At 43.3% G+C, this 71,365-nt stretch overlaps 2 protein-coding genes and 1 long non-coding RNA gene across 3 annotated transcripts in view; 1 reads left to right on the top strand and 2 right to left on the bottom strand.

Moving 5' to 3' along the window:
* The window catches only part of LOC119864566 (small nuclear ribonucleoprotein G-like), a 3,777-nt gene extending 1,891 nt beyond the window's left edge, over positions 1-1,886 (bottom strand). The window contains exon 1 of the mRNA XM_038565264.1: positions 1-1,886. This exon is cut by the window's left edge and continues 1,891 nt beyond it. The gene's annotated coding sequence lies outside the window, so the exon portion shown is untranslated.
* Positions 1,887-36,228: 34,342 nt separating this feature from the next.
* LOC111091224 lies at positions 36,229-36,877 on the bottom strand. Its single transcript, XR_005374527.1, has 2 exons — positions 36,590-36,877; positions 36,229-36,365 (listed from the first exon to the last, which is right to left on the bottom strand). It is a non-coding gene; the product is annotated as an uncharacterized LOC111091224 (long non-coding RNA).
* Positions 36,789-65,208, top strand: RPN1 (ribophorin I). Its single transcript, XM_038565482.1, has 10 exons — positions 36,789-37,130; positions 40,672-40,736; positions 45,137-45,443; positions 52,312-52,521; positions 53,879-54,071; positions 58,215-58,314; positions 59,622-59,760; positions 60,003-60,122; positions 63,440-63,685; positions 64,792-65,208. The coding sequence occupies exons 1-10, from the start codon at positions 36,870-36,872 to the stop codon at positions 64,972-64,974; spliced, it is 1,824 nt and encodes a 607-aa protein (XP_038421410.1). The 5' UTR covers positions 36,789-36,869; the 3' UTR covers positions 64,975-65,208.
* Positions 65,209-71,365: the final 6,157 nt, after the last annotated feature.

Genomic DNA, 71,365 nt, shown 5'->3' with positions numbered 1-71,365 from the left:
TAGTCACAGAACAGATTGGACTGACCATAGGTTAGCTGCCAACCGCAAAAAACATTTCTGTGTAATGAGGCACACTGTAAACCACCACACAATCCCCACCCCTGGGGCACATATCCCTCCTACTTGTTAGTTTGGCTGAGAGACACTTTTAGCTTAGCTAAAGCTGTTGATATACGTATAAGAAAACCCGAATATGGTTTCTCTTTTGCCCTGTTCTGTGTTTTGAGGGCTTGGCTTTATGAATAGTGAGAATATTCTCTCAGGTCTCTGCCAACTGGAGGACGCATGTACAGGTGTGCATTCAGGGGATAACCACTGCCTGTGGATTTGATAAGCAGAATTCTCCTTGTCCAACTGTACCAGCTTTCAAGGGAATTTATCATAAGGGGTCCTGGTCCATGAGGGGCCTTTGTTGTCTCAACCTTTGTTGTCACTAATTTGGCTGGACAGAAATGTGGATGTACTCCATTTGCAGCTAGATCTTTTTCAGGCTAACTTCGGGAGTGAACTTTTTGGACCTTGTTAGGGCCGCATTTTTGTACTCTCCTTGAGTACAAACCTCTTGAGTTTATGGTTATCACAAAAAGGCTTATTGGTTTGAGTTGTTATTGAAATTAGTGTAAAATCCTACTTGTCAATGACCAGATGATGGAGCCTCTGAATTGGCTATATTTAAAAGAAAAAAATTGTTTTAGAGAGCTCTCATCCTACCAATTATTTTATTGGTACCTATACAAAGACCAAACTTAAAAAAGGACACACAAAATTATAATGGTTAGCCTCAGGGACTCTCTTAACAAGATGAAAGAACACAAATTTGACTTAAAAATTAAATTTGATGCGAATTCCTCTTCTTTTTTTTTTTCCCGAATTCCTCTTCTTAAAATCTGGCCCCATCTGCCTATTTTAACTTTCTTTTCCCCGTAAGATTTACAGAGAGCACTGTGGCCTGATCTCCAGGCCCATGATTATGTAAGTTACTCATGTAAGTGCTAAAAGTCAGGAAGTGAATTTAACAGAAGCATCCAGGACAGGGAATAGGGCTTGGTTTGCTGGGCTCTACAATCAGGCTCTGCCAATGTCAGGCTTTCCTACTAATGTCCTTTGCAGGTATATTGTAGACTCCCATCCAAATAATTCATGTTCTCAAGATGGCAGAAAATAAAATTTCACGTTATTTCTTCCTTTGCAAATCCAGAACTGTTGGTTTTTATCCTTTTACTCCCAGGGATAACTGTTTACTCTTGCTTGCCTAGTTTTGTGTCCTAAGAACTTGGTTTGGCTTCTGTTTGCCTGGGACATACAGCTTGTTGGTTTTTTTTTTTTTTTTTTAAGATTTTATTTATTTATTCATGATAAACAGAGAGAGAGAGAGAGAGAGAGAGAGAGAGAAGCAGAGACACAGGCAGAGGGAGAAGCAGGCTCCATGTACCGGGAGCCCGACGTGGGACTCGATCCCAGGTCTCCAGGATCGTGCCCTGGGCCAAAGACAGGCGCTAAACTGCTGCGCCACCCAAGGATTCCTTGTTGGTTTTTTCTTTTGGCTACCTTTGGGAGTGACTCTGGATCTTGGGAAGGTAATATTTTTGGCACCCTCTTTGGGGACTCCTCTTACATCCAAGGTGAGAATTTGTTTAATACTGATGGAAATATTTGCTGTTTGTTCTGGCTGAAAACTAACATGATACAGGCATACCTTGGAGATATTGCAGGTTTGGTTCCAGACCGCCACAATAAAACGAGTATCATAATACAGTCAGCCAAATGAATTTTTTAGTTTCCCAGTGAATATAAAAGTTATGTTTATACTATACTTCAGCCTATTAAATGCACATTATGTCTAAAAAAAACCCAATGTACACACCTAATTTAAAAATACTTTATTTTGGGACAGCCCGGGTGGCTCAGCGGTTTAGCGCCTGCCTTCAGCCCAGGGCGAGATCCTGGAGACCCGGGATCAAGTCCCATGTCAGGTTCCCTGCATGGAGCCTGCTTCTCCCTCTGCCTGTGTCTCTGTCTCTGTCTCTCTCTCTTTGTGTCTCTCATGAATAAATAAATAAAATCGTAAAAAAAAAAAAAAAAGAAATTCCTATTGTATCAAAAAATATATATTTCAAAGATTTTATTTATTTATTCATGAGAGACACAGGCAGAAGGAGAAGCAGGCTCCATGCAGGGAGCCCGATGTGGGACTCGATCCTGTGTCTCCAGGATCACGCCCTGGGCTGAGGGCAGCACTAAACCGCTGAGCCACCCTGGCTGCCCTAAAAATACTTTATTGCTAGAAAAATGTTAACCATCACCTGAGCTTTCAGGGATTCATAATCTCATCGTTGGTAGAGGGTCTTAACTTGATGTTGATGGCTGTTGGTGGTGGTGGCTGTCCAAGGCTAAGGTGGCTGTAGCAACTTCTTAAAATAAGACAACAATGAAGTTTGCTGCATTGACTCTCCTTCTCACAAACCATTTTTCTGTAGTATGGGATGCTCTTTGGTAACATTTTATCCACAGTAGAAATTCTTTCAAAACTATAATCATCTCAAACCCTGATACTGCTTTATCAACTAAGTTTATGTTATCTAAATCTCCTGTTATTTCAACAACCTTCACAGCATCTCTGTGAGGAATAGATTCCATCTCAGGAGACCACTTTCTTTGTCATCCATTAGAAGCAACTTATCCATTCAAGTTTGATCATGAGATGGCAGCAATTCAGTCACGTCTTCAGGCTCACTTCTAGTTTTCTTGCTACTTCCACCACTTCTGCAGTTACTTCCTCCCTTAAAGTCTTAAACCTTCAAGGATTGCATGAGGATTGCAATCCTCATGAGGATCTTTCCTTGAGGACTGCAGTCAACTTCTTCCAAACACCTGTTCAAATTGGTATTTTGACTGCCTCCTATGAATCATGAATGTTTTTAATGGCATCTAGAATGGTGAATCTTTTCCAGAAGATTTTCAATTGACTTTGCCCAGATCTATCAGAGGAATCACTGTTTGTGGCAGCTATAGCTTTACACAGTATTTATTAAATAATAAGACTTGAAAGTTGAAATCACTCCCTGATCCCTGAGCTGCAGAATGGATGTTATGGTCGCAGACATGAAAACAACATTAACCTCACACAATTTCATCAGAGCTCTTGGGTGACCAGGTACATTGTCAATGAGCAGTAGTATTTTGAAAGGAATCTTTTTTTCTGAGCAGCAGGTCTCAACAGTGGGGTTAAAATATTCAGTAAACCATGTTGTAAACAGATGTGCTGTCATCCAGGCTTTGTTATCCATTTATAAAGCACAGGTAGAGTTGACTTAGCATAATTCTTAAGGGCCCTAGGATTTTCTGCATGGTAAATGAGCATGGCTTCAACTTAATGTCACCAGCTGCATTAGCCCCTAACAAGAGAGTCAGCCTGGCTTTGAAGCTTTGAAGCCAGGCACTGACTTCTGTCTCGCTATGAAACTCCTTGATGCTATCTTCTTTCAACGGAAAGCTGTTCATATACATTGGTAATCTGTTTAGTGAAGCCACCTTCATTAATGATCTCAGCTAGATCTTCTGAATGACTTGTTGCAGCTTCTACATCAGCACTTGCTGCTTCACTTTACACTTTTATGTTATGGAGACGGCTTCTTCCTTAACCCTTAGGAACCACCTCCGGCTAGCTTCAGACTTCTCTCACGTAGCTTGCTCACCTGTCTCAGTCTTCACATAATTACAGTTAGGGCCTTGCTTTCAATTAGGTTTTGACTTAAGAGAATGTGGTGGTGGTTTTATCCAGAACACTAAAACTTTCTCTATATCGAAAGAAGGCTGTTTTGCTTTCTTATCATTCACAGATTTGTTGGAGTAGCACTTTTAATTTCCTTCAAGAACTTTTCTTTTGCATTCACAACTCTGGCTGTTTAGCATACATAAGAGGCCTAGCTTCCAGCCTCTATCTGAGCTTTCGACATGCCTTAATCATTACATTTAATCATTTCTAGCTTTTGATTTAAAATGAGAGATGTGTGACTCTTTTTCACTTGAACACTTAGAAGCCATTGTAGGTTTATTAATTGACCAAATTTCAGTTTTGTTGTACCTCAAGGAATAGGGTGACCTGAGGAGAGGGATAAAGAGAGGGGGAAATGGCTGGTTGGTGGAATAGTCAAGAACACATATAATACTTATCAATTAAATTTGCTACCTTATGTGGTCTCATTTTTTGGTGCTCCAAAACAATTACAATAGTAACATAATAGAACACCATTCACAGATCACCATAACAAATATAATAATGAGACAGTTTGACATATTTTAAGAATTACCAAAATGTGACACAAAGACATGAAGTGGGCATGGCGCCAATAGACTTGCTCAATGCCAAGGTGACCAGGAACCTTCAATTCATAAAAACCACAGTATCTGCAAAACATAATAAAGTGCAGCACAATAATGTACCCAGAGGGAAGGAAAACATTCTATTTTTTTTTTTTTTTTTTTTTTTTAAGGAAAACATTCTAATGTAAGTGTATGGGTGTGTTGGTTCCTTATTATCCAGGCTACAAACCAATTCTTTGAGGAATTTTGGACGACTGTTCTTGTCTTACAAATCTTTGCAAAACTAGAAATACAGCTCTAGAGGCATTTCAAACTCCACCTATTCCTTTTTACCAATCCTGAAACCTAAGTACTAAAAAAACTCTTAAGAAACCAAAGGTCTTGAAAGAACTTGCATTAAGATTACTTGTCAAGAACAAATACAAATCTTAAGTATCTTCTAAAAGGCTTTAGCCATCTGAGCAAACTTATTTCAACTGTTCTTTTGTAACATGAATTTTACATTATTATACCTATTTCATGGCTGAAATTTTAAAATGAAACTATAAGCTTTCTGTGTCTGTCTGTAGTTCTATGTGTGTCCATATATGGATATTGTAGATGTGTACCACCTTATCCCTGTGGATGGTATTGCCAAAATTAAGAAAATGAAGTGCTTACATAATCAAGTTCTCAGAAATATGTAACCCAAATATTTTTCCAGTTCAAGTGGTCTGGAGAAACATTTAGTATTAAAGCTAGTTTAAGTTTGTTGGTGTTTTTAAAATAGGCATATCTTCAGAATTATCAGCATAAAATATACTTTTATTCTACCTAAGTTTACCAAAAGTCAAATAAGTTCATGCCATCTCTGTTATAGAATTTGTCAGCAAGAAAGACACCTTAAGATGGTTAGCTTTTTAATGTCTCATGAAATTTTCCTAAATAATCTAAACATAATTGTTAAGAACAAGTGAATTAAATGTAAGGTAACAGTTTATAAATCAACTTTTGGGGATCCCTGGGTGGTGCAGCGGTTTGGCGCCTGCCTTTGGCCCGGGGCGCGATCCTGGAGACCCGGGATCGAATCCCACATCGGGCTCCTGGTGCATGGAGCCTGCTTCTCCCTCTGCCTGCATCTCTCTCTCTCTCTCTCTCTCTCTCTGTGACCATCATAAATAAAAATTAAAAGATAAATAAAAAAAATAAATCAACTTTTGAGCAATATTTATGGTTTTTTTTTAAGATATGTCTACTTAGCTTCCCCAAATCTTTTCAGTAACTTACAACTTGAGAGTTTTGCTAAGTTAAATCAAAGGATGTATAGTCACCAAATATCTATTCTTTTTTTTAAAGATCTTATTTCTTTTTTTTAAGATTTTATTTATTTATTCATGAGAGACAGAGAGAGAGAGAGAGAGAGGGGCAGAGACACAGGCAGAGGGAGAAGAGGGCTCCATGCAGGGAGCCCGACATGGAACTTGATCCAGGGTCTCCAGGATCAGGCCCTGGGCTGAAGGCGGCACTAAACCGCTGAGCCACCTGGGCTGCCCCAAGATCATATTTCTTTATTCATGAGAGACACAGAGAGAGAGGCGGAGACATAGGCAGAAGGAGAAGCAGGCTCCCTGCAGGGAGCCTGATGTAGGACTTGATCTCGGGACCCAGGATCACGACCTGGGCCAAAGGCAGACAGACATTCAACTGCTGAGCTACTTAGGTGCCCTGAGATCATTTTCAAATAACATAAAATACTGAATAGTAATTATTGTCTTTTCTGCCTGTAAAAGCCTTCCTTTAAAAAAAAGAGATTTACTTATTTTGGAGAGAGAGAGAATGCAGAAGGGAGGAGCAGAAAGAGAATTCCAAGCAGACTCCCCAGGGAGCATGGAGCCTGACATGGGGCTCAATCCATCCCACAACCCTGAGATCATGGCCCAAGGAGAAATCAAGAGTTGGACACCCAACAGATTGAGCTACCTGGGTGCCCTCCAAGCCTTCCATTTTGTATAGCTCCTTGGATGTTGTTCTATTCCTGAATCTTGCCAATTAGACATTTAAATTTAACTCAGCTGAATTTTTTAAGTGTATCACATAGGAATTAAAGATATTTGGGTCTTTTTGTAAACACATCTTGTGTCATGTTGAAAGATTACTCTGTGAAGAAGCATGTGTTTCTAGAAATTATAAAATGTATTCATAAATTTGCCACTTTAAAGAACACTGGTATAATACAATTCACAGTTGCTTATTCTTATTTTTCATTAGAAATTAAGATTTCTAAGGGTTAAGAATTCTAATTAATATATGTAATTAAAGTTACTAGAAATAATAAGGGAAATATCTCCATATGCAAGGAAAGTAGGATGTGTGTTTCTGGTAAAAAAGATATGAAGAAAGAAAATGAATTTTTGTTGAAGGAAAAGAAGGTGTAGAAGGTTTGTGGAAAAATAATCTTTGGAAAGAAATTTTAATATGCGGTCAAACTTGCTAATGTTAGAGTAACTTTAAGTGAGTTATTTTATTTTTTAAAATATTTATTTATTTGAGAGAGAGAGGGAAAGAGAATGCATGTATGAGCAACATGGGAGGGGCAGAGAGATAGAACTCCAAGAGACTCCCTACTGAGTGCAGAGCCCAACAGAGGTTCAATTTCATGACCATGAGGTCATGACCTGAGCCGAAACCAAGAACCCATGACTTAACTGACTGAGGCACCCAGGCAGCCCAGGTAAGTGAATTTTAATATCAAAAATAAGCTAGTGAAAAATTAGAATTGATTTTCTCTCTCTTAAAAGGACAAAGTGGGATCCCTGGGTGGTGCAGCGGTTTGGCGCCTGCCTTTGGCCCAGGGCGCGATCCTGGAGACCCGAGATCGAATCCCACATCGGGCTCCCGGTGCATGGAGCCTGCTTCTCCCTCTGCCTGTGTCTCTGCCTCTCTCTCTCTCTCTCTCTCTGTGACTATCATAAATAAATAAAAATTAAAAAAAAAAAAAGGACAAAGTTTTCTTGGACTTTTGGTCTGCTGTTTGTAACAGATCGCAAAAGAAGTTTGCCTTTTATTTTAAAGTTAGGACTGGTTCTTTTTTTTATTTTTTAATGATAGTCACACAGAGAGAGACAGAGAGGCAGAGACACAGGAAGAGGGAGAAGCAGGCTCCATGCACCGGGAGCCCGACGTGGGATTTGATCCCCGGTCTCCAGAATCGCGCCCTAGGCCAAAGGCAGGCGCTAAGCCGCTGCGCCACCCAGAGATCCCAGAAATTCACCTTTTAAATAATCTGCCTAGAAAGCAGAGATTCTGTGTTTTATCAAAATAATTTTCTGTGCTTTACTAGGTCTTTTGTTGGTTTTGCTCACAACTACATAACATTTTGCATTTGCCTTTAAAATCTTTTGTCGGGATCCCTGGGTGGCTCAGCCCTTTAGCGCCTGCCTTTGGCCCAGGGTGCGATCCTGGAGCCCCGGGATCGAGTCCCACATCGGGTTCCTGGCATAGAGCCTGCTTCTCCCTCCTCCTATGTCTCTGCCTCTCTCTCTATGTCTATCATGAATAAATAAATCTTTAAAAAAAATAATTAAAAAAATAAAATCTTTTGTCATTGGTTCAATAGATAATTAAGAATTATTTCATAGTGATCTGTGATCCTATTTGGTTAAGTGTCCAAACCATTTTATATATTTTTTTCCATTTTATATTTTTGAAAAAGTTTCTACAATAAAATTCTCAGTAAAATCTTTTTTGACCTCAGGGACACCTGGACAGCACAGCTAGTTGAGCATCTGACTCCGGGTTTCAGCTCAGGTAGTGGTCTCAGGGTCATGGGATCGAGCCCAGCATTGGGCTCCCTGCTCAATGTGCTGTCTGCTAGAGATTCTTTCTCCCTCTTCCTCTGCCCCTCCCACTTGTGCTTGCTCCCTCTTTCTCTCTTAAATAAATAAATCTTTCTAAAAATCTTTTTTTGGGGGGGCACCTGGGTGGCTCAGTCGGTTGAGTGTCTGCCTTTGGCTCAGGTCATGATCCCAGGGTCCTGGGATCAAGCCCCGAATTAGGCTCCCTGCTCAGTAGAGAGCCTGCTTCTCCCTCTTCCTGTGCTGTTCACCTGCTAGTGCTGTCAAATAAATAAACAAAATCTTTTAAAAACAATCTTTTTTGACCTCAAACTAAGTTTTGAGAATTTCAGAGGGTCCCTGTAATATCTCAAAAGATTTGTTTTCTTTTATAAAAGGAGAGCTATTAAAATCAATTGGGCTTATTTGGTATGTTAAACTACAGTGGAAGTATTGTCAAATAAGTGATGATAAAAGGCAGCCCTGGTGGCTTAGTGGTTTAGTGCCGCCTTTGGCCCAGGGCATGATCCTGGAGACCCCGGATTGAGTCCCATGTCAGGCTCCCTGCGTGGAGACTGCTTCTCCTCTGCCTTTCTCTCTCTCTCTCTATGTCTCTAATAAATAAATAAAAAATCTTAGAGGTCTTAAAAAAAAATAAGTGATGATAAACCTTCTTAGATTATGTTGTATGTTATTGATATTAATATAAATATTACAGAAGTTGTATGAAATTCCTAAAATTCTAATATGTACTGTTATAACGTTATCAGTCATAATTCTAGTTACTACCTTAAAATATTGTATGTCATATATAACCACATTTATGTGTTTATGTGTAAATTCCACTATAATAAACTCTCAACAGATCTTTAACAAGGAGCATTTAATTTTTTTTAATAAATTTATTTTTTATTGGTGTTCAATTTACCAACATACAGAATAACACCCAGTGCTCATCCCATCAAGTGCCCCCCTCAGTGCCCATCACCCATTCACCCCCACCCCCCGCCCTCCTCCCCTTCCACTACCCCTAGTTCGTTTCCCAGAGTTAGGAGTCTTTATGTTCTGTCTCCCTTTCTGATATTCCCACACATTTCTTCTCCCTTCCCTTCTATTCCCTTTCACTATTATTTATATTCCCCAAATGAATGAGAACATACACTGTTTGTCCTTCTCTGATTGACTTACTTCACTCAGCATAATACCCTTCAGTCCTATCCATGTTGAAGCAAATGGTGGGTATTTGTCGTTTCTAATGGCTGAGTAGGGATCCCTGGGTGGCCCAGCGGTTTGGCGCCTGCCTTTGGCCCAGGGCGCGATCCTGGAGAACCAGGATCGAATCCCACGTCGGGCTCCCGGTGCATGGAGCCTGCTTCTCCCTCTGCCTGTGTCTCTGCCCCCCTCTCTCTCTCTCTCTGTGACTATCATAAATAAATAAAAAATTAAAAAAAAATCTAATGGCTGAGTAATATTCCATTGTATATATAAACCACATCTTCTTTATCCATTCATCTTTCGATGGACACCAAGGCTCCTTCCACAGTTTGGCTATTTTGGACATTGCTGCTATAAACATCGGGGTGCAGGTGTCCGGCGTTTCATTGCATCTGAATCTTTGGAGTAAATCCCCAACAGTGCAATTTTCCAGAGTGGCTGCACCATTTCACATTCCCACCAACAGTGTAAGAGGGTTCCCTTTTCTCCGCATCCTCTCCAACATTTGTGATTTCCTGCCTTGTTAATTTTCCCCATTCTCACTGGTGTGAGGTGGTATCTCATTGTGGTTTTGATTTGTATTTCAACAAGGGGCATTTAAAATTTTTTGCCATTTACAGATAGTTGTTCTACTCTGATGCTCTGCAAAGTGTTCTTGCAAAAGTACTCCTTTTTCAAGGAGATTCAAGAGAGTAACTATTGACAAGTACAGGTTTCTGATAACTTGAGATTATGAAACTGGCTGGATAATGGTGGCACCTGTTTGTCTCAGTCAGTAGAGCATGTAACTCTTAATCTCAGGGTTGTGAGTTCAATGTCCATATTTGGCATGGAACCTACATAATAAAAAAATAATAATAAATAAAATAAAAAAATAAAATAAAATAAAATAAATAAAATAAATAAAATAAATAAAATAAAATAAAACCCTCACCAAAAAAATTGTGCTAAGGAAGAATTTCCAGAACCAACGGAAAAACTGGATTAGGTGGAACAAGTCTTAATTATTTGGAAATGAATGAACCAAGGGGAATGATTATAATTTTTATGACTTTTGGGAAATATTTTATGACTGTTTCTCCAGATTTAAGGAAACCTTTTGTTATTAACAATTTGGTAAGATATATCTTTGTGAACAAAGATTAACAATTTTTCTCCCTACCTGACCCCTCTAGAATTTGGTGAATGAGTATTCTTATATTCACAGCAATATAATTATTTGCAAAATCAGTAAGAACTCATTCTCCTTGTAATAGGACACAATTGAAAACACAGGTTATAAAAAATAATAATAATAAATACATAAGAGAAAAGAAAAGAAAAGAAAAGAAAAGAAAAGAAAAGAAAAGAAAAGACAGGTTATATTACCAAGGCTTTGACTGGAATGTCACATTTGAGAGAGATGTATATAGACTCATATATGACCAGACAGATTTTTTTAAGTTTTTTAAAAAATTTATTTAAGTGATCTCTATGTCAAATGTGGGGCTTGAACTCACGACCCTGAGATCAAGAGTCAGATGCTCTTCTGAATGAGCCAGCTAGGTGTCCCATGACTCCCATGACCAGACAGCTTTAAGGAACTAAGAGTAACTTTATGGAGCCAATAAAGTCTCATGGAAAAATTGGCCTGGTACCTTGCCTACAGGGTTCCTACCAGCCTCACCAGGTGAATAAAGAAGGGCACATCCTGGCAGGTGTAGGACCTTAGGATATTTTGAAGACCTCAAAAAAAAAAAGAAAAAAAAAAAGAATTTACCCAAATCTATAGGTATCACAGGCTCAATCTGATGCTACTTCTTGGCATGGCTTGCTAACCTCAAGAAGCTTTTAAAAGTTCAATCTGAGATTCCTTATTAAAAGTTCCAGCAGGGATCCCTGGGTGGCGCAGCGGTTTAGCGCCTGCCTTTGGCCCAGGGCGCGATCCTGGAGACCCGGGATCGAATCCCACGTCGGGCTCCCGGTGCATGGAGCCTGCTTCTCCCTCTGCCTGTGTCTCTGCCTCTCTCTCTCTCTCTCTGTGTGACTATCATAAATTAAAAAAAAAAAAAAAAAAAAAAAAAAGTTCCAGCAAAGTAGATTTAAAAGACCCTATACAGTCAATCACTACTCTTGCTGCATCTCTGTAAACAATCAGGCCAAGTTGATTTAAGCTAGGCTTGGTTTTCAGATGAATTAGTCTTGCTGTGGTTATCTTTGGTGAAAATGGGGGCGATCGAAGAGAGAAAAATTATGTTTTAGTAATATATCTTTGTGGATATCAAATTCTAGTGTTGTTAATTGTCTTTGGGATTTTGTTTTCTACCTGTAAACTGGACCAGATCCTGAATTTTTCTAGTTTTCTCTAATATTTGGCTACAAATGTCCAAATGAAGGTTTCTAGCGTTCCTCCCACACTTCTGACATGGAATCCTTGAGAACTAAAACTGCTATTTTGCTGAAGCTATGCAAGTTCACTATGCAAGTTGCATAAGCTATGCAAGTTGGACAACTTAATATAAACTTCAGAGAAATCGGGCAGCCCTGGTGGCTCAGTGGTTTAGCGCCGCCTTCAGCCCAGGGTGTGATCCTGGAGACCTGGGATCAAGTCCCATGTCAGGCTCCATGCACGGAGCCTGCTTCTCCCACTGTATCTCTGCCTCTCTCCGTGTGTCTCTCATGAATAAATAAAATCTTCAAAAAACAAACAAACAAACAAACAAACAAAACTTCAGAGAAATCACCACAAAAGTTCATGTACAGAAAATCTTGATGCCTGTTGTAGTGTGTCCCCTCAAAAAGATCAGTGATATTCAAACTACAAACCAGAAAAATCTGTCAGATTGCCTCTGTCTGAAGGTATTTTGAGCCAGATATCTAGAAATCTTCCTGTATCACTGACTTCAGAACTCAGCAACAGGAGTCCACTGCTCCAATCATTAATATTTGTTTTTCTTTTGTTTCCATAGAAATGCTTCTTGTACCATAGCCCTAACTTTGTGAGTGCACCTGAATCATCACCTTCTGAAATGAGATACAACTGTTTAATTGAACTGACTAGTCTCCGTATTAAGAGAGTGGTTCAGTGAGATGGAGCAATCTACCAACTTAATTTCAGAATTGTGAAACATCTTGGGGACATTTCCAAGGTGGGATGGAGGGGACGGGCAAATTTTGTGACTCCAAAATATGCCATTTTGGCTTATGGGTTATTTTGAGTTGAAGGCAGATTCAAGAAAAACTTTTATTTCTCCAAAATCACATAAAAGAATTTAGATAAGGAACCTGGCCCAGAAAGAGAGCGATTATCAGAGATAAATTTTTATTTGAAAGACTTATCTATATGGTAGAGCAAACATCTAATTACCAAACACTTATTCCTCTTATTGTCCTGTCACCATCCTTCCCTTTGGAGCCCCAGGCCCCTATCTCATTCCTTAGTTCAGGATGCCACATAAGCCTCAACAGATGGGCTTGTCTTTGGGTCTCCTATTCTTTTTTTTTTTTTTTTTAGATTCATTCATTCATTTATTATAGACACAGAGAGAGAGAGAGAGAGAGAGAGGCAGAGACACAGGCAGAGGGAGAAGCAGGCTCTATGCTGGGACCCCAATGCGGGACTCGATCCCGGGACCTCAGGATTGCGCCCCGGGCCAAAGGCAGGTGCCAAACCGCTAAGCCACCCAGGGATCCCCTGGGTCTCCTATTCTGATGGGACTTCTGTATGTAATTAATGTTTTTCTCCTGTTAATATTTTTTATATCAAATTACCAGCCAAAGAACCTAGAAGGGTAGAAAAGAAATTCTTCCTCCCAACACATGCAGTATTTGTTCTTTCATCCTTTTGGCTTATTTTGCTTAATGTACTTTCCTTAAAAGTCAATATTGTAGCACATGTTAGATTTCCTTCCTTTTTAAGGATGAGTAATATTCTATGATATTATATGCATACACTAAATTTTGTTTATTCATTCACTGATGGACATTTGGGTCCATCATTTGGGCCACCTTTTGGCTCTTGTGAATATATTGTTATGAACACTGGTATACAAATATGCATTTGAATACCTGCTTTCAATTCTTTGGGAATATACCCATAAATGGAATTACTGAATCATATGGTAATTCTGTTTAAATTTTGATGAAGTCCAATTTTTTGCCTATGCCTTTTGTTTCAGATCCACAAAATCATTGTTGAATCCATTGTTAAGAATGTTTTGTACTGTTTTCTCCTAAGAGTTTTATAGTTTTACCTCTTACATTAAGGTCTTTGATCCACAGTTTTTAGGTTTTATAACTTGTTAAATTAGTGATCTTTAAAAAAATATAAATACAGGGGCACCTGGGTGGCTCAGTTGCCTAAGCATCTGCCTTCAGCTTGGGTCATGATCCATGGGTCCTGGGATCCAGTCCCACATTGGGGCTTCCTACTAGCGGGGAGTCTGCTTCTCTGTCTCCCTCTGCTACTCCCCCTGCTTGTGCTCTCTCACTCTCTTGTTCTCCCTCTCAAGTACATAAATTTTCAAAATATATATATATATTTTTTTAATTTTCAAAATATTAAAAAAAAACAATCATGTCAATACGATCAGAAATTTCCTGAGGTTTTTACCTCAATCAAATTAAAAATCATTCTTATTCTAGCCTGCAGGCCTTTACATGATCCAGTTTACATTTTTCTGATTTCAACAAATTCTAGGAACACTGCCCACACCATGCTCTTTCTCAAACACACCAAGTACATTCCCACCTCAAACATTTATATTTGCTGTTCCTTCTTTCAGGAACATACTGCCTTCCTATCTCTGATTATTCATCCTCTTCTCACTGAGGTCTTTCCTCAGCACCTTATCTAAAGTGCCATCTTCATCTCTATTCCATTACCTTGCTTTTGTTTTATTAGTATTTGTCATTGCCTGACACGTCATCTGTTTTTACCTTCTGTTCCTCAAAGAGAATATAAACTTCAAGAAGGCAAAGATCTTGGCCTCCCTCTTACTGTAATAGGATCCTCACATTTTTATCTGAATATATAGATGCTCAGAATAAAAGCACTTAGTGATGGCCAATGGGCGAAAAACTCCTAGGTCATATCCTTGAAAACAAGGAGTGTACCTCCTTTACTCTTTCCCCACTTTCCACTGGCTAGAATTGGATGTGGTGGTAACCAGTTTTAGACTCTTTAGATAATGACAACTCCTTAGAGATGACAAAGAAACATGACTGATGGAACCTAGCTACCTATTGATTTCTTGAATCAAAGCTGTTGAAAAAGCTTGGACTTTTCTTTTTTTGAGAAAGAGCACACTTTATTTGAAAGAGAGCATTGCACATGACCAAAAGGTGTAGGCAGCTCAGAGGGCATCCTACACATCACGTTCTAAGGGATACAAAGGATGATAGATGAAGAAAATTAAAAGTACACTTAATATGATGAGCACTGAGTAATGTATAGAATTATTGAATCACTATATCATACTCCTGAAACTAATATAACATTGTATAAATAATACTTGAATAAAAAAGTTTTAAAGATACACAGGATATTTTGCTAAGAAAGATCAACTGGAATACATATTCCTTTGGGATCCCTCCCCAATCATATCTCTCTGAGGGCTGGTGTACTCTTAACCATTTCTCTGAAAGAGATTGTGGTTTGCTAAAGATAAAGCCACTCAAGGGTGACTTCTTGTTTTTCATAAAAACATTTTTAGATTTTTTTTTTAAGTCTTCATTTGTTACTTTTTTTTTTCATTTGTTACTTTTATTTTATGTTCTCTCAAGGTCATCAGACTAGACATAGATATAGATTACCTTGATGTCAACACCAGGGAGGTCATCTTTGATCATGATCAAAGCCATCTAGGGTTATATCAGCAGCAGCCAGCCTCATCCTGCTTGCATGAATCATATTTCTTAGTCCTTTCACTGGGCATGGGGACGTTGCTCTCCCCGTCAATGAGGCCTGATCTGATAAGTGCTGGATCCACATTTCTTTTTTTAAAAAATATTTTATTTATTTATTCATGAGAGACACAAAGGAAGAGGCAGAGAGATACGCAGAGGGAGAAGCAGGCTCCCTGTGGGAGCCTGATGTGGGACTTCATCCCAGGACCTGGGGATCACAACCTGAGCCAAAGGTAGATGCTCAACCACTGAGCCACCCAGGTGCCCGTGGATCCACATTTCCTACTTGGTTTGTGGCCATGATACAAACATGGTTTGTGTATCATGTATCATGATACATGATACAAGGGCATATCTCCCCTTGAATTAAATCCATTCAATTGCTTCCTCAGTTCTATTTTTTTTTTAATTTTTTTTTTTTTATGTTTTTATGATAGTCACAGAGAGAGAGAGAGAGAGGCAGAGACACAGGCAGAGGGAGAAGCAGGCTCCATGCACCGGGAGCCTGATGTGGGATTCGATCCCGGGTCTCCAGGATCGCGCCCTGGGCCAAAGGCAGGCGCTAAACCGCTGCGCCACCCAGGGATCCCATTCTTCCTCAGTTCTATTATTGTTTGCTGAGTATCTCTCTCACCACCAGAATTTGAATAATATTTTTTGTCCCAATAGCACCAATTTCATCAATAAAAAATGCTGGATGGTACATGTTCTTCAGCAACTTGAAACAATTCCTGTACAAGTTTGGGCCAATCACCTCGGTACTTCTGAATAATTCAGAGCCAGCTACTCTCAAGAAAGTGGCTGAGGTTTGGTTTGCTATTGCTTTGGCCAGTAAGGTTTTACCTGTGCCAGGTGGCCCATAGAGAATGACTCCCTTGGGTGCTTTATATCCATTTTTTTCCCCATAATATTCAGGATGAGCAAGAGGAAACTCACAGATTCCTTAATTCCCTGATCTGGTTGTCTAACACCCTAATAACAGCATAGGTCTCCTGGAGGGACTTTTCTACCTTCTTCACTGTGACCAGGGGATCCATGTCATCTATTAACACCCCATCACAGCATGCAGCTTGTGGTTGAGCAGGGCTGAGCAGTTGGGTTCCAGCAGATTGCTGTCAACAAATGAAAGAATCCTGATGTGGTATTCTGAGCCCACAGATGTAGACAAAATGGCTTCGATCATCAATGACCTCTTCTAAGGTTCCTACCAACTTTTGGTAGGAACTGTGATCCCCAGATAATTCACCTTCGATATTTCCTCCCCTTGCTTTTCTCCTAAAGTCTTCAATTATTCCTGATTTTTTAAAAAAAGATTTTATTTATTCATGACAGACACAGAAGGATCGAGGGGCAGAGACATAGGCAGAGGGAGAAGCAGGCTCCATGCAGGGAGCCTGATGTGGGACTCGATTCTGGGTCTCCAGGATCAGGCCCTGGGCTGAGAGTGGCACTAACCCGCTGAACCACCCAGGGATCCCTTATTCCTCATTTCTAATGAATTCCTCCTCCTCTAACTTCAATAATTTTATCTGGCACTGAATGGGAGGATCACCAGGGGCAGTTTGTTGCCAGTATCTGATCCCTTGGTTTCCTTCTTTTCCCCACTCTAGTTGGTACACAAGGTTCATATTTCTTTTTCTTGTCCTTGTCATCCTTCTTACTACCTCCAAGACCATGACTACTACTACTCTGACTTTGACCCTTCTTGCTTCAGCCATTGGAGCCACCAAGATTGGACTTTTATGTGGAGACATATTTTCATCTTAATAAAATAACTATTATTTTGCATCTCTGTCATAGTAGCTGTATCTATTTCTTAACTCTGAGCTTTCTAACCAGTGTGCCTCCAAAGAGAAAGGAGGAATATCAATCAACAGAGCTTACCCTAGTGACCAAAAACTTTCTTCTTGTATTAATCTCTGTGTATACCTGGTCTTAGAACAGGCAATGGGGGGGGAAAAAAAAAAACAGGCAATGGAAAGAAAAAAAAAAACCCAAAACATCATTCTTGCTGCTGCATATATGCATATGATCTCAACTATTTATAAAAATACATATACCCATGCATATAAAAAAAGACTAGGGAAAAAAAAAAGACAAGGAGGAAATACATAAAAATGTTAAGGGTGAAGACTTGTTTCAAGAGTCCAAGGAAGGGATCCCTGGGTGGAGCAGCAGTTTGGTGCCTGCCTTTGGCCCAGGGCGCGATCCTGGAGACCCGGGATCAAATTCCACATCGGGCTCCCGGTGCATGGAGCCTGCTTCTCCCTCTGCCTATGTCTCTGCCTCTCTTTCTCTGTGTGTGACAATCATAAAAAAAAAAAAAAAAAAAAAAAAAAAAAAAAGTCCAAGGAAAAAAAAAATGGAAAAAATCCATTTCCCTGTGAAAGGGAAAAAATACTGAAAATGACCAGAAGCTTTTTGGATTAGGAAATGGAAAGAAAATGGGACGCCTGGGTGGCTCAGTGGTTGAGCGTCTGCCTTTGGCTCAAGTCGTGACCCTGGGGTCCTCGGATTGAGTCCTGCATTGGGCTTCCTGTAGGGAGCTTGCTTCTCTCCCTGCCTATGTCTCTCTGTGTGTCTCTCATGAATAAATAAATAAAATCTTAAAAAAAAAGGAAATGAAAAAAAAAAGGAAATGGAAAGAATAATGATATAATTATTATGAAAATATTAAATCTGTCATTCTTCTTAGATAATAGTACCAAAAATACCTTAACAAATCCACCCTGGATTCAGATAAAATTTTTCTTTGAAAGAATTATAGAGATACTGTATTTGTTCTGTGCTTCCTTAAACATGTAGCATGAAACGGTATTCCTGAGACACTACCACTGCAAAAAGTATTTTTTCCATGGATACATACAGTATCTTTCCCTGGAATTTTTCTTTTTTTTTTTTTAAGATTTTATTTATTTATTAATGAGCGACACAGAGAGAGGCAGAGACACAGGCAGAGGGAGAGCAGGCTCCCTGTGGGGAACCCGATGTGGGACTTGATCCCGGGACTCCGGGATCACGCCCTTCACCAAAGGCAGGCGCTAAACTGCTGAGCCACCCAGGCATTCCTCTCCCTGGAATTTTAAAGGCTCTGAGAAATCCTGCAACTAGGAAACCTGATTTATATTGCTCAATGAAGCATTACTGTGACAGACATTACTGTTCACATATATACTCTCCTCTTTGTTCTTACAACCCTGATTTGTTCAACAATGTGCCCGGCTAAAGTCCCACATTTTTCAGCATTTCTTGTAGTTAGAGGCTGGGTGACATGGTTCTAGGCAAAGAGGTGGAAGTGGCAGTTGCTGAATGGAGCTTCCTGAGTAGTTCATAAAAGACCAACCAAGCTGTCAAGTATGGTTGCTATTTTCCCTTCGTGTTTACCTTGGCTGAAACATGCATGTGACAGAAGAGACAAGCCTGAAGATGAAAGACACAGGATAAGAATAATTGACAGAAAGTATAAAAGTAGCTTCGGCCTCTGACGGCTTCATGGGTTGACTGCACTTCTCAGAACTTCTCAAACCATGAGAAAAAGGAAATCTCTGTTTGGCTAAGGTACTATGGGTTTCCCGTCAAAACACAGGAACCTGGGTCTTTGTTGGCACTACAGGGTAGTTACATTTGCCTAAATCCGAACTTTTTAAGTAAGAAAAGGGAAAAAGAAAAGTCCTAATTTGTTTGTTACTTGTACCAGATACAAATAGCAAAGGGCACTCACTGTGCTTGGGTTCTGGATAAGGAAGGAGAAGAGAACAGTCATGCTTTGGAAATGTTGAGTCTGAGATCCTTGTGGGATAGCCAGCCACTTGTGGAGGACCAGGAGACAGCAGGATATGTAGGTCAGGAACTTGGAAAAAAGATTGGGCTAGAAAAAAACAAGTCACAAGAGTTCAAGGTGGATACTTTAAAGTCCCTCGTTATCTGTCTTGGATTAGGCACTACACACTCTGCGCATCTGTAAGGAACAGAGCAAGGGATCAGATTTGGCTCCAAGTGGGTGAATACTTTCCCATAGCCAGAGCTCTCTAAAAATGGAACAGGCTGAGTTTGCGTCCTTTTCCTTGAGCAACACAGGTAGAAACTGGGTACTCAAGTGGTAGGCAAGATGTCCAGAGCATTAGGTAATTGGAGTTGATGACTCTTAAATATCTTTCAAACCTTGAACAGCTAATACTCTAAGCATTTAATTTGGTTCTTTTTTTTTAATTTTTATTTATTTATGATAGTCACAGAGAGAGAGAGAGAGAGAGGCAGAGACATAGGCAGAGGGAGAAACAGGCTCCATGCACCGGGAGCCCGATGTGGGATTCGATCCCGGGTCTCCAGGATCGCGCCCTGGGCCAAAGGCAGGCGCCAAACCGCTGCGCCACCCAGGGATCCCCTTAATTTGGTTCTGAAGTGTGATGTCATCAACCTTGTGAAAAGGATTCAACCAACCATGAGCCCATGATCCTTCACTGTTGTTGTACCTATTCTTGCTCTGAACTGTACACTTTAAAAAAGTTAATTTTACTTTTCCACAATTAAAAATTCTTAAACATATGTAGTAGGCACTTTATATTAAACTCTGAAGTATGAGGAATAAGCCTTGGAAATAGTAGCTGGTGCCTCTTAGAGGCATCGTAAATGCTCCAAAGAGGTGATTGTGAGTTAGAATAGTGCAAGTGGCTGTTGGCAAGGGGGTGTCTCTGCAAACGGTCTGCAGACCATATCTGCTTGGGGTGGAGGCCTTGCAATTTTCCCAATGGAGGCAAGAAGCCTGAGGGACGGAAGCCAGTGGACCTGCCATCCCTCCAACTTCTCCTTGTAGCTTCCTGTGGTAACTGTCACCCTGTGGCCGCCTGCTCCTGTCCTTTGACCAGAGTTCTCCTGCCTCTGAGTGCACTATTAGTTCCTTAACTCTGAGGTTGAAATATTGCAGAATTAGAGACCACTTATTGAGTTCTACTATATGTCCTGCACAAAGTTCTTTACATATTGTTTCTATTATTTTCACAGTGACTTTATGAAAGAGGTCTTGTGATTCTTGTCTTATTCATGAGAGACCAAAGTCCTGAAGGTTAAGTAACTTACTCAAAGATGCACAATAAGACACTAAATTCTTTCCATTATATCATGTGGCTCCTATGATAATAATAATAATAAAACGTCTACAGTACCTGGGATATTTTTAAAGCCTCCATAAGGTCTCAGAGGGAAAAATATACTGTAAGTAACTCAGAGTTGCCACAAAGTAGTAATTGCTAATACTCTAGTAATCTAGTAGTAATCTAGTAGTAATCTAGTAATCTAGTAGTAATTGCTCTATAAAAGAGCATTTAGTACAGGTTAGGAACTTGGTGAAACCCTCATCACATTACCACATTTAATATATCCAATAACCCAGGGTGGTATGTCTAAGAGTGCCCATTTGTCCAGTGCTTTGCACATTGGCTAAGTCTCAGCAATGGTCAGTTATTTCAGGACAGAGGATTTCTTAAGATTTTATTTATTTGAGAGAGAGAGAGAAAGAGAGCAAGGGGGGGTGGGTAGAGGGAGGAGACTCCCTGCCCAGTGGAGTACCCGATGTGAGGCTCCATCTTGGGATTCATGCCCACCTGACTAAGCCACTGAGGTGCCCACAGGACAGAGGATAAATACTTCTTTCACATTGAAATATATGATTCCCAAGATCAATGCCAATTCTGGAACTGTGACTGATGTAGGAAAGACATTAGGGTTTGAAGCTGATGACCAAGAAAGAATTCTTGAGATGTTTTTGATGCAAAAAGATGGTTTTATTAAAGCATGGGGACAGGACCCATGGGCAGAAAGAGCTGCAATGGGGTTGTGAGGGGCAGTGATAATATGTCTTCAACTTGGGAGGGGGTTTGAGATAGCCTAAGCTTCCCGTGTATTTTGGAAACAAGGTTTCCAGGACCTTGAGGGGGCTAGCTATTTTTTGGAAGGATCATTATTGTTTAGTAAGCCTTCAGTCATGAGACACTTCAGATGTCTATCAGTGGGCCATATGCCTGGAGGATGATTCTTAATGTGTACCTAGGGGAGGGGGGTAAAGAGAAAGGGAGCTTCCAAAGGAATTTCTATATGTTTAGAGTAGACTCACAGGATCCTGGAGGGTCAGGTTAAGGTTGCCTTTTGGTCACAGCAGTGTCAACACTGAGGCAGCCGAGCTCCCAGAGGAAGCTCACCCTGTTTCAAGGACTTGTCAATGGGCTAGAAGTAGTAAGGAAATTTAATAATTTTTCTTCTCCCTTTGTTTCCCATGTTACTAATACTTTATTTTTTGAGCATTGGAAACACATTTCTGGATGATTTTAAGGCAGAACTTGCTTTGAATGCTAGCTCAATGTTGCCACTGTTTTCCATGATACTAACCCTAAAACCAGGAAGATATACCAGAAGATGCCGATAAGGACATGTGGCTTTATAGTAAAAAGGCACTCATTCATTCAACAAATAAGTTTGAGTGTCTTCTGTTTGCCAGGCCAAACCTCTTGTTCCCCCACCTCCCCTCAAAAAGCAAACAGATGTGTGCACGGGTGATTCAGTGGTTGAATGTCTGCTTTTGGCTCAGGGCATGATCCCGAGGTCCTGGGATTGGGTCCTGCATCAGGCTCCTCATGGGGAGCCTGCTTCTCCCTCTGCCTAGTCTCTGCCTTTCTGTGTCTCTCATGAATAAATAAAATCTTAAAAAACAAACAAAAAAAAAACCAAAACAGACAAAACCACCCCAAAACAAAAAAGCAACAAACCACCCCCATCCCACATATCTAGCCTTCAAAAGGGCTATGGTTGTCACATGGATATAGAATAGATCCTTTGCACTAAGTGCTATAGCATTGACCTTGAAAATCTTATCCTTACAAATTGAATCCTATGGATCTTTATTAAATTCATGGTTAAAGCTGAAAAATGTCACTTTCTTTTGCCATTGTCCTTTAATGATATGATAACCTTATAAAGAATCTTTGTATGATTAAATCACATATTTAAATATTCATAGAACTTATCTTTCCTTCTATTCCTGTTCCTCACCTTTTCATATCTATTCCTTTTGTTAGATGAGGCGATTACTGTTACCAGTTCCTCTGCGGAGATATTTTATGCCTATGCAAGTGTCAGGGCAGAAAAATTTTCCTTCCACTCTCCTAGGTTCTTTGTCTAATAATTAAATTGACATGAAACAGATTAATTGGGGGGGGGGAGTTAATTTTGTATATACAAAAGCCCCATAAAAATGTGAAACCCAAAGACACCCAGGCAATTGAAACTTATATGCCATTTCTGAGCTAAGGAATGGGTTAAGGGCTTGGGACTTCAAAGAGGAGGAGGGCAATTCACAGAAAGATAAAAGCAGATGTTTGCCCTGCAGTGAGGGTAAGTCCTTGAGATAAAAAGGTAACCCTGGTAATAACTCTCTTTCTGGGCCAGGTCCCCTTATTTAAATCCTTTCAGGAAGTTAAGGAAGAGGTAATACAGTTTTTCTTGGGTCTGCTGGGTCTGTATTGACATACCTTTAAAATAATCCACATGCCAAAGTGGCAGGCACACTTTGGGGTGGCATATTCTGCTTCCCCTCACAAGCTCCTTTGTATCTTTACCCACGTGGGTCTTTTAAAAATTTTTTTGAAGATTTTATTTTTAAGTAATATCTACACCCAAAGGTAGGGCTTGAATTCAACCAGGAGATCAAGAGTCTTATGCTCCACCTACAGAGCCGGCCTGGCGCCCCAGGGCTACCCGTATGGGTCACAAAACAAAATGCAGGCAATGTTATAACCATAACACAATTATCTGTGCTTTGCTTTTTTTCACGTAATGTATCTTGGAATTCATTCCATATTAATATGTAAACTGTTGCTTTGCTCTTTTTAGCAATTTCAAGTTATTCCTGCGGGGGGGGGAAAATGGGGTCTAATTTAATCTCACCTGGTCACTCTCTGGTTTTATGGTTTAAGGGACGAAAACGTCTTTATGTCTACATGAGTCAGTGTGAGGTTATTAGGAATCCCCGTTCCGCCCACTTTTCTTAGTTGTTGGAAGGGAAAAATTCCTTACCGCGCCACATCTGGGTATCATTAAGCTCAAGCTGAGGCCCAGGAAGAGCGTGGGCGAGGAGCCCAGAAGGGAAGCCCCCATCATTCCACCTGCACACAAAGCCCCGGCATGCAAAGCCCGTCCCACCTGCGGCGTGGGCAGGGGGCGGGGCCGGTCCCCCGCCCCGCCCCACGCACGCACCCACGCTCCCATTTTTCCGGCTGTCTCCGCAGCAGTGGGAGCCGCCATCTTGGACTTTGGGTCCCCTGCTCCGTCAAGAGAGACACCTGGAAACTCCGCGGCAGCCATCTTTTACGAGAAGCCTTTTCGGCAATCCCTGCGCTCAGATCATCGCGTTTCTCGGAAACGGGAAAACGCTCAACGTTCCGTACAACCACAAAGGAAGCAGCCATCTTGCACCGCAAACCCCTCCATTTCCGGAGCGGCCCGCTGACGTGACGGGGGCACGGGCCCACACAGGCAACTCTCTCGCCCCCTGGCGCTGGCGCCCGGCTCCAGCTTTGACCTGTTGGGGAGTCTGCTTCCGGGTCGGCTCGGGCGGGGCTTTGGCGACGCCGGGCCCCAGGGTGCTCGCCGAGCGGGCGCGAGGCTTAGGGGGGAGTGTGGGTTCGCGCGTTGAGCGGCCGTGGCGTGCGACATGGAGAAACCCGCGCTTGTTTCGGGTCTTGTGTGTCGTGTGAATCCACCACGACCGCGTGAGAGACTTAACATTTCCAGTTGAGGAAACACACTCCTCCCCTTGCCCATTCTGGGTTACTCATTCCCCTCACCGTTTCTGCAAAATGGGATAAGTAATGGGGTTGTCGTGAGGACCGAGGATCGAGATTCAATGCCTGGTTAGTAACAGTTTCCTCTCCATTGACAGTAGTAGTAACGTAGTCCCCCACCAGCCCGTGCCGCGCGCACGGCATCTTAACCACACGGCAAGTCTAAGAAGTAAGTAGGGTCAGCATTGCCATTTTGCAAATGAGGACAGCGAGGAATGCAAGAGTAATTGGACCCAGTTTGAGAAATAGCTGGTAGCCCTGCGCAGGCAGATTGGGGTAGGACACTGAGCCTAACCGCTGCTCGGGAAACAGGACCTGGTTGGAGAATGTGCTAAAAAGGCAGTAAAGAACAGGGACCAATTTTCGTAGTTCTTGTAGCCTTGTTGTGACAGGGCAGCGGGGCTTCTAAGGATGGGCTTTATCTGGGAGGAATGAGAAGAGGGTGGGGGCCAGAGAAGGACTAAGCCAGAGGGAATGCGGGAGAGAGGACAGAACAACATCTTTGTCTTTGCACCAGGTGTGTAAGAAATGGCTTCCAGCTTGTGAATGGGGAGTCAGGATGAGAGTAACAATAATTGCTATGATCGCTTAGAAGCTACCGCGTCGACTCTCAGGCGGTGTTAACCCAGAGGGTGAAGTTGGAAAAGTAGGTCCCTTATCCTCGGCAGGGTTTGCTTACCTATAAAACTGCGGTAATAAACAGGGTAACCTCTGTCCCAGCCACCTCGCCAGACTGTTTTGAGAGAGAGTTTGGTGTCCTACACTATCATTTGGTATGATTTTTAATGGGACCCTGTGTTGGCAAGGCTGGGGCAAGTGGGCACTGTGGTATCTACTGTTGAGGGGAATGTACATTTTTACAGCCTCATTAGGAGCCAGGCTGTCGGGATCCCTGGGTGGCGCAGCGGTTTGGCGCCTGCCTTCGGCCCAGGGCGCGATCCTGGAGACCCGGGATCGAGTCCCACGTCGGGCTCCCGGTGCATGGAGCCTGCTTCTCCCTCTGCCTGTGTCTCTGCCTCTCTCTCTTTCTCTCTCTGTGACTATCATTAAAGAAAAAAAAAAAAAAGCCAGGCTGTCAATGCCCTTTAACATAGAATTAATCGTGTCCATAAATCACTTGATCAACCACTTAAAGGCTCAGGGAATTGTTTTACCAGTGTATTCCCTATGTGCACAGACACCTGTACAAAGAGATAACAATCCAGCATCGTTTGAATCGTGAAACCTGGAAACAACCTAATGGTTCATTCATCAATAGGGGACTGATTTGGTTTAAAAAATATGACACATCAGGGTGCCCAGGGGGCTTCATGTGTTAAGTGTTTGCCTTTGGCTCAGGTCAAGATCTCAGGGTCCTGGAACCAAGCCCCAAGTCCTGCTCCCTTCTCAGCAGGAAGTCTGTTTCTTCCTCTCTCTCTACCCCTCTTCCTGCTCATGCTTTCTCTCTCTGTCTCTGTCTCTTTCAAATAAATAAAATCTTTATAAAAAAAAAATCACACATTTGTGTGACAGAGGACTAATAGCTCTTTTTTTTTTTTTTCTTTTTCTTTTTTACTGTTAGGGAGAGATAGAGAGTACGAGGTGGAGAAGGGCAGAGGGAGAGAGGGAATCTCAAGCAGACTCCCTGCTGAGTGCAGGAAGCCTGACACAGGGCTCAATCTCATGAACACAGGGTGACCTGACCTCTCATGACCCTGAGGTCATGACCTGAGCCAAAATCAAGAGTCTGACGCTGAACCAACTGAGCCACGCAGGCGCCCCTATGCAGCTCTTAAAAAGAACAAAGCAGTGCTGTATGGAATGAGCTCCAAGATTATATCTATCACATATAATTATGATGCATGTGGCTGCAGATAATAGAATACTCTATTGCAGCTTTAACAGACCAGTGTTAATCTATTGAATACAGTAAGTGGTCCACGCGTAGATAGATCTGAAGTTTGTATGGGTGTAGTGTGCCATCAGGGATGCAGACTTCTATTTTTAAGTGCAGAAAAGTCTTCTTACTATGAATCATACATAAAAAATATGTAAAACGGGGATCCCTGGGTGGCGCAGCGGTTTAGCGCCTGCCTTTGGCCCAGGGCGCGATCCTGGAGACCTGGGATCGAATCCCACATCGGGCTCCCGGTGCATGGAGCCTGCTTCTCCCTCTGCCTGTGTCTCTGCCTCTCTCTCTCTCTCTGTGACTATCATAAATAAATAAAAAATTAAAAAAAATATGTAAAACGTAAATGTCCAATTTAGTAAATTATTGTAACATGAATATCTATGTAACCACTACTTAATTAAGAAAGAGAATGTGGGCAGCCCCAGTGGCGCAGCGGTTTAGTGCCGCCTGCAGCCCAGGGCATGATCCTGGAGACCCTGGATCAAGTCCCACGTCAGGCTCTCTGCATGGTGCCTGCTTCTCCCTCTGCCTGTGTCTCTGCCTCTCTCTCTCTCTCTGTGTCTCTATGAATTAATAAATAAAAAATCTTTAAAAAAATAAACTTTAAAAAACAAGAAAGAGAATGTTGCCAGCATCCCAGAAATTTCTCCTTGTGTTCCTTTACCCCATGTGCTGGAAGATCCCAGGTAGGTGCGTTTTGCAGTCACAGCATACATGACAAGATCCATGGCAGGAACACCTCTCAAGCCAGCCCTGAGCTGGCCCCCCATGGCCAGTTGCACACAGCCATGGGATTGTGTCCCAACCAGTCAGAGATGTTAAAAGTCAAGGAATAGGATGCGGGAATAAAGTAGTTTCCGCTAGCACTGGTGCCCTCAACTAAATGCACCTCTACAATGTCATCCTTGAATATAGAAATATCATTCATGCAGGACAACACAAACCAAAACAAACAGAAATATCAGCAAGCGATTTTTATATGTCGCTTGCTTAGTGCTGGTGCCCTCACTGGGCTAAACTTTGGCAGACCTGGTGGGGACACCTCATCTGTGCCAGGGATAGGAGCCAGGACTGCAATGCTTCTGAGAACCACCTGAGGGTTATTGGAGGAAGGCTGTGGGCTGAGGGCTGAATAGCTCATCCTCTCTGCCTGTGTGTGGTCCACCATGCTATTCTGGTCCACCTGTTTGTGGTAGTGGCAGAACTGTAGCCTAGACAGGGCCAGGAAATAGTGATCTGCAGGATGACCACATATGCCATGAAGAAGCAGCTGAAGACACTGTCTGATGCTGCCGTGCTATGGGGCAGGGAGAGGACGCACTGGTCACGTGCAGGGAGGAGGCGATCCTCAGGCACTGATTGCTTATAGGAAACACGTAGTTGGCAGTCAGGGTGCCAACCAAAGAAAATGGGCTGTCCTATAAAGTGGCACTGAATGAGTTCGAGGGCATGACTTTGGTGGTGGTGATGATGGAGAACGGCATGGTCCCCAGGTGCTCCATCACCAGGATGGCAGTGAACACTAAGCAACAGGATGGCGACCTGGCTGCCCAGGATCCACACAGACTGAAGGATCTTTCTGAGCAGGGAGAAATTGAAATAGTGAAGGACAGTAGGAGCATTGTGGTGCATGGGGGTCAGGACATCGCTGATGAGAACGAAGGAAACTTTTCGTCAGAGGGGCCAACCATGGGGTAGATGAGGAATGAACATACCTGCTAAGCTAAACAAGGTCAGCGACATGTTAAGGATTAAGCCCAGTGGTTTGTGAAGCAGACAGAGGTGGTTATGAAGAATTCTAGGCAAGCATAATCCATATAGGCCCAACATGAAGAAACCAGCCCACACAGCCTTGTTCCTTACCTGTGGCTGGTGATGCGTTCTCATGGTTGATGGTGTTCTTGTACCACCCAACTACCAGCTCTTTCAGGCAGAAACTTGACTGAAGTTGGGCAGGCCCTAGGAAGCAGTCCTGGCTCTGTCTCAGGAGTCTGGCAGCCTGGCTTCTCCTGGAGGATCCCACTTGTCAGGGGCTTCATTAGAAGAAGGAAAACTAGATCTCTTTGGTATTCACACCTCCAAGATCCATAGCACCTATTTACTAAGTAGGATGTTGCAAATAAACAGTGATTTCTGGAATCTTTAGATAACATTCCCTGCTCTATCTGCTTCAAACCATCAATCAAACCACCTTCAATTCCATTAGGATAGTTTCCTGTTTCTGGAAATTGGATGCATTCCAGGTCTTCAGGAGACCTCTCTTTAAAATGCAAAAATACAGACAGTCCGGGTGGCTCAGGGGTTTAGCACCCCCTTCAGCCCAGTCCTGGAGACTGGGGATTGAGTCCCACATCTGGCTCCCTGCATGGAGCCTGCTTCTCCCTCTGCCTCTCTCTGTGTCTCTCACGAATAAATAAAGAAAATCTTTAAAATTTTTATTAAAAAAATAAAGAAAATACAAAAATACCTTCATATCTGTTATCATTCCCTACATTGGTTATTAGTTAGCAACTCAATAGAGATGTATTTATCACTTAGTTAAGGGCAAATCATACTTTTCATCTTCATCATCATATCCTCCTCTTCCTCCTGGGTGAGAATCCAATACTTAGAGAAGGTACTGTTTCTGTCCTAGAGAAATATATGAAGTTTGTTCACCAAGGTGTGCAAGTGCACAAATGTTATTGTCTTGTTGTGGAAGAAATGTAATAAGGAAGCCTCTTCTTATTTTTCTAGGACTATCTAACTGATTGAAATTCTACAATATTGTCTTTTTCTTTCTTTTATTTTTTTAAGTAGGCTCTATGCCCAGTGTGGAGCCCAATGCAGGGCTAATTCTTGACTCTGAGATCAAGACCTCAGCTAAAAATTGAGTTGGTTGCTTAACTGACTGAGCCACTCATGCACCTCTACAATGTCATCCTTGAATATAGAAATATCATTCATGCAGGACAACACAAACCAAAACAAACAGAAATATCAGACCTTTGCACTTTTATCCAACTAATATGTACAATTATTGCTTTATGCAATAGTCGTTTAGATTAGAGGGAAAAAAGAGCGACAAACAAAAAGACATTTATGTTGTCTTTTTTTATTTACCCAAGTAGTTATTTTTATTTGTTCTTTGTTTTTTCATTTGGAATAGAATTACTAGTTTTAGCTCAAAAGATTCTCTTTAGCATTTCTTACAGTGCAGATCTGCTAGTGACAAATACTAAATAGATTTTGTTTATCTAGGAAAGTTTTAATTTCTCTTTTATTGCATTCATTGATTTTTGTATATTAAACTAACCTTTCATTTTTGGGAAAAAGCCCATTTCATCATGGTGTATAATTCTTTTTATATGTCGCTTGCTTTTGTTTGCTAATGTTGCTGAGAACATTTGCATTCATATTCAAAACATATTGGTCTACCTTTCTTCTCTTGTGATATCTTTTTCTGGTTTTGTTGTTAGGGTAATATTGGCCTCATAAAATGGGTTGGAAAGTGTTCCTTCCTCTTCTGTTTTTGAGAAGAGTTTGTGAAAAATCGGTATTAATTCTTTTGGTGTTTGGTAGAATTCACCAGTGAAGCTATATCCCCTGGGCTTTTCATTATGGGTAGTTTTTAAAGTTACTAATTTAAAATTTTATAGTTCTATTCAGATTGTGTATTTTTAAAAAAGATTTTATTTATTTATTTTAGAGATAGTGTGAGTGCAGGAAAGAGTGGAGGGAGAAGGTGAGAGAGAATTTTAAGCAGGCTCCATGCCTAGCACAAAGCCTGATGTGGGGCCCCATCTCACAACCCTGATATCATAACTTGAACCCAAACCAAGAGTTGAATGGTTGATTGACTGAACCACCCAGGCACCCCTGGATTGTCTATTTCATGTTGAGTCAGTTTTGGTAATTTGTGTCTTTCCAGAAATCTATTCATTTAATCCAGGTTATATATTTTGTTAGTGTACAAATAGTCATATTATTCCTTTATAATCCTTTCTTTTTTTTAAAAAAAAGATTTATTTATTTATTTATGATAGAGAGAGAGAGAGAGACACACACACACACACACACACACACACACACACAAACACACAGGAGGAGGGAGAAGCAGGCTCCATGCTGGGAGCCCAATGCGGGACTCGATCCCGGGACTCCAGGATTGCGCCCTGGGCCAAAGGCAGGCGCTAAACCGCTGAGCCACCCAGGGATCCCCCTTTTATAATCCTTTCTTTTCTTTTATTTTTTTTATAATCCTTTCTTATTTCTGTAACGTCAATAGTAGTGTCCCCTGCAGTTCTTAGACTGAACGCTAGGTAAGTAGGTGCAAGATGAGACATGCTACCCTGTCCCTCCTGGAAAGAAAACAAACCCTCTGACTGGGAGGTCGAGGAAGAGGGAGCCCTGTATTCTTAGCTGCAGTGGCCTAGTAGAGTCTCTGCCCTGCTGAGCTAGGATGGTGGTGGGAGGTAGCAGTCTTGGTTCGAATACCTCAGACTCTTGCTTTTCTTACTCAATTTTTATAGATTTTGTTGAATAGGTGTTTCTTCATTCGTTCTTGGCCTGCATGGTCATTTCCAGAGGCTTTAAATAGTTCTGTTTTTATAGTTTACACCAGTTTTACCACAGAGGTCAGTGGAACTCCTCATGTCATACTGGAAGTCAGTCCTTTACCCATGGTTTTCATTTTTGAAGGATATTTTGTTCATATAGATTTCCTGATTGAGTGTTTTTCTTTCTGTCCTTTTGAGGGCATCTCACTGCTTTCTGGCCTCCTTGATTTCTGTTGAGTAGTCTCCTGTTCAGCTTATCAGGGATTCTTTGTGCATGGTAGATCATCTCTCTTTTGCTCCTCTCAAGATGCTCTTTTTGTGTTTGCCTTTTGTTCACTTGATTATGATGTGTCTAGGTATGGATTGCTTTGAATCCTGTTCTTATACTTGGCATTAGTTCTTTCAACATATTTATTTATTTATTTATTTATTTATTTATTTATTTATTTATTTAAAAAATATTTATTTTTATTTATTTATCATAGACAGACAGAGAGAGAGAGAGAGAGAGAGGCAGAGACACAGGAGGAGGGAGAAGCAGGCTCCATGTTGGAGCCCGATGCGGGACTCGATCCCGGGACTCGATCCCGGGACTCCAGGATCGTGCCCTGGGCCAAAGGCAGGCGCGAAACCGCTGAGCCACCCAGGGATCCCCCTCTTTCAACTTATTTATTTATTTATTTATTTATTTATTTATTTATTTATTTATTTTAAATTTTTATTTATTTATGATAGTCACACAGAGAGAGAGAGAGAGAGGCAGAGACATAGGCAGAGGGAGAAGCAGGCTCCATGCAGGGAGCCCGATGTGGGATTCGATCCCGGGTCTCCAGGATCGTGCCCTGGGCCAAAGGCAGGCGCTAAACTGCTGCGCCACCCAGGGATCCTTCAACATATTTAAAATAACTGATTCACAGTCTTTGTCTAGAAAGTCCAATGTTTGATTTCCTTAGGTACAGTTTCCCTTTACCCCCTCCCCTCTGCCATGTATGGGCCATACTTTCTTATTTCTTTGCATACCTCATAATGTTTGTGGAAAACTGGGCATTTAAAGTAATCTAATGTGGCAACTCTGTAATTCAGATTCCTCTCTTCCCCAGAACTTGTTTCTGCTGTTTGTTGTTGTTGCAGTTTGTTTAGTGACTTTCATGAACAAAATCTGTGAGGTCTGTGTTCTTTGTCATGTGTGGTCAGTGAAGTCTCTGATCAGTTAGCTTAGTGGTCAGCTAATGATTACACAGATATTTTATTAAATGCCTGGAACCATTAAATCTTCCAACCTTTGCTGAGGAGCTCTGTGTACTTGTCAGGCAAACCTTCAATGCTCATGAAGGCAGTTTGCAACTCCACCTTATCTTTCGCTTATTGTTCCCACACAGCTTCATGAGCAGCCACAAGTGAGAGCTTAGAGTCTCCTAAGGTATTTTTTGAGCATGTGTGCAGCCCTACATGTTTATGTGGCCTTTAGACCACAAGAAGATGGAACATTTCATTCCTCAGTTTCAAAACATTGATTTTGACCATTTTCCCCAGTGTTCTCGTTGTGTTTATGAAGGAGAGGAGTTTAAGAGGTTCTTACTTTGTCATTCCTGCTGATGTTGTCTTATCCATGTAGTATTTAGAAGTCTTTACTTTTCACCTCTTGATAGATGACCACATAGGATGTTTTCAGTTTTTTTGTCACTACAAACAAAGCTGTATGAACATTTTTGTCCATGTGTCTGGGACACGTGCTCACATTCTCTAGCATATATATCTGGAAGTGGAATTGCTATACCATCGGGTACACGTGTCTTTGGTAGATGCTGCCAAACTTTTCTTAAGTGGTTATACCAAATTATAGCAGAATATGAGCATTCCCCTTGATCCACATACCCACCAACAGTTGGTATTATGAGACTAAGAGTTTTGCCAATTGGTGAGTGTGTAGTGGCATCTTCTTGTGGTTATAATATGCATTTCCCAAATTATTAGTGATATTTTATGCCTATCATCCTTATTGGCCATTTGAATAATTCTTGTTTCAAAGGTGCCTGGTCAAATTCTTCTGCTTGTTTTTCTATTGTGCTGTCTTTTTCTCATTGATTTGTATTTTTGTATATATTTTGGGTGTAGGTTCTCTGTTAGATGTGTTCCAGTGACCTTCTCCACTCTGTGTTTCACTTAATGGCATCTTGTGAAAAATCTTCTGTTTACACATTTATTTATTTTTTAAGATTTTATTTTTAAGTAATCTGTTTACCCAGTATGAGGCTCAAACTCATGACCCTCAGATCAGGAGTCACATGTTCTTCCAATTGGGCTAGCCAGGTGTCCCGAAAAATCTTTTGTTTTTGATTTGAGTTTTGGATTTGTAGAACAATTGGGAAAAATAGTAGAGAGTGTCCCTGTCCAATCTCAGACTTTCTGCAGAGCTGCTAGTTTGCTCCCTCACTCTCTCACCCAGCTTTTCCTTATGTGATCCTCTTGCATAATAATAGAATAGAATGGGCATCATTTTTTGTGAGATCCCCATAGTAAGTGATTTTTTTTGTGAGATCCCCATAGTAAGTGATTTAGAATTTGTGGATCATAAGGTCTCTGCTGCAACTATACAACTCTGCTTTGTAGTATGAAAGTGATTATAAATCATATGTAAATGAATGGGTGTGACTGTGTTCCAGTAAAACTTCATTTATAGAAACAGGTGGTTGGCCTGCAGGCCATAGTTTTCAGACTCTAGTTCTATAGGAAAGGAGCATGCTCTTGCCCTCCCTCTCCTCTCTTCCCCTTAGGTAGAATGTAGACCTTATGAGGAAGTAGGGGCAGCTCTCCTGGCTTATGAAATGGAAGACATGTGGTAAGGCTGGGTGAGTAATCTTATTGAAGGAAGCTGTGTTCTGGGTTCCACAGGATTATTACATGAGAAATAAACATTCTTCTTGTTTAATCCATTGTTGTTTGGGAATTTTCTTTTTCTTTTTCTTTTTTTTTTTTTTTTTTGTTTGGGAATTTTCTAACAGCAGTTCATACTGCATACTACTATGCTATGACCAGTTTGAGTGAGGTTTCTGTCTCTTGCCACTGAAAGAGTTTTGGCTAACACAAATGACAACAGGAATTTGGGATCTAAAGGAAAGAAATGTTCTGAATATTCTTCTGTGAGTAATTGATAGGCTCAGTGTTTGACTTTGTTTTCTGTGATATCGGGACAGTTCTGTCTTTCTAAAATAGGGGAATAATAAGGAGGGTTCACTGTTCTGATAATGTGCAGAGTGGTATTTCTCAAACTCACTTGACTGAATGGAAACACTTTTCTATACCTTCTACTGGCATACATGCACTCTGGGAGTCTTCATGGGGAAGGATGAATTACAGCTTGGTGTTCCTGTTTCCTTTAAAGAAAGGCAGGTATACAGAGCACCTACTAGGGGACACAGAAGTATGAGGGATTAATTGTGTGTGTAGGTAAGATTCATGAACTGTTCTTATTTTTTTTTTTTTTAAGATTCTTGAAGGAGTGAATAAGTGAATGAATGAATGAAGAGAATGTCAATGGCCTCAATGTTTACAGAACGTTTTTGGGCAGTATTTTCTAAAATTAAAAAAAAATACTGTTCACTCAGTATTGACATTTTTGAGAGACAGATGCAATTTGTATTCCCCCTTTGTAACTATCCTTATAAGAGACTAAAGAAATGGGAGCAGCAGTTGCCTTCTAGGAGTATGACTAGGTTCCTGGAGAACAGAAGATGAGGACTGACTTGCCGCTGCATATCCTTTGCAGTCACCTGCCTCCAAAATGGTCCTCTGCCTCTTGGTCTTCACCATGGCCTTGCATAATTCCTTTCTACATTGTACTGGGGTTGGTCTGCGACAAGTAGAATATGGCAGAAATAATGATATGTCATTTCTGACATTATATTTGATGAGAGAAAAAAACTCTCTAAAGGCTTGACATATAAGGGAAGTCATTTTAAATTTCTAAGTCACCATTACTGTACATAAACTTTGTTTGAACCAAAGCCTGATTTATGGCCCACCAAGCATACATTGTGCACCTACTTTGTAAATGAGTAGTCTAAAGAAAACCGCTTTGTCCTTAAGATATTGATCAATGCTCCTACTCTGAGCATTCCTTGATGTTAAAACTTGTGATTCTCGCCTATATGTTAATCTATAATCTTTTGATCTTTTACAAGATCAAAAAAGTATATAACCCTGTGAAAACTATTCATTCTCTGGAACATTTTCTTCCCTGTGAAGAACATGTTTCCTGGCAGCTGTCCCAACTTGGGCTCAAATTAACTCTCTTTTAGAGATTCTAAAAGGTTTGCTCGTTGCGCATCAACACATTGCGGGAGGCACTCTGGCTTCTGTCTTGGTTGCTGTCTCTTTCTGACACCTCCTGCCAGTAGCCACATGAGTGATCTGTCAGCTGGGCTGCAGCCTCTGAAGCCTTGACTGGGGCTAGAGGATCTTCTCTAAGCTCACTTGAGTGGTTTTTGGCAAGAGGAATAAGAAAGAGGGAGGGAGAAAGAGCCTGACGGCGCCAGAAGTTACCCAGGAAAAACAAAGGTCTGAAACTCCAGGATGATTCAGGGATATCTTTGCTGTAATTGTTACTTGGTGGAAAAAATCAAATTGGTTCATTCATTTGGAACTTGGTGGATCTCCCTAGATTTGCAGCCGACTGCTCCCAAAGCAACTTCCCTATATTGTATTTTAATAATGATTGTGTTAAAATGTTTAACATTATCCATTCTGGCATTTTTTAAAAAAAGATTTTATTTATTTATTCATGATAGACTGAGAGAGAGAGAGAGAGGCAGACTCCATGCAGGGAGCCTGATGTGGGACTCAATCCTGGGACCCCGGGGTCACGTCCTGGGCCAATGGCAGGCGCTTAAACCGCTGAGCCACCCAGGCTGCCCTCCATTCTGGCATTTTTAATAAAAGATTTTATTTATTTGAGAGGGAGAGAATGAGAGCACAAGAGCAGGGGAGGGAGAAGCAGACTCCCCGCTGAGCAGGGAGCCCCATAGGGGGCTCAATCCCAGAAGGCAGAATCATGACCTGAGCTAAAGGCAGAGGCTTAACTGGCTGAGCCACCAAGGTGTCCCTATTCTGGCATTTTTGATGGAGAGTTATGAGATTGGCTTCCTTGTCCAAGTTCTGCTCATGGAGAGCTGTGATTTTGGATAAGGTACCCTCTCTGGGCCTGTATTTCATATCTGTTAAATAAAGATTAGATTGGAATCCCTAATGTTTCTTTTTGTCTATACGAATCTGGGGTTTTATTTAAGGGTGTGGGGGTAGTGGAAAGAGCTCTAGTTTAGAGTCCAGGTTTCCAAACTGGTATTTATTTTGATTAAATATATGATTTATTTATTCATCACACACACACACACACACACACACACACACACACAGAGGCAGAGACACAGGCAGAGGGAGAAGCAGGCTCTATGCAGGGAGCCCGATGTGGGACTGGATCCTGGGACTCCAGGATCACGCCCTGGACTGAAGGCAGGTGCTGAACCACTGAGCCACCCAGGGATCCCCTCTAACTTTGATATTTGACTTTGATCATCTATAAAGTAAGGATAATAATATTTATAATGAAAAGCTCATTTATTCATTAAATATTTATTCACACACTGGGATCCTGGAGTGATAACTTTCTGCTCTTAGAGATATTACCTTCTGTAATAGTTTCCTATTGCTGCTATAACAAATTACCACAAACTTAGTTGCTTAAGACGATACAAATTTATTATCTCTACAGTTCTGTCAAATTGGGTGTCGTCCGGTTGAAGTCAAGATGCTTTTGGTTTGTCTGACGTTTCTTACGGTTGCCTGGAGGTTATACTGTGCATTTTCAGCAATTCTATGACAATAGGACACAAGTGGGGTGCCGTTCTGGGTATATCTTATCAGTGGGTACATGACGTCACTCTATCTTATAATTGGTTATATTAACCTTAATCATTTGGTTAATATGGTTGGTGGTTGGTAGGATCCTCCACGGTAAACTTAATACTTTCCTGTTTCTAATAACTAAATATTTTAGGGGATATACTTTGAGACTGCAAATAGCCTATTTTTGCTTACACTTTTGCTTAGGCTTTTACTTTCCCCGTTTGAACGAAGAAACTCCTTGAACTGCCCCAACGAGCGGAAGCGACCTTAGCGTAGGCGGGCCATTGGCCAGGGCGCAGGCGCGTGCACTCCGGCGCCCCGCGGGCTGCCCGTCGCCCTGGAGACGGGATCCTTCCTCCGTGGGCGCCGCCATCTTGTGGCGCCAGGCCGGGCCCAATGAGCGGCAGCACGGTGGCCGGAGGCGGGGCGGCGGCGGCGCTCCGCACGGCCTGCAGCTCAGCTCGTCCCGGCCATGGAGGTGCCCACCGCCCGCCTGCTCCTGCTCCTGCTGCTCGGGGCCTGGGCCCCCGCGCCGGAGAGCGCCTCCCCGGAGGCGCCGCTGCTGGTCAACGAGGACGTGAAGCGCACGGTGGATCTCAGCAGCCACCTGGCCAAGGTGACGGCTGAGGTGGTCCTGGCGCACCCGGGCGGCGGCTCCACGGCCCGCGCAGCCTCCTTCCTCCTGGCTCTGGAGCCCGAGCTCGAGGCCCGGCTGGCGCACCTCGGCGTGCAGGTGAGTGCGGGGCAGCGGCGGGGCTCCGCGCGCGGCCGGCGCGCCCAGGCGGTGGACACGTCAGCGTAGGAGCGGGCCGCCGCCCACGTGGGCAGCCGCTGGCGGGGCCGCACTGCTCGGCGGGGCCCCGGGCGGTCGGGCCTCGCGAGCCCCCTGCCGCCCCCTCCCGGGAGGCCAGGGCAGCGGCCGCCTCCGCGCAGAGCCGGGCGGGTCGGGTGTGCTCCAGACTTGGATTCCCCGCGCGCGACCTGGCTCAGGAGCTCCGCTGGGGGACGAAGTGAGCCCTTGGCTCCGCGTCTGGCCCTTAGTAGGTGCGGTCAGAGGCCGAACGCTGTGCATGTTCCCGTTTGTAACTCGAACCCATTGTTGGTGTCATATTCGTAAGGTTGCTCATGACCGCTTTTAAAATTTTGTCCCTCTCCTTTTAAAAATTTTAGTCCTATAAGTTGGGACACTTGGTGGCCCAGGGGTTGAGCGCAGGCCTGCGGCTCGGGTTGTGATCGTGGAGACCCGGGATCGAGCCCCACATCAGGCTCCCTGCATGGAGCCTGTTCTCCCTCTGCCTATGTCTCTGCCTCTCTCTCTGTGTCTCTCATGGATAAAGAAATAAAATCTTAAACAAAAAAAAAAAGTCATATAGGTCATAAAACGTCTTTTGAACTGTACAGAAAGGCCAAGTCCAGATAGCTCCCTTTCCCCTCCCAGTTCCTGTTCTTGCACTTCCGCAGAATCTGGCGTGGAAGTTTGCTTTATGTACTTCCCGGCATTTCAGTGCACACTTCCACGACTCCCAAGGAAGGAAAATGTTAGCTTACGTAGTCTTAGGTTTGCTTTTTATTACTATTTTCATTAATCAACACCCAGTAAGTGGTTACCTTGGTTATTGAGAAGAGAATAGTCATTACAATGTCACATTTCTTCTAAGTAGGCTTTACTCTCCAACTGAACATGGAGCTCTATAAAGCTGGGTTTACAGAGATTATACTTCTGAAAGGACTCTTCTTCCTTTTCATTCCTTGTCCATGATGGAATGCACACTTTTACTCGGGTTTATGTAAAGATGCATCAAAACTTCATATAAATGTGTGCTGCCACTTTTAGTGTTTTGAGTGTTAGATCCTATTCTTTTGTAAAATCTAGTCCTGATGTCTTGAAGTTGCCATTGTATAACAAGACAGCTGCAGGAGGTATCTGCCATCATGCTGGAGAATGCTGCAGGCTTGTCTTCTTGGCAGTCTGCTCTATGGGTGTTGTGGTAGGTGTTTTGAGTACATTCTTCCTAGCCCTCATAACGGCCCTTTGAGGTGAGGAGTGCCTGTCTAGGAGTAAGTTGTTTAAACCTGCTGGGTCAGCTCTCAGAGCCATGAGAGAATCAGGGGTTAGGTTAGCTTCAAACTTTCTGTGCTCTTCACTGTACCCCAATGCCTCTTTTGGCCTAGACGGCTCTGAGGTAGGATTGTGTTGGGTTATAAGACCTGCAGTCGCATTGCCAGATTTATTCAAAATCATTTGTTAATTTTATAGTCTCATGAAACAGGTTAAATGAGTATATGTGCTCCTTTACAGCCCTGTCCCAATGGGAAACAGAACTGGGTGTTACGCTTAGCAAAAACGGTGTATATTTTTCTTTCTTTCTTTTTTTTTTTTTTTTAATTTTTATTTATTCATGATAGTCACACACACACACACACACAGAGGCAGAGACACAGGCAGAGGGAGAAGCAGGCTCCATGCACCGGGAGCCCGACGTGGGATTCGATCCCGGGTCTCCAGGATGGTGCCCTGGGCCAAAGGCAGGCGCTAAACCGCTGCGCCACCCAGGGTTCCCGGTGTATATTTTTCAACAGTTGATTTGGAGGCCTTGGTAAGGTTGTTAGAAGTTTTTCAGTGGATTTTCTTCAGCCCTCCATGTAGAATTTTAGGAACTGGTTAGAAATTTATCTTTTTATTCATGAGAGTGATGTTTAATGATGAGAATCTAGTGGTTCCTCATCTTCTTACTACCAAGGATCCATCTTAGTATTTTTCCTCTCATATGGACCCTATATTTGAAATCTTTGTCTCTCTGATATTTTATTTTATTTTATTTTATTTTATTTTATTTTATTTTATTTTATTTTATTTTATTTTATTTTTTAAAAATATTTTATTTGTTTATTCATGAGAGTCACACAGAGAGAGAGGCAGAGGGAGAAGCAGGCTTCATGCAGGAAGCCCGATGTGGGGACTCAATCCTGGGTCTCCAGGATCACGCCTTGGCCGAAGGCAGATGCTTATTTAACCGCTGAGCCACCCAGGCGTCCCTCTGATCTTTCATTAATGTCTTTTATTAAGATGAATAATGATAAGTAGGAATATACTAGAATGTTACCATTGTGATAAGATTGCAGTCAGAGTGATGAAACTTGTTTTTATTAGCCTGTAGAACTTTATTGAGAGGATGATTGTATGATTACTTTTGGGCATTTTATTTAAATTAAAAACAATTTTTTAAAAGATTTTATTTTTCAAGTAGTCTCTAGGCCCAGTGGGAGGCTTCTAAATTAAAACGAGATTAAGAATGCCATGCTCTACCAGCCAGGTGTCCACTTTAGACATTTTAAAATACTAAAAATAGCTTATTCCTCATTATAGTTATGTGTATCCTATTGTGAACAAATGCTTCAGCCCAAAGAGTAATTTTACCCTTTCTTCTGTTTTTTCTTTTCTTTCTTCAGAGATTGGGTTGGCAAAGTGATCAGCGGTGGGTATAAGTTTTACCTTATAGTCTGCTCCACAGTCTCATGATTCAGGGTGTCTGTTCTTTCTCACATAAACTATGCAGCCTACTGGAGTTAACATTCTTTTCCTGGTTCTACACATCCTGTTGAAGTGAAGGGTGAGAATAGGGAATGTGACAAGCAGTGGCTGTTGGATTTATGCCACTGTTAACTTTTATGCAGGTAGAACCAGTTTTGGCCATGTGTGAGACTTTTCTACTATAACAATAAATCGTAATACTTATTTTCTATGCAAATATGTGTTTGAATGTAAATGGAGAAGAAAATGTCACCTTTATATTTGGAAATGTAAAGTGTAAGTATAATTTTTATTTACATATGTGAATTTGGTCATTCAGGAAAAATGTTATGTATGTATAGAGCTTTTTATATAGCTTATTCAGCGCAAAAGTATTTGACCATGTTCTTGTATTTCATATGAAAAAAATTGTTACAAAAGAATTATCTTGGGATCCCTGGGTGGCACAGCGGTTTAGCGCCTGCCTTTGGCCCAGGGCGCGATCCTGGAGACCCGGGATCGAGTCCCACGTCGGGCTCCTGGTGCATGGAGCCTGCTTCTTCTCCCTCTGCCTGTGTCTCTGCCTCTCTCTCTCTCTGTGACTATCATAAATAAATAAAAATTAAAAAAAAATTATCTTTAAAAAGTTTTTGTAGTTTGAATACTTTACTGTGGACATTCTGAGGCAGTTGGTTACTTGGTGACTCAAACGTAGAGACTGAAAGACATAATAAAAAGAATAGTCTCTTTTGTCCTGTTACAGGTGAAGGGAGAAGATGAGGAAGAGAACAACTTGGAAGTAAGAGAAACCAAAATTAAGGGTAAAAGGTAAGCTCCCAAACAGAATATCTATATATCTTGCCTCTTCTTGTCACAGGTTATCATATCAGTTGGAATCATAAGGTAAGAGAGTTGCTGAGGAAGTACCTGGTGTTTTAGACACTGTTTCAATTAATACAGTGTGTGGTAGGTGAGCAACAGGCTGTAATATATTCTGACCCATTTATGTCTTTTTTGATCACTAATGCTAAAATTGCCCCCAACAGTGGCAGTTTGTTTTACAAGAAGGTATCTACTTTCTTTTCTTTTTTTTTTTTTTAAAGGTTTATTTATTTATTTATTCATGATAGACAGAGAGAGAGAGAGAGAGAGAGGCAGAGACACAGGAGGAGGGAGAAGCAGGTTCCATGCCGGGAGCCTGACGCGGAACTCGATCCCGGGACTCCAGGATCGTGCCCTGGGCCAAAGGCAGGCGCTAAACCGCTGAGCCACCCAGGGATCCCCAGAAGTTAGCTACTTTCCACACCAGATTAGGTCTGCTAATGTATGTGGGGATAGAGATCCCCAAACAATGGATGGAGATCCAGTATGTGAGAACTCCAAGCTCTTTGTCTCAGTAGATAGCCTACCATCTCTTGTTGGCTACCATACTCTTTCTAAAAGGCAGACAAATGTACCCCCCTTACCACCTCTTGAGCCTTCAGAGCATTGAACATGATACTTCTTTGAAGGAGATAGACCAAGCTTCTCTGAAGGCTGAGGTTGGACTTGCCTTGTTCTCTGCTTTAACCTCAGCACCTAGCAAGGGGCCTGGCACTTAGTAGTTATTGTAAAACATTTTGTTAAGGATATTTTCCAAAATGTATAAAAAGCAGGAAGAATTGAATAAAGAATCCCCATATATCTCATCACTCAGCCTCAACAGTTATCAGGATTTTGCATGGTATTTAGTAGGCATTGAAATATTTGTTGAAAAAAAAAAAAATGAAATATTTGTTGAATGAGTGATGTGGGAGGAAGAAATGTTTTTAGCTCAGTGATTTTTTTTTTTTTTTTTTTAAATTTATTTGAGGAGGGGAGGGGCAGATGGAGAGGGAAGGAAAGAATCTTATAAGTAGACTCCATGCCCAGCACAGAGCCCCATGCAGGGCTCGATTTCACAACCCTGAGATCATGACCTGAGTCAGAATCAAGATTTGGGTGCTTAACTGACTGAGCCATCCAGGTACCCCTAGCTCAGTGATTCGTAACTGAAGGCAAATGGACTAAGCTTATGCTGTAATCATAAGCAGAAATAAAATACTTGATTCTTGACCAGCAAACCTTTGAACCTTAGAGCTGTTGGTCCTTATGTGATTCAGAAAGTGTCAGTTTGGTCTCCTTGCTTGACAGTTTTAAAGTTATTTTCTCATTCGTTTTGAATTTTTAAAAAATGAGAATATGACAGTAATAACTTTTCTTTATGCATGTGCCCATTTATACATAATTTTACGTAAGCATATAAATGGGATAATTTTAAGTTTATTAATTTGTCTACATAAAGCTTAATGGCAACATTAAACAAGTTATGTATCCTGCAACCCTAACATGACAACTTACATGTCATTGTTCTGATCCATGAAAGAATCTTGGACCCCAGTGTCGTCAGATCTGTGTTGTCCACCTAGTCTTTTATTAATCAGAAGCCTTCATTAGTTGATGCCCCCGAGCTGCAATGAGAGTTGATCTTTTTTCTTTTCCTTTTTAAAAAAGATTTATTTATTTATTTATTTTAGAGAGTGAGTGAGAGTGTGTGTGCACAAGTGAGCATGAGACGGAGGGGTAGAGGGAAAGGAAGAGGAAGAGAGAATCTCAAGTAGATTCCGTGCAGAATGTAGGGCTCGGGGCTCCATCTCAGGACCCTCAGATCACAACCTGAGCCAAAACTGAGAGTTGGATGCTTAACTGACTGTGTCACCCAGGTACCCTGAGAATTGATATTTCTCTTTTCTTTTCAATGTATTATTTATTCTAGAGAGAGTGCCTGCAGGAATAGGGGGGGAGAGGGGGAGAGGAGAGAGAATCCCAAGCAGGCTTTCCCACTGAGCGCGGAGCCTGAGAGGGGCTCAATCCCTGATAGGTCAGTCAAAACTGAGTCAGTCAGTTAACTTACTGAGCCACCCAGGCCCCTCTGAAAATTGATATCTTGGAGCACTGAAATGTTGTTAAAGTGAGATTCAGTTATGCTGGGACATTTCATGTGAAAATTAAAGTGGTGCTGTATCAGATATTGTGCTGATGGGCTAGAGGGACAAAGAGATTGGGTCAGGTAGTGAGACAGGTAATAATCTTGGCAAGGAGGAATTGTTTGAACTGTGGGGAATTGTTTGCAATGGGAAGCCAGGAAGGGATGAATATGATAGACATTCTAAGGCAGGATTATCCAGACCCTTGGGGATAGAGTAAAGTGAGGCATAGAACATGCAAGAGGGTTTTGGTTTAGAAGTGGTCAGAGGGACACCTGGGTGGCTCACCGGTTGAGCATCTGCCTTTGGCTCAGGGTGTGCCTTTTCTTTTCTCTCTGCCTGTGTCTCTGCCTCTCTCTCTCTCTCTCTCTCTCTGTCTCTCATGAATAAATAAATAAAGTATTAAAAAAAAAAGACACGGTCAGATTGGGGCACCTGGGTGGCTAAGTGGGTTAAGCATCTGCCCTTGGCTCAGGTCATGATTTTAGAGTCCTGGGATTAAGCCCTGCGTCAGGCTTCCTGCTCAGTGGCAAGTCTGCTTCTCCCTCTATCTCTGTGATCTGTGTCTTTCAAATAAATAAATAAAATCTGACAAAAAAGTGGTCAGATGGTAGTAGTATTAACAGAGTAAGGAATTGGGATCATGTATGTTACTAGGTTTCTTTTTTTTTGTTTTTTTTTTTTTGTTACTAGGTATTTTGGTTTGGTTGTTGGAGCTGTCTGCTGAAGATTTGAAAATAGGAGAGTTTAGTGCTCTGGACAGAGCATGGGACAAGAAGCAGATCTGGAACTTGAAGCCAAGAATTGGTTAAGACTGCCCTGGGAGAAGGTATAGGGCTTATATTTAGAGTAGGTACTTCAGAGTAGTAACAGGGTGTGTGATGGTGTGACTGATGATAAAGACATGCAAGATTACAATTTTGTAAGGCCATATCAGGAAAAGTGATCCATACTCTGACCTTGGAGGACAAATTCCAAGGAAGTATGTTAAATGCCTTTAATTTTCCACTAACAGTTTCTGGGTCTACCAAAAGTTATCTCCTGGTTTAGAAAACTCAGATTCATTTTTGAGTTAATATCCTATGGATCTCAGTAGTTTCCAGCCATCTCTTTTTCTTAAAAATGCTGGTAGCTTGGGCAGCCCTGGTGGCCCAGCGGTTTAGTGCTGCCTTCAGCCCAGGGTGAGATCTTGGGGTCTCAGGATCGAGTCCCACATCGGACTCCCTGTGAGTAGCCTGCTTCTCCCTCTGCCTGTGTCTCTGCCTCTCTCTGTGTCTCTCATGAATAAATAAATAAAATCTTAAAAAAAAAAATGCTGGTAGCTTTATTTTTTAGTTTAGAGAGTGATATAAGCTCATTAAACAAATTGAAAAATAAAAATAAAATGAAGCTTATTCTCCTCCCCAACACAGCATTAACAGTTTGGAAACATTTCATTGGAATACTTTTCTTCACATTTGTGTATGTTTATACTTTAGGGTGGAGTCATACTGTGTCATTTGTAAATATTTCTGTTTTTTTACATGGTACATGGAAATGATTAATATCTACACAGATCCAAACATCTTTTTTAGTGGCTGCCAATATTCTACTGTGTGGCTCTGCTGGAATGCTTCAACCATTATCCTGTTGTTTTATACTTTTTCTTTTTAAAGATTTTTTATTTTTTCATGACAGAGAGAGAGACAGAGACAGAGACACAGGCTGAGGGAGAAGCTGGTTCCCCACAAGGAACCTGATGTGGGACTCAATCCTGGATCCCGGGATCACGCCCTGAGCCAAAGGCAAATGCCCAACCGCTGAGCCACCTAGGTGTCCCATCTTTTTTTTTTTTTTTTTTTTTTAAGATTTATTTATTTTAGAGAGAAGAGAGTGGGGATGGGGCAAAGGAAGGAGGAAGAATCTCAAGCAGATTCTCCTTTGAGCGTGGAGCCTGACTTGGGGAGCTCAATCTCACAACCCTGAGATCATGACTTGAGTCGAAACCACGAGTTGGATGTTTAACTGAGCCACTCAGGTGCTCCTATACTTTTGTTATTATAAACAAATGTGAAATGATAACCCAGACATTAATCTAAAAAGGCTTAAATTAATAGGTTAGAGGTGATCTCCTAAAGGTAATTGCTTTCGTTTTGGGTACAAAATACTGCTGTGATGGTGAGTTGCTGCCTCTCTTTTCAGTTCCCTTCATCTCTTAATTCTCTTGCCTTGTTCTTCCTCCAGTGGGAGATTCTTCACAGTCAAGCTCCCAGTTGCTCTTGATCCTGGGGCCAAGGTCTCAGTCGTTGTGGAAACAGTCTATACCCATGTGCTTCAGCCATATCCAACCCAGATCACACAGTCAGAGAAACAGTTTGTAGTGTTTGAGGGGAACCATTATTTCTATTCTCCCTATCCAACGAAGACACAGACGATGCGTGTGAAGCTTGCATCCCGAAATGTAGAGAGCTACACCAAGTTGGGAAACCCTACGCGCTCTGAGGACCTCCTGGATTATGGACCTTTCAGAGACATCCCTGCTTATAGTCAGGTAGGCTCATGTGGGGTCCAGTCTGTCCCTGTCTATTTCAGTGAATGTCTTCTGGAGTGACTACTAGTTGATAGGCACGGTGATGTGAGATGGGCGTAAATCTGAAGTCATTTTTTTTTTTTTTAAGATTTTATTTATTTATGAGAGACAGAGAGAGGCAGGGACATAGAGGGAGAAGCAGCCTCCTCTCAGGGAGCCCAATGCGGGACTTGATCCCCAGACCTGGGATCACGCCCTGAGCCAAAGGCAAATGGTCAACCGCTGAGCCACCCAGGTGTCCCTGAAGTCATTTTTAAGATCATCCCCAAATATCTTCACCAACTGTGAAATGCCTCTCTTGGGGGTTCCCTTTCTCATTTTGGGAGTACAGATGGAGGCTGGGAGGTTTAGGAAGATTTTTAAAGAGGAAAAACATGACAGATGAATCTCAAACTTCATGACTTGGATTTTTGAAGCAATGACACATGAACTTAGTTTAATTATTGCATCAGCATTTAGGATCTGTCAAAGCCAACTATTAGCTAGTGACAGTGCTAAATGGAGATTGCTAAGGTCTCTGAGGGAACCCTACAAACAGTAGTCTTCTTCCCCCTTCCTGAGTTCTGTACATACTGAGAAACAAGAGTATTGAGATAGGTTGGAAGTGAAAAAATAATGTAGCTTTATTACAGTTAAAGACTAGGTTGAAGAAGATAGTTTATCTGTAGGTACTGCTGGGTGTTTCCTAATATTGAGCTCCAAATTGAAACAGAAGTGTCCATACAAATAAGATGGGCTAGGGCAAGTTTCTCCACGTGCAGGTCTTGCCAGCAAATGAAGTGAGATCTCAAACTGCCCATGGGCAGGTATGCCAGACGAAGCAGAGGAGCTGGGGAGTGCATGCCCTGTCCATTTTTCTCCACTTTACCATTTATTTAAGGTATACCAGTCCTCTGGATGAAAAGGCTCAGTTTTAAACTAAAAGTACTCCCATCACATGAAATAAAATGTGAGCTTAGAGACATTAACTTTTTTTTTTTTTTTTTTAACTTTTTAAATGCAAACAAAGTGGAGGAGGAGGGGATTAGGGAAGGGAAGAATAGCTTGCTGACCGACCATCTTATTTCCTAGCCTTTGTAGACAGTGTATTAAATAATAAATATGAGCATTTCTTTGAATCATAGTTAAAAAAATAGTTAAAAATTTAAAAGTCTTTGGCTATAGATGAAGCAATTGGTGAAACTAAATGATTCCTCTAAGATTAGATTACAAATAAATTGGCTTCTAGGGTGGATGGCCAAGTTGTATGTAGCACAATTCCAGCAAATATACTCACATTAAAAAAGTATAATAATAAAGAATAAGGAGGTAGCATATAGAGAGTTGGAGTGGGGGCTGGGGGAGAAGGGAACAAGGCATTGTATGTAGAGACCTGGAGATGGGAGACCAGGCACTATACTGACTGGGGTGGCTGGGGTAGTAAAGCTGGCTGCCTCGCTGAGCCTAGGCGTTGGGCCTTAAACATAGAGGGAGCGGTCAAGGCTTAAAACAGACTGTTGTTATGGAAAAGTTCAAACAAATGCAGAAGTGTAGAGAATAGTGTAATAAACTCCCATAGCCTATCACTTTAACTCTGTGGGTATCAGAATATTACCACACTTATCGACACTTTCTTTTTTCTCTGCTGTAATATTTATTTATTTATTTTTAAAGATTTTCATGTATTAATTAGAGCGCGCGCACATGAACAAGGAAGCAGGGCAGAGGAAGAGGGAGAAGCAGACTCCCTGCTGAGCAGGGAGCCTGATGCAGAGCTCTATTCCAGGACCTTGGGACCATGAACTGAGCTGAAGGCAGCCTCTTAACTGATTGAACCACCCAGGTTCTGCTGTAATATTTTATTATTATTATTTTTTAAAGATTTTATTTATTCATGAGAGACACAGAGGGGCAGAGACCTAGGCAGAGGGAGAAGCAGGCTCCATGCAAGGAGCCCGATGTGGGACTCGATCCCAGGACTCCAGAATCATGCCCTGAGCCGAAGGCAGACGCTCAACTGCTGAGCCACCTGGCTGTCCCTCTGCTGTAATTTTTATTTTATTTATTTTATTTTATTTTATTTTATTTTATTTTATTTTATTTTATTTATTTTTATTTTTTTTATTTTTTATTTTTTTAATTTTTATTTATTTATGATAGTCAGAGAGAGAGGCGCAGAGACACAGGCAGAGGGAGAAGCAGGCTCCATGCACCGGGAGCCCGATGTGGGATTCGATCCCAGGTCTCCAGGATCGCGCCCTGGGCCAAAGGCAGGCGCCAAACCGCTGCGCCACCCAGGGATCCCTATTTTATTTTATTTTATTTTATTTTATTTTATTTTATTTTATTTTATTTTATTTTATATTTTATTTCATTTTATTTTATTTTATTTTATTTATTTTATTTTAATTTATTATTTTATTTTATTATTTTATTTATTTATTTTATTTTATTATTTTTTTCTGCTGTAATATTTTAAAGTAAATCTTAGGAAGCGTGTCATTTCAGCCTACGTACTTAATTATCATCTCTAAAACACAAGGATATTTAAGACTTCTTTTGCAATCTCTTGTTTAGAACATATATCACTGAGGATGTACAGTCAAAATAATTTGTTCTAATGTCATTTGAAATAATTGTTTTCTTGGTGTCTCAGATGTTAGTTTGACATAGGGCTGTTCATTTTGGGTCATTCCACTATTAAGAATTTTTTTTAATTGATTCAATTTTTTGAAATGAAAACAGCCAAAATTCTGTAACAAGGTAGGCTCAGAGAACTCTTGCTTCCACTTCTCCCTTCTCTCTGTTCTTCTTGGAGAGCATTCATATTAGCTTTTGGTTTATCTTTCTAATGTTTTGGCTTTTAAATTTTACATCTTTTGGATTTTGGACTTTCTTCCTCCATTTTAAATTAATAAAATACTCATGAGAGACTGGCATATACAGAGGAAAATTTGACACCAGTTGACCTCTACTTTTGACATAATAGTACCGGAGTCATTTCTTTCTAAGCATGGGTGCTTTTTGATATGGAAATCCTATCGTGTTTAAAGTATTGCATGATACTTTTACCACTTAGAATATTCTCTAAACATTTTACATTACCTTTGTAAAATATTTTTTTTTCTTTTTTCTTTATGTATTTGACAGAGAGGGAGAGGGAGACAGAGCACAAGTAGGGGAGTGCCAGACAGGGAGAGGGAGAAGGAGTAGCAGATTCCCGACTGAGCAGGAAGCCAGGATCCGGGATTATGACTTGAGCCAAAGGCAGACACTTAACCAACTGTGCCGTCCAGGCACCCCTGTAAAGCATCTTTAATAGCCATATAAGATCCTATAATTTGATGCCTTAAAGCTTTTTTGCCAAGTTTCCTATGTTGGACAGTTAGCTTTTTTTCTCTAACACTACAGTAGTCATCTCTTTACATACAACTTTTTATATAATCTCAGGATAAATTTTTTTTTAAGTTGAGTTTTGACTTTAATTTCAGTTGGTTAGCATATGGTGTAATAGTTTCACGTGTACAACATAGTATTCACCACTTCCATACAACACTCAGTGCTCATCACAATAGTGCCCTCCTTAATCCCCATCACCTATTTAACTCATCCCCCCACCCACCTCCCTTCTGGTAACCATCATTTTGTTGTTTGTTCTCTATAGTTAAGAGTCTGTTTCTTGACTTCTATCTACATATTCCATTTGCTGCTTTATTTTGAAGTTCCACATATGAGTGAAATCACATGGTATTTGTTTTTCTCTGATTTCGCTTAGCATTATGCTCTAGCTTCATCCATGCTGTGTTGGAAGTGGTAAGCTTTCATTCTTTTTTAATGGCCGAATAATATTCCATTGTGTGAATATATATGTACCACATTTTTATTCATCAGCCAATGTACGCTTGGGCTGCTTCCATTTCTTGGCTAATGTAAGTAATGCTACTATAAATAATAGGGGTGCATGTGTCCCTTAGAATTAGTGTTTTGGTATTTTTTGGGTAAATACCCAAAAAGAGCCATTGGTGGATCATAAGGTAGTTGTATTTAACATTTTAAGGAACCTTAATGCTTTTTCCACAGTGGCTGCACTAGTTTGCATTCCCACCAGCAGTGCATTGAGGGTTCCTTTTTCTCCATATCCTCCCCAACACCTGTTATTTCTTATGTTATTGATTTTAGCCATTCTGACAGTTCTAAGGTGATATCTCATTGTGTGTGTGTGTTTTTAAATATTTGATTTATTTATTCATGAGAGACACAGAGAGGCGGAGACATAGGCAGATGGACAAGCAGGCTTGATATCTGGACTCCGGAATCGCCCTGAGCCAAAGGCAGACACTCAACTGCTGAGCCACCCAGGCTTCCCTCATTGTGGTTTTAATTTGTATTTCCCTTATGATAAGTGATGATGAGCATCTTTTCATGTGTCTTTTGGTCATAGGGTAGATTTTCTGAAGTAAAAGTTTTCAAATCAAGGCATATGAACATTTAAAAATCTCTTAATGTGGGGCACCTGGGTAGCTTAGTTGGTTGAACAGTCTCTTGATTTCAGTTCAGGCCATGTTCTCTGGGTCGTGAGATTGAGCCCAGCCTTGAGCCCTGCCTTGGGCTCTGTGCTCAGCAGGAAGTCTGCTTGGAATTCTCTCTCTCCCTTTGCTGCACCTTATGCCACCCCCCCACCCCCCACACATGAGCTGTCACTCTCTCAAATCTTTTTCAAAAATTAAAAAAAAAAATTTAAAAAGATTTTATTTATTCATGAGAGACACAGAGAGAGAAAGGCAGAGACACAGGCAGAGGGAGAGGCAGGCTCCATGCAGGGACTCGATCCTGGGTCTTCAGGATCACACCCTTGGCCGAAGGCGGCACTAAATCGCTGCACCACCCGGGCTGCCCAAAATTAAAAATCTTTTGAGGTATATTGCCAAGTGGTTTTTCAAAAGATTTAGCGAATTTATTATGGCACCAGCAGTCAGAAACTGTCAGTTTCCTGTACCCTTGTCAGTATTGGCATTAAATACTATGAAGTTAAACCTTTAAGAATTTACTCATAGAATGAGTGAATAAAGTAGCAGGAGCTATGAGAATTAATAAACTGTCCTTTTTCATGGACTTTTGGGGGAAGAAGGGTGTTTTTCTATTACTTCTTGTCCTTTCAGATTCTGTTTCTAAGGTTCCAAGTATGTATTCATAGAAGGGCACTCATACTACTCAGTGACCAGAAAGATTTAATAGTAATTTCAGTGGTAAAATTGGCAAAGTGGAGGAATTTCTAAAGGTGTATCCTTTAATTCTCTGAGAACTGTCTGGGAAGGCAGTATTTACTGCAGAGGAGTGCACAGCCAGAGCTAAAATGTTGAAGACCCTAAGACCTACTATTGCCATTTAGATTTATTTATGACCTTGAATATGCTGAAACTGCTGGACCTTGGTGTTTTTAGTTTGTAAAACGCAAAGAGTAGTACTTAGCTCATTGTGTTGAGGATTAAATGATCACGCGTTTGTTTAACGCTCGTGAAAGAGTAACTGACACGTATATTTGTTTTGTTTTGTTTGAAAGATTTTATTTATTTATTCATGAGAATACACAGAGAGAGAGAGAGAGAGAGGCAGAGACACAGGCAGAGGGAGAAGCAGGCTCCATGCAGGGAGCCCGACGCGGGACTCGATCCCGGGTCTGCAGGATCACACCCTGGGCTGAAGGTGGCGCTAAACCGCTGAGCCACCTGGGCTGCCCTGACACGTATATTTGTGTTAGCTCGACAAGTTAGCTAAACAAGTCTCTCTTCCAGGGACTATTCCAGGTAAGTTTTCTCCACGTTAGAAAAACCCAGCAGTGCTATGAATCATCTTCAGTTTTGAGGTTATTTGCTAGCTTATTGGGTAGACATTATGTCTTTATGAGATCATATATATCACCTCATCAGAATTTTTCTTTATTACAATTTAAGGTTTCATTTTCTTTTAAAACTGCAAGAATTAGGGACGCCTGGGTGGCTCAGCGGTTGAGTGCTTGCCTTTGGCCCAGAGCGTGATCCTGGGGTCCTGGGATCAGATCCCGCATTGGGCTCCCTGCATGGAGCCTGTTTCTCTCTCTGCCTGTGTCTCTGCCTCTCTCCCTCTTAGTGTCTCTCATGAGTAAATGAATAAAATCTTTAAAAAAAAAACTGCAAAAATTAGTTAAAAGGCAATTTAAAAAAGCTCATTATAGAAATTTTGAAAATAAAACCACAAGGAGAAGGTAGAAACAATCTAAGAACTCTGATTTCTGCCTGTGTTGGGATTCTTCTGTATTTCATTTCAGGTTCTTTTTGTTCTTTTACTCCTATGGTGGCTTTAAGATAAGTGGCATGTAGAAGTTTTTGTTTCTAAAATACAAATGGTATTTATATTAGAACCTAAAACAATTTTGTGTAGCCTATTTTTCTATTTTATTTATTTATTTATTTGTTTATTTATTTTTAAAAGATTTTATTCATTTATTCATGAGAGACACAGGGAGAGAGAGAGAGGCAGAGACACAGGCAGAGGGAGAAGCAGGCTCCATGCAGGAAGCCTGACATGGGACTCGATCCCAGGTCTCCAGGATCACGCCCCGGACCAAAGGTAGCGCTAAACCGCTGAGCCACCGGGGCTGCCCCTATTTTTCTATTTAGTAATAACATCATGAGTATTTATTTCCATACGCCATTAAAAAGTCCTAGTAAGCATCACTTTAGAATATAGCACACATTAACTATCCCATAATTGAGCCGTTCTTTTGCTTATATATGTATTGACTCCAGTAGTATTTGAAACTAGTGTTGATTTATCCGTCACCCAAAATTGGAATTGTTTCCTTCCTCTCCAGGATACTTTTAAAGTACATTATGAGAACAACAGCCCTTTCCTGACCATCACCAGCATGACCCGAGTCATTGAGGTGTCTCACTGGGGTAACATTGCTGTGGAAGAAAATGTGGACTTGAAGCACACAGGGGCTGTGCTGAAGGGACCTTTTTCACGCTATGATTACCAGAGACAGCCAGATAGTGGAATAGCGTCCATCCGCTCATTTAAGGTATGGGGTATGCAACTCAGACATTGGGAGAAAGTATCATTTTATCATATCTGTGCTTTGGCTTTTTGAAAGTGTCTAAATATGGAGCATTGTTTGGGTTCGATTGGTGTTCAAGGTGTTCAAGTAGATCACAGTTGGGACTAACAAAAAGAGTCTTTTTTTTTTTTTTTTTTTTTAACTAAAAGAATCTTAAAAAAGATAGTTCCCATTTATATATAGGCCATTTTTTAAAAAAGAGATTTTATTTTTAAATCTCTATACCCACCATGGGGTTGAAATCACAACCCTGAGATCAAAAGTCATGTGCTACACCAACTGAGCTGGCCAGGCACACCAAAGTAGGCCATGTTTTTAAAAGAAAATTTGAATAATAGAAAAAGGGAAAACCATACCACCACCCAGAATTAGTATTGCTCATATTTTAATATTTCTTCTTACTTTTATAATACTCTTAAAAAGATTTTATCATATTGCACATGAAATTGTATATATCTTTAGTCTTATAAATGAAATCTTGTATTTTCATGTACAGTTGAAAACTGAAAACATATGCAGTTGAAAACCCCCTTGTAAAACATAGAGTTAGGGGCACCTGTCCCCTACACATTTGAAAATCTGCATGTAACTTTTGACTTCCTGAAAATTTAACTAGCATCCTCTTGTTTTCTGGAAGCTTAACTACTAACGTGAGTAGACCATTACCACATATTTGGTATGTTGTATGTATTATATACTGTATTCTTATAATTAAGTTAGAGAAAAAAATGTTATTAAGAAAATCATAAGAGAAAATACATTTATAGTACTTACTGTATTTACTGAAGAAGATCCACATAAAAGTGGACCTGTGCAGTTCAAACCCATGTTATTCAAGAGTTAACTGTACTTAAGTATTACAGAAGGATTCATTATGGGAATGAAGTGTTAGAATTATTTCTTCCTCATTATGGAAATATGCTTATAGATTTGGAAGGTACAGTAAAGAATGTGAGGTGGGGAAACCCCCTCCATGACCCTATCACCTAGTGATTGGATATAGTTTCTTTCATTTTTAGTTTCTCTCCCTGCAGAGTAACTTAGCAATTACCTTTATCTTTGTATTAGTCCTTCAGTATTTGCTAAAGTATTTACAATTGTCTCCATTATTTATTGTTTAGGAGAATTAGCTATTTACCTGCCATGATTGAGAAATAGTTGCACTATTTAGTGCAAACTTGATTGGGAGGCTTATGTTATTCCCAGTTTGGGGACTATGCTATGGGGAAGGCTCTTGGCACAGAAAGTCTTCTGTTTTTAGGATCATCTCCTGTGAGTAAGTTTCTGGAGGCTTTAGAAGGCGTTGTGCTCTCTCTTGCAGACCATCCTCCCTGCCGCTGCCCAGGATGTTTACTACCGGGATGAGATTGGCAATGTTTCCACCAGCCACCTCCTTATTTTGGATGACTCGGTAGAGATGGAAATCCGGCCTCGCTTCCCTCTGTTTGGCGGGTGGAAGACCCATTACATCGTTGGCTACAACCTCCCAAGCTATGAGTACCTCTATAATTTGGGTCAGTATTTAGGGAATAGAAAGGGGAGACACTCATTTTCTTTCATTTCCTGCATTTTTATTTCTAGTGGTGGTTTTGTTTTAACAATTGCCAGTCTTTTTTTTTTTTTTTAAGATTTTATTAATTTATTTGTGAGAGACACACACACACACAGAGAGAGACAGAGACAGAGAGAGAGAGAGAGAGGCAGAGACACAGGCAGAGGGAGAAGCAGGCTCCATGCAAGGAGCCCGATATGGGACTCGATCCTCGGTCTCCAGGATCACACCCTGGGCTGCAGGCGGCGCCAAACCGCTGCGCCACCAGGGCTGCCCTCAGTAACTGATTCTAAGAACACCTTATAACCACCACTCACTCAGGCCAAGACATTGAATTGAGCCAGCCAGCTTTCCTTCCCCACAATAGTATTTACTGCCCTGGTTTTTAGTCTCCACTTTCTCGACTTTCTTCAGTTTTATCACCCAACTGTATGTCTCTTGAATCTCTACTTTAGTTTTGCCCTTTTTGAAAAATTTGAGGTTTTGTTGGTTTCTCTTAATCCATAGTTCCCTCCTCCACCTGATTTATTTGTTTCTGCTTATCTATTGCAGACCTTGAGTCAGTTGTAACCTATAGTCGAGAGGTTTTGCTGACTCCTTACTCAGAATGCAATTCCATGCATTCCTGTGGGGAGCCTGATCGGGACTTGATCCCAGGGCCCTGGGATCATGACCTGAGCCAAAGGCAGATACTCAACTACTGAGCCACCCAGGCATCCTGCCTTTGTGTATTTCTTACAAGCTGAAAGCTTTCACCTCCCTTGGTGCTGTACAAAAGATAATTCTTGGTCCGCTTGGGTATTTTCTGACCGAGACTTGGAATCACCTGTTTCTCCTCAAACCCCAGTTTCTCTTTGTGGAAAAATGTATTTTAAGACCACAGTCGGAGGGACACCTGGGTGGCTCAGCAGTTTGGTGCCCGCCTTTGGCCCAGGGCGTGATCCTGGAGACCCGGGATCGAGTCCCGTGTTGGGCTCCCTGCATGGAGCCTGCTTCTCTCTCTCTGCCTCTCTCTCTGTATCTCTCATTAATGAGTAAATAAAATCTTTTTTTTTTTTAAAAGACCATAGTTGGAGAACTAGAAATGCATATTGTTCTGAGTTTGGTCAATATCTAGGCCTTTTCAGCTGACAGAGCTAGGTGTGTATTATACCTATGTGGAAGAAAATTGTGAAGTTATATAGTTAGTGTGGACTATAGGGATTTTGCTCATAGGTTTTGTCTGTATCTGATTCTATATTGAGAGTCCTTGTTCTGAAGGAGGAGAAGTGACGTAATAATTAGAGAGCCTTTCACAATTGTTTGATCCCACACTTACGCAGTCTCAGAATAAAAGTGGTCATGCTACCATTTCCAATAGGATTACTGAAAAAAGTTTATTTATTTTTGGCATGACCTCTCCTGATCCTACCCTAGTGTTTTGGTGTGCTGTATGTATACTGAATATCTCTCTTGTCAGAACTGATAGTGTACCTCTCCCATTTGAACTCTAGACTTAGCTCTGCAGTAACTCTAATTAATGCTCACCCCATCAGTGTTTACAGTGACCAATGACTTTCGTCATTTTCATGTTCTGAAGCTCATTCTCTGGTAGATTCCTTGGGGAAGGCTTGTGGGAATGAGTTCTTACATGTTGATAGTTGATAACAGGTTGTGCCTTTTGTGCATATAAGCTATTTTGATGAACATAAAATCACTGGCTCACACATCTTTCCTTGAATATCTTAAATAGGTTACTTTTTTTGGTATGAAGTGTCACTGTCAGAGTCTGATGATCTAATTTTTCCCCTTTCTAAGTCACCTCCCCTTCTAAGTCTTTTTATATAAATACTGAAAAGGATTCTTTCTTTAAAATTTAATACTTTTATAGAACATGTTTTGGCTACATGTGGTTGCTGTGCTGCTATTCTTGGGTTAGCATTATGGTTTTACCTTACAGTCTGAAACCTTTTTGTAAGTTTTCTCTGTTGGGGCTCCTATTCTATATTGAGTCTTTGCCTGTTTTCAATATTTGGCAGTTTCTCTTGAGTCTTTCCTTCATTGAAAACTTTGCTTCTTTTTACTTTTTATTTATTACAAGACATTACCTGTTGTGTTTTTTCACTTGTATTCCTTTTAGCATAGCCTCCCTTCCCTTCCCTTCCCTTCCCTTCCCTTCCCTTCCCTTCCCTTCCCTTCCCTTCCCTTCCCTTCCCTTCCCTTCCCTTCCCTTCCCTTCCTTCTTTCTTCTTGATTTTATTTATTTATTTATGAGAGACACACAGAGAGAAGAGAGAGAGGCAGAGACACAGGCAGAGGGAGGGAGTGCAGGCTCCATGCAGGGAGCCCGATGTGGGACTCGATCCTGGGTCTTCAGGATTAGGCCCTGGGCTGAAGGCGACACTAAACCACTGAGCCACCGGGGCTGCCCCATAGCCTTTATTTCTAAAACAATTTTATTTCTAAAATTTCTTTTCTGAATTTTTTCTTACTTTCTGTCAGTTTTCTGAATTTCTATAATTCTGGTTTATATTGCTCTTTTATGACTTGTGTCATTTGTTTTAAAGATTTTATTTATTCATGAGAGAGAGAGAGAGAGAGAGGGGCAGAGATACAGAGGAGAAGCAGGCTCCATGCAGGAAGCCTAATGTAGGACTAGATCCTGGGACTTCCAGGATCATGCCCTGGGCCAAAGGCAGGTGCCAAACCGCTGAGCCACCCAGGGATCCCGACTTGTGTCATTTTTTAAATGGCTTTAGCTTGTTTTGAAATACAACAGTTTTTTTGTTTGTTTTTAAGAGAGAGTGGGAGCAGGAGAATCTTAAGCAGGCTCCATACTCAGCATGGACCCCAATGCGGGGCTCCATCTTGCGACCCTGAGATCATGACCTGAGCTGAAACCAAGAGTTGGAAACCCAGGTGCCCCATGGGAACAGTTTTAATCAGTTCTGTGGCATGAATTTCTGGCATGTTTTTCATTTTACTTGGGATATTCTCTCTTTTTGTAACTTTTAAAAACAGTGAGGGGGCCCCCTTTTTCTGTTGCTCGTTTTTTTTTAATTAAGAAAAAAAACTTTTTAAAAAAAATATTTTATTTATTCCTGAGAGATATACAGAGAGAGAGAGGCAGAGACACAGGCAGAGGGAGAAGCAGGCTCCATGCAGGAAGCCCGACGTGGGACTCGATCCCTGGTCTCCAGGATCCCACCCTGGACTGAATGCGGCGCTAAACCCTTGAGCCATTGGGGCTGCCCAAGAAAAAAATTTTTAAGTTGGTTCCACACCCAGTGTAGGGTTCAAACTCATAGTCCTGAGGTCAAGAGTTGTGTGCTCTCCCAGCTGAGCCAGCCAGGTGCCCTTCTGTTCATTTTTAATGTGAGCTTTTAGGAGGAGGTATTGTAATTGCCCAGTTCCCTGTTGATTTGAATGTGGCGGCTTCCTTTTGGAGCCTTCCCTGGCTCAGTTTCCTGTAGCTCTGCTGTCCATGTTAGGCTTCATTTTGATTTTTCCTCTGGCAGTTTTTCCTCTGAGTAGGGTGCTGTCCTGGGAGTGGAGCTCTGATGGCTATTCCAAGTTCTCAGGGACTAGACTGCTCTAGACTGGCAGTTCCTTGGGCCTGGTTTGCTCACCCACCATGTGGGGTCAGGGGAGGACTCCTTGGAACTCCAGCCGCTCTTCTACAGTTGGCCTGCCTCATTCTCTGGTGAACAGCGTGGCCTGATTGGGGCTCTGCTCTTCTCAGGTCTGTCACTTGCCCTGTTGTCTCCTCCACTTTCTCCTTTATGTACACTAGTAATGTGCAGGTTGTATGCACATTTTGTTTTATAACACCCCCCCCCGCCCCCTTGGAGATCTGTGTTTTACCTAGTTTTGTTATAAATACGTTCTGTGGGTTTTTAGTTTTGCTGTGTAGTTGCTCTGTCTTTATGTAAAAATTGGGAAAGACCCGTAAGTATACTGCCACCACCACCTTGGTCTCCCAGAATCTCGTAGTCTGTTAACTTTAGATAGTATCTCTTTATTCTTCTCTGTGTAAAGAGCAAGTGTTCCTACCCTCTGTTGCCCCCTAGCTCCTGTGTCACTTCCTCTGTTTTTCACATGCCTGCACATCTTTGTCTTTCTTCAGGTGACCAGTATGCACTGAAGATGAGGTTCGTGGACCATGTGTTTGATGAGCAAGTGATAGATTCTCTGACAGTGAAGATCATCTTGCCTGAAGGGGCCAAGTGGGTGTGACTGTTCCTTTCCTCTGCTTCCCATTTCTCTGGCAGTGGCCTTGTGGTACCTCAAGAGGAAGCTGTGTTCTGGGGGCGCTGAGTAGGTGCTCAGCACATAGTTGAGAGCTCTATAGGGACTTTCTGACTGGACTTTCAACAGAAAAGTTAGACTCAAATGAGGCACAAGCTTGATTTATGAAATATATTCCCTGAACAGAGTCCCTCTTCATGACAGGTGTAGCATCCAAAGGGGATGGGATGGTCTGTAGCAGACAGAATGCAGAGTCCGGACAGCCAGGTAGCTCTTGTGCTGCGTTAATACAAAAAAGAAGAGCGGTGCAGCAATGGCATTGTTTTATCCTGGACTAGTCAAACTAGGTTCCGAAAGTGAGGTCCTGATCTTGTGTTAGGGTTCTTTTTTTTTTTTAATTTTTATTTATTTATGATAGTCACACACACAGAGAGAGAGAGAGGCAGAGGGAGAAGCAGGCTCCATGCACCGGGAGCCCGACGTGGGATTCGATCCCGGATATCCAGGATCGCGCCCTGGGCCAAAGGCAGGCGCCAAACCACTGTGCCACCCAGGGATCCCTTGTGTTAGGGTTCTGTGCTTGCAAACAGTAGGTGCTGTCTTTGGCCAGTTTAAGCAGACAGGAGTGCATTTGGAAGGGTAAGGCATGTCTTATAAAATGGCAGCAGAAGTTGCAGAGCCAGGACATCTTTGGAAATCCAGGTGGTGGAAACAGACAGTTGTTCAGAGAGGACCTACCCTTGACATGAGTGATAAACAACTATGTGTGTCTTTGTGCACTTCACTCTACTTCAAGGGGAGCTTCTGTTTGCCCTCTCTTGGGGATGGGAAGTTCTAGCAAAAACTATAGTGAGAACCCAGAGGAGGGAGAGTGGATCTAGGCAGACAAAAACAGGACATGTCTCCATTGTACCTTATGGAGTGACTTTTCAGAGGCCTTATTAAGTTCCCAAGAAGTTCTTGTTGGGTGGAGTGCACAGCAGGCTGGCGGGCTGTGTGGGTGGTGTGCCTCCAGGAGTGGGCCAGTATTGGTGAGCACTAGCAAGAGCAAGATGCAGGGAGCTGGTCATTACCTCAGCAGGAGAATGGTCTAATAGGGTATTCTGACAGCGGGTCAGCTGTTTCAGGAGGTCTGGTGGTCTGTGGTGCCAGGAGGGGAGCAGAGTGGAGTGTGGACTTAGTGACCTTGAAAGGCCCCCGTGGGCATTAAAATTTTCCAATCCTAAAGAACTTGTTGGTCAGTGCGGTTTGTCTTAGGCTGTATTTCATTCCTACCTGCATCTAGGAACATCCAAGTTGACAGTCCCTATGAAATCAGTCGGGCCCCAGATGAGCTGCACTACACTTACCTAGACACGTTTGGCCGCCCTGTGATTGTTGCCTATAAGAAAAATCTGGTGGAGCAGCACATTCAGGACATCGTGGTAAGTGACTCCACTGTTCTCTGCCTTCTGTGTCTTCCTCCCCGAGTATGGGGTCCTGGGGGCCAGGCACTTGCCTGTCTTTATCTTTTCCCTCCTGGGGCTGTTGGGTTTTGAGCACAGTCTGGGGGTGAGTGGGCGGCCTGGATGATGGTGGGCCTGCTAGGGCCCCTCTTGCCCCTAGGCAGACCTGTGGAAGCCAGTCCCCCTCATCCCTGCCCATTCCCCGTTCTCTGCCCCTACAGGTGCACTACACATTCAACAAGGTGCTCATGCTGCAGGAGCCACTGCTGGTGGTGGCAGCTTTCTACATCTTGTTCTTCACTGTCATCATCTACGTCAGGCTGGACTTTTCCATTACAAAGGTACCCACCCCTTGGCCTTTTGCTCACGTTTTTGGTTAGTCATTTTGGACCTTGATAATTTGTTTCATTAGCTTTTTACTGAGCATTGGTCTTCACAGCAAATCCGAGACAGAACCCTCTTGCCCAGAAGCCCCTTCCTGCCTGTGGCCTCTGCTGACCCTTATTGTAAAGAGAGAGACCTTGTTCTTGTTGCTATGATCACAGAGCATGCAGTGTTCTGTGAGACAGGGTGCTGCTGGTAGGCAAGCACTGCAGAAATAGGACAGCCAGCAGTGTGTGTTTCATGTTGGGGCTTCCCTGAGGATGTGACTGGCAGAGAAATTGGGGAAGAGCATTCAGCTGGCAGGAACAGTTTGTGCAACAGCAGGGACAACTTTGGTGGAATCCAAAGGGGAGCAGTAGGGTACATGTAGCAAAGATGTTGATCCAACCTGGTTCCGTAGAACAGTGAGGCTACCCACTGAGTCATCTGCTAGGAAGCCTTGTCATACAGAAGGGCTGAGTGTAGATTTTATTATGAAATGGCCCCACTTTTTAAGCTATAAGTGCTTTCATTTTTAAATTTATTAAAAAAATTTTTTTTAAGTAGGCTCCACCCCCAATGTGGGTTTAAACTCATGAACCTGAGATTAAGAGTCGCGTGCTTCACTGACTGAGCCAGCCAGGTACCCCTGCTTTGGTTTTTTAAAACTTTTATTTAAAATAATTCTACATTTATGGAAACTTTGCAAGAATAGCAGAAATAATGATTGTATACTCTTCACCTAGGCGTAACAGTTAACATTCGGCCTTCCCATTATATACAGTTATTTTTCCTGGACATTTGAGAGTAGATTGTAGACATTTATATCCTTTATTCTCTTGAGTAATAAAGCGTGCGTGTAGCCCAGGGACAAGAGTATTCTCTTAACTACAGTAGAATGATCGAATTCAGGAAACTTGATGTCACTGTAACACTGTTAACCAACCTGCAAACTGTGTTCAGATTTGGCAGACTGTCCTAGGGACCATAACATTTTCAGCAGTTGTTTTTCTTCCTCCAGGATCCAGCTGAGGATCATGCATTGCATTTAGTTGCCACACTTCCTTAGTCTCCTTTCATCTGGAACAGCTCTGGAGCATTTCTCTGTCTTTAATGACCTTGACATATTTGGCGTGTATACATCGGTTCTGTAGAATGTCCCTCAACTTAGGTGTATCATCTGTTTCTCTCTGATTAAATTCAGATTATGCATTTGTGGCAAGAATGCTATAAAGTGATGCTGCATTTGCAGCGCATCACAACCGGGGGTACCTGATGTCAGCTGGTCTCAGTGCTGGGGATGTTAACTCTCCTTACTTGGCTAAGCGGATGTCTACCTAATTTCTTCATGTTAAGGTTACTTTTTTTTATCTTTAAGATTTTTTAAAAACTTACTCATTTCAGAGAGAGAGAGTGAGAGAGAGCATGAGGGGTAGGGAGGAGCAGGAGGGAGAGAGAAGCAGACTCCCCACTGACCAGGGAGCCTGACTTCAGGCTCCATCCCAGGTCCCAGAGATCTATCGCAGCCCCAAAGTTCATTGTTTTTCTCTTTGCAATTAAGGTATGATCTGTTTGAGGCTATATAAATACTCTCATGTACATTTACTCATTAGTCATAGCATTTAGTATTGATTCTTACCTGAATCTGTTATTAGTGTGGTGGTTGAAAAACTGATTCCTTTTGTTGGCACTGTTCTGTAAGGGGAAGCTTTTCTTCCTGGTTGGCTGGTTACTTGTTAGGACTCCTGGCTTCTTTACTCTATGGGCCAGTGTCCCCTGGTGCTACTTATTTTGATGCTCAAATTGTTCTAGATTTGTCTGGTTTTTTCATGTCTTGTCATTTTTTAGAGTACTTCCTTTTTGTTGGGCACAACAGTGTGTTTAAGGCATAGCCTCCTGTACTTTCTCCAGTCAGCCCTGGTTCCTTTTAGAGGAGAATGGTACCTAGAGAGCAGGATCTGGGGGCTAGGTGTGATCATTGCTTTTGGGGTGTTGCTGTGTCTGGGCCTTCCAGCAGACAGAGCTAGGGGAGAAATGTATGGTATTTACAATAGCAGTTAACACTGATATCTCACTCCAGTCTGATGCCACAGGGTTCTTGCCATCCTTCCTCATTCTACTGTTTTTCCTTCTCTCCTGGACCCTACGTCAATATATTTATATATTCGTTGAATTCCATAAACATACAAAATAGTTTCAGAATTGCTGCACTCATGCCACCACAAACACCAGGCCTATCTGTAGAGTCCCAAGATTTGCTAGCAGTTCTTTTTGTCTTTAGACTGAGAATATCTTGTTGAGTACTGTGTTCTAAGGTAGTTAGCTTAGTTTTTCTATGTTAACTCATAGGAAATATAGCTAGATTCATTTATTTCTGTTTGAATTTATTGTAGTTTCTCCCTCTGGCACTCTAAATATTTAATTTTGATTGTAAAATTGTAAAACCCTGCCTTTTAGATAAGCAATTTGAGCAGTCTCTGGATATCCTTCATGATTTATTTTGCAAAAATGAGCAGATACTTTATTTTCTCCTCTTTCTTGCACAAAATGAAGAAAGCACCATATATGTTTTGTCATTTTTTTCCCCACTAAACAGATTGTGAGAATTACCCATGTTAGTTTGTAGAGATCTTACCTTTTTTTAATTTTTTGTATAGCTACAGAGAACTGCATTGAATGAATGGGTCAGTTTATTTAATCAGTTCCTTATGTATACATCTCCCTATCTTAAACCTTTGATAATTTATTGAGAAAAAACCAATTGTGGGCCAAATCAGCCATTTGCAGACCAGATTCAGCCTTTGAGCTGCCAAGTCAGAATTTTTGAGTAGACATGGGATGAGAGAGAATTCCGGAAAGTATGTAGGGCCTCATCTAAAGGGTTGTGAATGACAGGTCGTGAATGGCTTGGGCTTTATCCTTCAGGCCCTAGGAAACTCTTGAAGGTTTTAAGGAGAGAGACTTAATAAAAGTCTTGGAAGCCTTCCCTGACGTGCACTGAGCTCTTTCTTCCCTTTCTTGTCCCTTTTGTGGTGTGTTCTAGCATTAGTAGCCTTTCTCCCATCCTCTCTCTGCGCTGTGGGACTTTGAAGTGAATGTCTTCTTTATCTTTGTGTCCCCTGTCCTCCCCTATGCTGAACTGGTCAAGATTTAACATCCACAAAGGTTTGATTCTCTGACTTTCCAAGAAGATGGCTTTTCTTGTTTGCACAGCCAGTGGTGGGTACTTTTAGGGAGGTCAAGGTTGGAGCCGGCTCAGGCCTAGATGTTGTCACCCATGATGTCTCCCCCACAGGATCCGGCTGCAGAGGCCAGGATGAAGGTGGCTTGCATCACAGAGCAGGTCTTGACCCTGGTCAACAAGAGAATAGGTCTCTACCGTCACTTTGATGAGACCATCAATAGGTACAAGCAGTCGCGGGATGTGTCCACCCTCAACAGTGGCAAGAAGAGCCTGGAGACAGAACACAAGGCCTTGACCAGTGAGATTGCGTCGCTGCAGTCCAGGCTGAAGACAGAGGGCTCCGACCTGTGTGACAAAGTAAGTGTGTGCCATCCCAGAGTCACTCAGCTCTCTGCCCTTCTTGTCACACCTCTAGGGATTGTCCTCCACATTCTAGAGCACCATGGGGCTGCTGTGTGTGGGTCACATGCCGGGCAGCTCTTGCTTTGCCTTGTCCTGTGGTGCTGACCCTTATGGTGGAATAAGAAGGTTGGGATCTCGGTTACTGGCTGATTCAGAAGGCTCTGCTAGCCTCCGTGTCACTGTCCGTTCTCCACCTGGCTGCTACTGAGAGCAGCGGCTTCCTCTCCCAGAGGGTGGACTGGGCACAGCTCCAGACTGCTCTTGTGTGCTGAGAAGAAGCTACACTTAGATTCAGGTGTTTGACTCAGACTTTGTAAATCTGGCCAAGTAACCAAACTTCTGTTTCTTTGTGTCTTAGTACCTCACAGTGTTGTGAGTGCACAATGAGTTAGTGCATATAAAGTGCTGGGCACCCTACCTGGGATGTGCTTTGTGGTTCTTGTTACCTGTACAAGAAGAGGTGCCCTTCAGAGTCCCTGATCAAGCCCTTCTCCACATGCTGCTCCCAGAACTCCCTCCCCTTACCTTGTGCTCTTCATTGCACCTACCTTTTATCTGCAGCTCTTTTCTTTATGTGCTCGAGTGTTTCCTGGTGGCTTCATGAAAGCAAAATGGCTCATCTCTCTTGATTGCAGTTTTCCAGTGCCTAGCACTGTGGCTAAGTAATTGCTGAATGTTGAGTGATTGTGATTATGAAGTCCTCAGCCTCACAGCCAGCTGGTGATCATTCAGTCTCTTTGGCACACCCCTGCCATTAGTCTTGCCTGAGTCCTTGGACCTAATTTGGCTAGCCAAAGGGAAGAGGTGTACCTGGCACCGCACCAGGACATTGCCCGTAATGTTTCCACTTGATCCTCACAATCCTTTATAGCTAAGGTCCAAGGTCAGAGCTTGAAGGTATAGAAAGTGGAGCTGGCATTTGAAGCCAGGCCTGTCTCCTGCCACAGCCAGCCCCTCTACCCTGGGAGCTCCAGGGTCTGTAGGCATGGGAGGTGGTGGGCCCTGCTGAGTGTGGGTGGGAGGACCATTCTCAAGCTCTGCCCTGCTCTTGCCTTGGCCAGGTGAGCGAGATGCAGAAGCTGGATGCACAGGTCAAGGAGCTGGTGCTGAAGTCTGCAGTGGAAGCTGAGCGGCTGGTGGCCGGCAAGCTCAAGAAAGACACGTACATTGAGAATGAGAAGCTCATCTCTGGAAAGCGGCAGGAGTTGGTCACCAAGATCGACCACATTCTAGATGCTCTGTAGCCTCTGACCGTTATCATCAGCATGGGCCCAGGGCGCTGCACTTTCCGATGGCAGTTTGGGGGTGAAGGAGGGAAGGCCACCAGCAAGGCCATTGAATGCTGGCATCTGTATTTTATAAAAGGCCTTCAAGGAAGTGAGGCCAGGCCCTGCCATAGGCAACATAAGCAGCTTAGTTTTTGTCTTAAAAGTATTCTTTTTTAAAAAAAAAAAAATTAAATCCCGTTAAAAACAAAATATCTTTGTGTTTTGAACAAAGAAATTTTCAGTAGTTGATGGTTTTGTTCTGAAGCCTAGGATATTCTTTTATCCCGTAAGCCCCTTGTGTTTTGCCCTTTTAATACCTGATGTTTGGGTATTTTATGAGTGTGTGTTTTGTGTGTGTGAGTGTGTTTGTTTGTTTTTTTTTTTTAAAGTATGCGTGGCCAAATGAAAATAAAGCAGGGACTGTGAACATTTGTTCTGGCGACAATCTCATAACTTACCTTGAGGATAGTACTTTTATCAAGTGCTTTTTATTAAATAGTGGATTTACTTAGAGCACGTTTGCATGGCAAGCATCACTTCTATTTTACATGTTAGAACAGTGAGGCCACAAAGATAATGTGGGCTACGTAAGGTTACCGGACAGAGTCTGGGAGTGAGGGCTCTGTTGTTACTTTTTGTCTGTTCTGCATCACATGCTGTACTAGGCACTAAGGACACAGTGATGGATGAAATAGAGAATAGGGGTTCTTTTTAAAAATAATTTTTAAAAAGATTTTATTTATTCATGAGAGAAATAGGCAGAAACATATGCAGAGGGAGAAGCAGACTCCTTGCAGGGAGCCCAATGTGAGACTCCCTTCCAGATCCCAGGATCACACCCTGAGCCAAAGGCAGACACTCAACCACTGAGCCACCCAGGGGTCCCAGAGAACAGGAGTTCTTATTGAGGACAGATAGATGATCAGACACAAATTCATAATCACAAACTGTGACAACCCCATGAAGGAAAGGGACAGGGTTCTCCTGACAGTATTTACTGGAGAATACTGGGTGTACTCTGGATGGATAGGGGAATTGGGCAGTTTCCCTAGGGAAGTGACTTTGGAATTGGGCTCTATAGGAGTTATATAGATAGCCATAGCATGTGCAAAGGCCCTGGGACAGGCTGGGGCTTGTGGACCTGAAGGGAATCCAGAGACGTGGAGGGGGTATGGCATAGGCTGCAGAGGTGGGGGAGAGCCCAGATGAGCTCGGGCTTTGTAGGTCTGACAAGGCTTCTGGTTTTATCCTGAAATCAAGGGGAGACCGACCAGTGTGAGACGTACTTAGATTTGTATTTTGGCTGAGAACACACTGCTAAAGGCCATAAATAGGTGTGGGAAAAAACCTTGGGCAGGGAGGGCCATGTGCCCACATGGGCGCAGCTGAGAGATGTAGGTGGGTGCAGGCTTTCTCTCTGCCTGAGGTCTGTGCCTGGTCTTTACTTAGATTTGCTGCTCACCCTTCAGGCAACAGCTTAAGGTTATTGGCTCAGGGAGGCCTTCCACGATGTCCCAGACCTAGTCAGGTCCTCTTGTTCCACTCTGTCTCCACATCATACCACAGCTGGGAGGTGTTTAATTGCTGGAACTGGTTCCAATGGGGCAGGGGTGTCGTCTGATAAGGTCGCCTTATGTTACCAGCTGGTTTTTCGGATTAGCATGTGACTCATGGTGTGTGACATATTGGGGTGGGTTGAGGGTTGAGGGTGTCACACACAAGTGACAGCCTTGTGCCCACCGTTTCACATGGAGAAGTTTAGTAAAGACCAGTTTTGAGGATGATGATGATGGGTTCTGTTTCAGACAGGGTGAGGTGGGTGTGCCTGTGACTTCCAAGTGGGAATGTTGGGGGCAGTTGGACATTCAGGCTTGGAGTTCAAAGAAAGGGCTTGGTGTGGAAATGATAAATGTGGATGTTGCTCAACACGCTGTGGAAGGGATGTGGAAATGGTGAGGTAGAGGTGGTGGTGGGTGAGGGTGTCTAGGAAGGGTGTTGAGAAGACACCCAGAACTGAATGTATGGCTTCAAAGTAGAGTGGCCGCTTGGAGCACCCCACTCTACACAGGTTGGGGAGTAAGGAGCATGTGGTGTCATGGAAACCAGGAGGAGACGTGATCTTAGGAGGAGCAGCAAGTGCTGCTGAGTGGCTGTGCAGGAGGAAGGCCGGGAGGGGTCAGCCCGTGCTGGGAGCAGGTCACTGAAGGGGTCCTTCACTGTGCGGGTGGAACAGTGGGAAGGAGGGAGTGGGAGCTACCTGGGGCTTCCTTCAAGGGTGGATGGTGTGCACCAGAGATAGGGTGCAAGACGGAGGGGCGAGGACGGGGCCATGGGGCATGTGCAGCTGGAAGCTATCAGAGGGGAGATGCAGGTGTGTTCAGGGCCTGTGGAAGGGCCTGCTGGAAAAGGAGAGGCCAAACACGGAGATACAGGTGGGCTGTCTGAGGTTTCTCAGGCAGTGGGAAGCTACGGGGTCGAAAGAAAGGAGAGGTCGTGGATATGGAGGAGAACGTTGGCTCAAGGCTTGGGCATGCATCCACACGGCCTCTCTAGAAACTTCGGGGAGTTTGGGGTGTCCATTTCCTCCTTGAATGGAGCGGTGCTCGGTGATCGGCTTCATAGGCGGGGTCACACGAGGTAACAGCCGTGCAGTGTCCTAGGGCAACTGCTTGCTAGGCATTAGCTGTTGGCTCCCTGCCGCCAGGGAACCTCCTTCCGTCCGCCAGTCAGGGCTTCCGGCGGCAGCGCGGGTGCGGCCTTGGGTGTCCGGGCCCCCCGGGTTGGAAGCTGTGGAGGCGGCGCTGAGGGGTGTTGACCGTGGTGTTCTCGCGGGCCCGGCCCCACAGGCGCCCGCGCTCTGGCGCCCCTAGGTGGGACGGAGCTGCGCCTCCCGTGGCGGCCTCGGAATCGCCCGACTGCTGGGCGGCAGCCCCCACTCCCTTCTGCATTTCCTTCAATCTTTTCTCACTTTCGGAGCAGGAAGGACAGCTGGGCAGGAAGCAAGGGCTTGCGTCGACGGGCGCCCTCTGCTGGGCCGGTGGGCCGCCCGCAGGCCTGGGGAGGGAGCTGCGCCTGCGCCCTTGTGACGACGTGGAACCTGCGGGCGCGTCGGTGGGGGCGCCAGGAAGGGAGGCCCGTGCGCAGGCGCAGAGGGCCCGCTGGGCTAGGGAAGCCGCGCATGTGCGGGGCTGCCGCCACTTTAAGGCAGGGCAGCTCGGAGTGGCCTCGACGCCAATGCCCTGGCTGTGGCGCCATCTAGGGGTGTGGGTCGGGAACCACAGGCCGGGCCTGGGCTACAGCTGGGTCTGGGGTCCGAGCGCAAGGCAGGCCGTGGCGCTGCCGAAGGGCAAGGAGGACTTGGGTTTCCAGATGTCCTGTAGGGGTTGGGGGCCAGCATCAGGGCTGGGGACCACAGGTGAGGCATCCCCACTCTCCTTGCCCCTGCTCCTCGCATCCCTAACTCATCTTCGCCCGCGGACAGCCCTCTGCCTCACTGGTTCTTGATCTCCGTGGCAGACAGGGCCCCAGTGTTCTCCTTTGTAAGTCCCGAGGTGTGAGCTGGGGTCCCGAGTGTGCAGTCTTGGCCCAGGCCTAGCCCCCACTCCTCCCCCCACCCCGGTATAGGGTGGGGTCCCTCAGACACCTGGTAGCTCTCATTCGGCCTCAGACCCAGCCTGCCCGCTCTGTGGCCCTCATGGCAGGGGGAGGGGAGTGCTCACCTGGGGCTTCCCCAGCATCGTTCAGAACCCCAGGCCGATCCCATTTGTCCAGTCCTGGCCGAGACTCCTGACCCCAGTGGCCAGCCCTGGCTTCCTCTACTGCCGCAGCTTTGAGCTGCCCCTGCAGCCGCTGCCCACAGCCTGGCCCCCGGCTCAGAAGGGGGAAAACATGGCTGAAGAAGGGCTGGATGTCACTTTCTCTCCTTCATTTGTCTTGGAGGCTGACATGGGAGAAAACCCCAAAGGACTGAGTGCACCCTCACAGTTTCACCACAAGTATCCTGACCGGGCGTCTGGTGCCGAGCTGATAGTGCAGGGCCCGGCCGCAGCCCTGCCGGAAACCGCGCTGCCAGCGGTTGGGGGCCGCAGGCCCAGACAGGAAACGCCCCCAAGCGTACCCCAGGGCCCATGGCCTCCGCACAGGCCTGCTGCCTTGGACCAGGCCCTGGCGCCATTTTGAAGCTGGGCTGGACTCCAGGACTCTGGCCGGGGATCTGGGGACTTCTCTGTCACCTGCCTGGACAGCCTTGGGAGATGATGGAGGGAAGAGAGACTGGGCTAGACCTGACCCAGATCCTCTCCCCTCCTGGGGCCAGTCCTTCCACGGGGCCTCCAGCCTCCCACCCAGCCCTCTGCGTTCTCAGGCTCCCTCAGGTCATGGGCTCTGTGTTTTCTGTGGCAGGCCCAGAAGGAAATGCAGGGGACACAGAAGTGAACAAAACAGTAGTAGTGCTGGCACCCGGACGAAGCAGACAGGACAGGGGCATAGTTGAGAGGAGTAGTACCGGGGCCTGAAGGATTTGCATGTGGGGGGGGATGGTGAGGAGAAGCCTGGACTCCAGCCCCCAGTTTTGACTTCCATTCAGGAGATGAAATCCAGAAAGATTCATCTGAAGCTGAGAAAGGAGTGCATTTAAATGCTGTGGGAGGGAAAGGGTGTGGATCCAGGAGAGACGGAGCCCCCAGAGCAGGACTGGACGGGCTGAGGGCTGAAGGGGGACACCAGGGAGGTCTGAGCCACTGGGTCGGCTGCCCAGCGCCGCCTCCGAGGAGCCGCAGAGGCCTGGTGAGGCTTCACCTTGCCGCGGCCTTCCTTCCCCCTGGGCATCTGGCGGCGCTCTCTGAGGTGCAGTGGACCGCTCGCCTCCCTGGGCTGGGGCTCACTCTGAGCAGAGTCCAAAAGCCGTCACAGCAACACCTGTGATTCACTTAACAGATACATTTACGACGTGTCGGACCCTTGTGCCTAAAAGGGCACAATCGCGTGTGACCTTAGAAAGAAACTCGAAAGCAGATGTTTGCAGGTAGTGACGGATGCTAGCGAGGACAAGATAGGGGGCTGTAGTAAACCGGTTTGGTCTGAAGGGCTGTCAGGGATCCGGGGGAGGGGGCAGCTGAAATGGGAGCAGAGGAAGCCAGGACCTCTGGAGGGAATGCCCGAGGCCCTGCGGCCTCTCCCCTCCCGCCCTGCCCCGCCTCAGCACCCTGGCTACAGAAGCTCCGGTCATGGCGCCCATCCCTCCAGGGCAGCCCAGACCCTCAGCCTCCGCTCTGGCTTGAGGCCTGCCTCCTGAGGCTGTAGGTCCTCGTGGCGTTCCCCAGCCCTGTGCGTCGGGGTGTGGTCGTGACCCAGGCTCCTGACTGCCTGAGTGACCCACTTGAGACTCGGCTTGTTCTCTGGCCTCACCTTGCTCACCTGGAGGTTGGGGACCATACTGGGAGGTCTGGAAGGACCAAGTGACAGCCTTCCACAGCGGCGGCCCACGGAAGGACCAAGTGACAGCCTTCCACAGCGGCGGCCCACGGAATGGAGTTTCTTTCCTCAACAGGTATTAGAATGATCAGCATGTAACCCTGTTGTCGGAAGAGCTCAGCTGTTTGCAAAGTGCCTTTATAAGCGTCTGTTACTCATTGGTTCAGGTGCTCCCGGGGCTCCCACAGTGCCCCACTTGAGGTCCTGGGCATGGAGGCTGGGTCCCAGATCTGCAGCCAGCTCCTGGGCCACCTTGGGCAAGTTGCCTTCCACTCTAGGACTCAAGTCTTCTTGCACAATGACAGATGTCCGAGGGCCCTCCTAGCAAGGGCACTGGAGGATGCTGGGGCCTGTCAGGCAGGGAGGAGCCTCAGTCGAGGAGGGAGGCACAGGGCTACCCTCTCTCCTTCCCCCGCCCCCCCATTCTGGCTTCTTCCCAGAGCTGGGCTTGGTTCCTTGTTGCCATGTCATCCAGCCCTAGGGGCTCTGAGCAGAGCAGATCCTTCCTAAGCCTGCATGACCTACACTTTCTCTCTGTGTCTGTCTCCTGTGTACCCCCATGGGGGGCAGAGAAGGCCACAGCCACAGGCGTGCAGCCATCCAGCAATTGGGCACACGCACTCAGTGGTCATAGGGACATGTGCACCCACTGGGCTGAGTCATAGATGCCAGATGCTAGGTGAGGAGTGGGCAAAGTCCCTGCCCTGTCGGACCCTCAAAGGCCACAGACTCCGTCATAATGACAGCCAGCGCTCAGGGCATGCAGCTTGTACTGCCGCTGCTCTAGTTGCTTTTCGCGTCCACCCCTGTTCACCCTCAGCCTCTGTCAGTAGGTGCTATTACCTTACTTTGCAGCCCGGAGGGCTGGCACAGCAGGTCGGCCTGGCATTCTGGC

Source organism: Canis lupus, chromosome 20, assembly GCF_011100685.1.
Source record: "Canis lupus familiaris isolate Mischka breed German Shepherd chromosome 20, alternate assembly UU_Cfam_GSD_1.0, whole genome shotgun sequence".
In the NCBI taxonomy this organism is placed as follows: Eukaryota; Metazoa; Chordata; class Mammalia; order Carnivora; family Canidae; genus Canis; species Canis lupus.
This window is presented reverse-complemented; position numbering and strand designations above follow the sequence as displayed.

Excerpts from the sequence above, each read along its gene's own strand:
- RPN1 (XM_038565482.1), top strand. The coding sequence starts at position 36,870 with ATGGAGGTGCCCACCGCCCGCCTGCTCCTGCTCCTGCTGCTCGGGGCC. Across the intron at positions 54,072-58,214 it reads TGAGTACCTCTATAATTTGG|GTGACCAGTATGCACTGAAG; the intron begins GTCAGTATTTAG and ends GTCTTTCTTCAG. Across the intron at positions 63,686-64,791 it reads GCTCCGACCTGTGTGACAAA|GTGAGCGAGATGCAGAAGCT; the intron begins GTAAGTGTGTGC and ends TGCCTTGGCCAG.